Genomic DNA, 72089 nt, shown 5'->3' with positions numbered 1-72089 from the left:
TCTAGGAAGTGATTCAACTGTTGTCGATCTGGTCACAAACTGTCGGAATGTAGAAAGCTGAAGAAGAAGCAGGAGGCCAATCTGAAGGAAGATGTAGAAATGGACAACCTCTGTGTTGTTGTCTCTGAACTGAACCTGGTCAGTTTAGACCAGCGACAATAGTGGATCGATACTAGAGCCACCAGACATGTCTGCTGCAATAAGAAATTGCTCCACAACTTTGAAGAAGTCAATGGAGACAAGTTGTTCATGGGGAACTCAACAACCTCAGACATCATGAGCCAAGAAAAAGTGGTGCTGAAGTTGACCTCGAGCAAGGATCTTATTCTGAACAATGTGTTGTACGTTCTAGAGATTTGGAAGAATGTAGTATCGGTAATTTGAGTTTGTAGCTTTTGATAAATGTGGTGAAGAAGTTGAATGGCTACGATAATTCTTAGAAGATATTCCGAGATGGACAAAACCTGTGTCGGTAATTTGCATACATTGCGATAGTCAATCAGCAATTGATCGGGCACAGAGTCATCTGTGTAATGGTAAGTCTAGACATATACGTTATAGACATAATACCATTAGACAATTACTCTCAATGGGAGTTATCACTGTTGACTATGTGAAGTGAAAGGATAACCTAACAGATCCATTATCAAGGGGTTAAATAGAGAGTTAGTTGCAAGTTCATTGCGAGGGATGAGTTTGATGTCGTTGCCAGCGATCAGTGCAGAGGACACCCAACCTATGCTGATTGGAGATCCCAAGAACTAGGTTCAAAGGGATAACTAATTTACACTTACTAGACACATTGTGAGGAATAATCTAATAAAATAGTGATTAGACTAGGGTAAGTCGATGGGCTTTTAATGATCAAGAAAAGTAGATGTCTACTCTCGAGGGATCACTTATGTGAGAAAGAAGTGGGGCAACTTCGAAGAAAATTGGAGGTATAATTCTTAGAACTTCTCACAAGACTAGGTGTGCTCATGGCCAAGAATGAACACACTCATGAGAACTGAGTTGTATCAGGGAGAGTCTTGAGTGAGATTTGTCAATATTTACACAAATGGCAGTACATTTCAAGGATATCATGTCTATTGTCAGCCAGTAAGCAAACAGGTCTTCACATGGAAAAGTTTAAAGAATAAAGCCTACCTATCCTATACTTGACTCAACTGTTGAATACTATCACATACCCTGTATTCTATTCATGTGGGGGGGTTGTTGGAAATGCGAATAGAATAAAGAGGTGGAGGCAAAGAGAATCTATTGTGCATGGGTTTTAGTTCCACATTAGAAGTCTCTTGGCTTTATTGTTGATTTAAATTATGACACATGCATTGATGTTATAAGCATATGAATAGGGAGAGACTCTCTCATGCTTGGGTGCTCAGGGATGGGTGCAAATTCAGGGCCCGGATTGTACTGAACCAAGGTTGACTCGTGTGCAGGTATGACCTGCACATGTCGAATACCGGACCGGTCGAGGCAAGATTTGCCTAAAAGAATGAACCAATATTTTGTCACCTGAATATCTTTTTGCTACCTACTTAAAAGTGTAACGGAGCATTAATATAAAATTAATGATGATTACGTAACGTCTCGACATTAATGGTGACATTAAACTCATTAATGGTGATTTCGTAACGTCTTAGTATTAATAGCAACATTAAACTCATTAATAATGATTCTGTAACATCTCGATATTAATGAAGATATTAAACTCATTAATGACAACATTAAACCCAGCATTAAAAGACCATAATTTGGTCATTTATTGCAGGCAAGGTGAGAGCTCCTATATAAGGAGGTTGGATCTTGAGTAAAGAGAGAAGCGGAAGCAAAAGCTAAAGCAGGAAACTGTGTTGAGCGCAGGCCTCAACATCTTCCTCGACAAATTCTTTTTCTGATTCTGCTACGCACCGCATCAACTCCATGATTCGGACCACCGAAAGCTTGGCAGAACCAACCCTGATGGTAGCCTGAGATTATCAATTAAGGTTATCTCGATAGATAAATTGAATTTAATTTAGTGTATTTAAAGTTGGCTAATTCCCCAATACCTCCAACAACAGATTGTCCAACAGATATGTGCACTACTTTATGGCATGCGAGTTGCTTGATGTGGTTTTGTGCTTTGAATGAAAATTATGCCCTCATCAGTCATCACTCTGCTCCATAGCAAATGACAGTTGATATATGTCCTACTATTAAATAATGTGTTTGTGTAATCGACCTCTGATCTATTTTGGCCAAGTTCAAATTGACTGTAGTTGAGTTTTAATGTTTAATCAATATAGGTCAAGCTTGATCAAATATTTGACAATTAATCAATATGCTTGATGGTTGAGCAAGATGTTATGTAAAAGGAAAAATTAATGGAGAAAGAGATTATTGGTGCAATCAACCTTGGATCAATGTTGACCAAGATTGTTTTGGGTGTCATATTTTGATAGTTGACCAAAAAGTCAAGTAGGTTAAGGTTGACTAGATACTTGATAGTGGAGAAGTCCAAGTGAGTCACAGTTGATCGGATACTAAGCAATTTGAAGTTCAATAAGGAGTTGGCAAGAACGAAGTCTAAGTGGGTCGCGGTTGATCGGACACTTAACAGTTGAAAGTCTAACAGGGAGTTAGCAAGGACAAATTTCAAGTGGATTACAATTAACTGGATATTTTGTGGTTGAAAATCCAACAGAGAGTTGGAAAAAATAAAGTCCAAGTGGGTCATGAAGGATTGGACATTTGACATTAGACTTGAAATCCAAGTAGGTCAAAGTTGATCGAATACTTGGCAATGGTGCAAGTCCTAATAGGTTATGGAGCATCAAATGATAGTATAAAATGGTTAAGTCATGATAGGTCAAGGTTGATCAAATGTTAAAAAAAATAGAAAGTGAAGTCTCGATAGGTCAAGGTTGACCGAATGTTAGGCAATGGTGAAGTCTTGGTAGGTCAAGGTTAATTGGATGCTAAGCAATGGTAAAGTCCTAATTGGCCAAAATTGACTTGATGTTAGGCAATGGTGAAGTACTGACATGTCAAGATTGACCGGATGCTAGGCAATGATCAAGTTTTGATAAGTCAAGGTTGATCAGAGGCTAGTAAAGGAAATCTTGACACATCAAGGTTAATCGGATATTAGAAACAACAAGTCTTGATAGGTTGTGGTCAATCGAATACATAGTAAAATGATAATTTATCTTTGATAAGGCTGAAATAGAGGTATCATTCAACTTGCATACTTTATTAGTCAAATGATGAGCTCGAAACCTCAATCTAAGGGCTCGAAACCTCAATCTAAGGGCTTAACAGGGTTTTATGTGCTATTGTGGTATGAATAATCATCTAATAGATTTTATTAGTTGATTATTTCATTAGTCGAGTGAAGGACTCAATGGCAGACAAATGAAAAGTTCAAGTAGGTTGCTTCACAATCCTTAACCCTAAGGAAGTGAACCTTAGGTGGTGAGATCCTACGAGAGTGAATCTTAGGTGGTGAAAGTTTTAGAGAAGTGAACTCACTCCAAGCAAGAACCCTAATAGGTAAGATAGACTCACGAGATTGGGTTTGATCATAAGGAAGTGAACCTTAGGTGGCAAAATCTTGGAGGAGTGAATTCCAAGGAAGAGATAAGCCTAATAGGTTAGATAGACTACAGATTATGCTCGGTTGTTTGTGGTGTATGTATGTATGTCTTGTAGGATCCAAGATCTGAAAGCACGATGGAAAGTATATGAAGGAAATTTGATGCAATAGGACCAAGTCCAGGGTGAACTAGACTTGACTTGGGTTAAATCGGATCCAAGCATGTTTGATTGATTGATCCCAAGGATAGGTAGATTGATCGGGTTTGATTGACTGAGTTCAAGTCTAGACTCAGATCAATGATGTGGCTTGGATCAGTAGACCAAAAAAGTTTTTTGGTCGATTGATAAATCTAATAATGACTAGATCGTATGGATCGCGATAAACTTGGTCATGGGGATAAGATTTGACCAAGTTCGATAAACCGATAAAGCTTATTGCTAGACTGAAAAATGCTATAAAATAACATCAAGATCAAAGTTCAAGCAATCAATTCTCTCATTTTGTGCTCCCTCTCTGTGCTCTGCTCGTGTGATCGGGGAAGTGCTAGGAGGAGAATGAGACACTTAGGACTTCCAGACTGGATTAGCATCATTGTTTGTATTACTTTATATGTGCTTTATTTTATAATATTAGTGTTTGTAATATAATCTTTGTAAGTGGTTTCTCCGCCTCCAAAAGACATCCAGAAAAGAGAAAAAAATAGTGGATGCCCGTCTTCCATACATAGGCCTTGAACGTACTAACCATAGGGATTAAGAACCAAGTAAACCACTTGTGTTGCTCTTTCTTTTTGTTTATTATTATTTTGTTGTGTACTAACTATTGATAGAAAGAATACGATGAAAAATAAAGAAAAGATGATCGATATTTACCCCCACCTCCCTATCTATGCTATCAGGCCAATAATTAGTATCAGTAAAAAAATCACTTTATTTTTATCATTCTTTTTTCGTCTATTCTTTTTCTCATGCACTACTAATCCAAGACCAAGTCTTGGTATATTTTTTTCCTAATTTTTTTAGTTCAAGTTTTTCTAAATGGTACATCAAGAAGGATACTGTTGGTGCAGCGGGGCCGGAAAGAGGAGGGTGAATTACCTACAAAATAAGGTATACCCTCCTTAAGACTTTCAACTCAAGAAGATAGCAACAATAATAAAATAAATAACAAAAAATAAAAGGGAGACTAGAATTTAACTTGGTTACAACTCAGGGGGTTGCGGTGGGAAAGCGCACTAGAAAAGTCTCCTTCTCTAAAGGTAGAGAAGCCTTTTACACAATGAAAGAGCACAGAAGTTGCTAGAAAGTTGTTACAGAGTTGAATGATTATTTCCTAGCTCCAGGGGCCTTTATATAGCTCCTGGAAAGTCTATCTCGAGTGTTGAAGGCGCCTCCAAGAGGGTTGAGGGCGCCTCCAAGGAGTTTGACTGGATAAAGTTTTATCCGATTGTAAACGTTCATTTTTACTGGGTTTGAGGCACCTCCATTGCCCTTGAGGGCGCCTCGGACTGTTTGAGGTGCCTCAAAGGGAATGGAGGCACCTCCAAGCCTGCAGGCAGCGCAGGCGCCTTCAGCTCTTCGTTGAAGGCTTCTTCAGCTCCTTTTGGCTCTTTTTCATCTTCCGAAGCTCCGATTGATTGGGTGATTGCGGTCAACCGGAATAGGGCTCACCCAAACCCAATTCCCGGCCTTTTTCTCGAGCAGTCTTCCGTCCCGGCTTCTCGTCCCTCGAACGTCGCGCACGTTCTTCTCGTCCACCGGAGTACTCTTCCGTAGCTCTCTCGTCCTTCGGACGTACCGAGCTCGTCAGCTCCCTCCCCGTGTCGTCCTTCTCGCTTGCTGCGTCTTCTGCTCGACTTCCTGCGCTCCTAATTTCCTGCACACTTAGACATAGAGATGAGATAACTAGCAGGACCTAACCTAACTTGGTTGACCACATCAAAACACCCATGGGGTCCAACAATCTCCCCCTTTTTGATGTGCATCAACCCAAGTTCAAGTTAGAGTAATAACAAACGAGTAATAATTTAAAGAAATTATTAAACTACCAGTTTAAGCATAAATTTACAATTAAAATAAATTGCAACATAAAATTTAGTTCTATCTGACACCAATTTTTGAAAAGAATATCATTTTACAAAAATTCAAACGGAATGTGAAAATATTTCTAACTCCCCCTTCTAACTCCCCCTTAACTTGTATTTATCTCTCCCCCTTTGATCACAGCAAAAACGGGGTATAAAACATGACCAAACTCAATTCTATGTTTTTTGAAACAAATTTCTAAGACTTTTGAAAGAGTTTCTAAGTTAAAAACAGTTTAAGAATTTTCTAAGTAAAACTTAGGGAAAAAAATTTTAATTTCAGAAGAAATTTCAACTTAGGCAAAAATTATTATTTGAGAATTTTCCTAAGTAAAAATTTTATGTAAGAAATATTATTTTTGATTAATTAAAAAAAATGTTAAAAAAACTTTCTAAAACATTATTTAATTTCCAATTTCCCTTAGACTTAAAAGCTTCTTGGTTATTTTTCCTTCCAAGTAAGACTCGCAGGTTGGAAAGATTTCCACTACTAATGAACCCAAAAGTTCATCAGCTACCAATGAATCCTACTTAAGTTAATATAACCTAGCTTTAGATGCCAAAAATATAATTGGTTCATTTCCGAAGGTTGCTTTCTCTTAAAGTTAGAAGATGTGTTACTAATTTCCATTTGTTGCATCGTGGGAGTTATTGGATTATAAATTATCAACCAATATACCAGAATAGATAATTTCCCTATTTTTCTTGATAACAACTTTGCTATCAAAATAGACACAATATCTATTCTATAATAGTTTAGAAACTGAAATCAGGTTCTTTCTAAACTTAGTATGTAAAGATAATTTCTAATAATCCATATTTTATTCCTATTAGAGAATAAACCTCTCCCACTGCAACAGCTGCTACTTTTGCAGTAATGCCCATGTGGACGGTGTTTTTATTTTCATTTAGTTGTCGAGTTTCCTGGAACCCTGCAATGAATTGCAGACATGATTAATGGCATCTGTATCTACACTCCAGGTACTAGTAGATAACATCACTAGACATGTTTCAACTAATGAATTAAATACACCTAAATTGTTCTTAGTTCTAAGAAGACAGTCTACCTTAATGTCCAAGTCCTATTTCTAATTATTACAATTGGGACTACTAAGTCTTTTCTATAGTATAACAACTAGGGGATTGACAAACATTTTAAATCCTAAGAATCACAAAAATATTTGGTCAAGATCAATTCTTTAAAATCCCCATGAATTTTGTATGCCACGATAGTGTGGACGTATACAAAATCAAAGAAGATATTTTATCCATTAATTTTATTATCTCGTCAACTTTACTTTATGACGAATAAAATTAATAGTTGATCTTTCTTTGATCAAATATTTGGTCAAAACTTTTGAATTTAAAATAACATTGATTCCTCAAACAATATTATTTAAATTCACCAACACCTCAAACATCGTGAATTTTGCATGTCACGATAGTGTGGACGTATACAAAATTAAACATTTGTAAGAGGAGGGGTTTACCCATTAATTATCTTGTCAATAAATCTTTATGACAAATAAAATTATCTCAAACACCGTGAATTTTGTATGCCACGATAATGTGGACGTATACAAAATCAAACATTTGTAAGAGGGGTTTTTAATTTTATTATCTTGTCAACTTATTTATTTGACAAATCAATAGTTGGTTTTCTTCGGTCACACAAATAATAGCAGTGACTCCGATGGGGAGGATACTATTAGACGTGCCTAAGTGTATACCATTACTTGACACTAAGTCCATTAATAAGATTATGCCCCTTCCAATGGGGAAGATCACACGCTCTTAATTAACTTCCTATAGTCATCCAAAATGGAAGTTTAATCTAGTGATCCGCAAACAAGCTCATCCGATATGGAGGAAGGCACTCAGAGCCAACGCGCAAGCTTGTTGCATCACTTATAAACCAGTAATGGAGACCGTGGAATTTATTTAAAAATAAATCCCTCTCCCACTTAGTTATTTAAAGTGAGGAATTTTGACTATGCTAGCCTACTTAGCATGCATACTAACAAGCACACACAACACAGCATAAAAAGCAATAAATAGAAAAACTAATTTTCAACTATTATGGCTTTTATCTATTGTTGTCCTCTGTGTGTTGCCAACCCTAGCTGCTGCCATCTTTGGCCACCGCCATCGGGTCTAGTTGTCGCATCCATCTTGCTCCTTGTTCCGCTGCGCCTCTGGTCCTCAAAAGGTTCCACGCCTAGCAAGATTCGATCCGCGACATAAATAGAATTTTACATTCTCGATCCTATAATCCTCGAAGGAATGTACATGTAAACTAGATCGAACATAAAATAAATTTACATCCATCAATCCTATATTCCATAAAAGGAATGTACATGTAACTAGATCAAAAATAAAATCCTAATAAAACTAAATACAGCTCCTTCTGTATTTTATAATACAATCATGCACACACAATAAATGCCCTTGACATGTCCAAGGGTCCAATCACACACATAATTACTATAAGCCATAATAGTTGGATCCTGCATCCACAAAGTTAGCACATCCTACTATTATCCTGCCTAAATTATGTATGACATGTGCATAATTAAACTAATACCAAATACACAGAGGTAAAACCCTAGCTCTGATACCAATTGTTGGTTGCTACTCGAAAAGCCTAGAGGTTCCACCGTACAAAAATTTTGTACAAAGGTCTGAACCTTTTCCTAGCTACCATGTGTTCTTTTAAATTAAATTTTGGATCGCCTGCGGAACTTAACACGTTTGATCCAAAACTTAATCTATTCGTTCTTTTAGGTTTTGACTTGGGTCTCCTGCGGAACTTAACACGTTCGACCCAAATCACCTTAAGTTATTAATTCCATTAAATATTATTTTCCATAATTGGTTCCCAGTACTGACGTGGCGAGGCACACGACCTTCTTGGATATGGGAGCAACCACCACTGACTAGACAAAACCTTTTATAGAAAGCTAATATTTAATTTCCTAAAATAACTTTAGGTTAACCGAAAAGAACAATCAAATCACAAGGAAAAATAATACAAAAGAACACAACATCAAAAAACATATTCGAAACACTAAAATCATATGCCTCTTGTATTTGGTATTATTTCCAAAAATAACTAGTATGATGCGGAAAGGAAAAATACTAGTTATACCTTTTAGAAAGACCTCTTGATCTTCTACCGTATTCCTCTTCTAACCTCGGACGTTGTGTGGGCAACGATCTTCCGAGATGAGAATCACCTTTCCACCTTCCTTCTTTCTTCTAGATTTCGGCCACAATAAACTCCTCTAAGGATGAAGAATTTCGGCCACCACCAATGCTCCAAGGGATGCTAGAGACGAGGCTTGCTTTCTCTCCTTCTTCTCCTTCCTTGATCCGGCCACAAACAAAAGCTCCACCAAGAGATGAGTTTCGGCCAACAAGAGGAGAGGAGAGAAGAGAAATAGGGCCGGCCACCAAAACCAAAGAGGAGAGGAAAGAAAAAGAATAGAAGTTCTCATCTTGAAGGCTCCTCTACCTCCTCTTTTATAATCCTTGGTTTTGGCAAATAAGGAAATTTTAATAAAAACTTCCTTAATTCTTTTGCCATGAAAAGGAAAAATTTATTTAATTAAAAATAATTTTTCTTCTCACAATTATAATGGCCGGCCACACCTATTCTCCAAGCAAATAAAAATTTTAAACACAAATTAAAACTTCCTTATTTGCTTCCGGAAATTTTATAAAAAAATTCTCCAATAATTTTAATCCCTTCATGATTGATAAAAAGGAAATTTTATAAATTAAATCTTTCTTTAAACATGTGGATAATTTCTGGAAAGTTATTTCTAAAAATTAAAATCTCTTTTCAATCTACAAATAAGGAAAGATATCAAATCTTTTCTTAATCTTTTGTAAAAACTAATAAAAGAGAATTATTAATTTTAAACTTTATTTTAAATCATGAACATGGTTAAAAAGGAAAGTTTTTACCAAAATTAAAATCAACCTTTTAATCTATAAATAAGGAAAGAGATTTAGCTCTTCTCTTAATCTTTTGTAGAATCTTATAAAAGGAAAGATTTAAATTTTTAAACTCTCTTTTAAATCATGTTATCCACATAAGAAAATTTTTAAAAATAAAAAACCTTTTATTTTAATTTGGGCCGGCCACACCAAGCTTGAACCCAAGCTAGGGTCGGCCACCTTGAAGCACCCATGAACCAAACTTTGGCCGGCCCTAGCTTGGTCTCAAAGCTAGCTTGGCCGGCCCCTTATGGGATGGATAAGAAGGTGGGTATAGGTGGGTATAGTACTCTATAATTAAGAGGCTACGATAGGGACCGAGAGGAGGAATTGGTTTTGGTCTCCCGATAAAATTAAGCATCCCGTGTTCGCCCCGAACACACAACTTAATTTTATCAATAATAATTCATTCCACTAAAGAACTATTATTGAACTACCGCACCAATCCCAAATTACATTTTGGACTCCTTCTTATTATGAGTGTGTTAGTCTCCCTGTGTTTAAGATAACAAATGTCCACTAATTTAGTAAGTTACTGACAACTCACTTAATTAATATCTAGCTCCAAGAGTAGTACCACTCAACTTCATCGTCATGTCGGACTAAGTCCACCTGCAGGGTTTAACATGACAATCCTTATGAGCTCCTCTTGGGGACATTCTCAACCTAGATTACTAGGACACAGTTTCATTCTATAATCAACAACACACACTATAAGTGATATCATTTCCCAACTTATCGGGCTTATTGATTCATCGAACTAAATCTCACCCATTGATAAATTAAGGAAATAAATATCAAATATATGTGCTTGTTATTATATTAGGATTAAGAGCACACGCTTCCATAATAACTGAGGTCTTTGTTCCTTTATAAAGTCAGTATAAAAGAAACACCTCTAATGGTCCTACTCAATACACTCTTAGTGTACTAGTGTAATTATATAGTTAAGATAAACTAACACCTAATTACACTATGACCTTCCAATGGTTTGTTCCTTTCCATCATGGTCGTGAGCTACTGTTTATAATTTATAAGGTACTGATAACATGATCCTCTGTGTGTGACACCACACACCATATTATCTACAATATAAATTAATTGAACAACTACATTTATCATAAATGTAGTCATTTGACCAATGTGATTCTTATTTCTAGATAAATGTTTATACCAAAAGCTAGGCTTTTAGTATACATCCTAACACTTTTGGCTCCTTTTCATCTTCCGAAGCTCCGATTGATTGGGTGATTGCGGTCAACCGGAATATGTCTCACCCGAACCCAATTCCCAGCCTTTTCCTCGAGCAGTCTTTCGTCCCGGTTTCTCATCCCTCGAACGTCACTTACGTTCTTCTCGTCCACCGGAGTACTCTTCCGCAGCTCTCTTGTCCTTCGGACACACCGAGCCCGTCGGCTCCCTTCCCGTGCTGTCTTTCTCACTAGTTACGTTTTTTGCTCGACTTCCTGTGCTCCTAAGTTCTTGCACACTTAGACACAGGGATGAGATAACTAGTAGGACCTAACCTAACTTAGTTGATCACATCAAAACACCCGCGGGGTCTAACAGATACAACATGGTCCAAACACCCTTGTTTTCTAGAGATGATTTCGGCTATTGGAAGGGTCGAATGAAGTTATATATGAAGACTCATGTGGAGATGTAGATCGTAATCCAAATCAAATTCATGCTCCTCACCAACGAAGGAGTATCACTCGGATTTGAAAACTAGGACACTTCCACCAAGAAGAAAATTGAAGACAACATAAAAGAAACTCAGATCCTTCAGTGCAGTTTTACCAAGAAAGAAACTCAACCAAGTCGGATCCTTCATCAGCGCAAAGGAGTCATGGGGCAATCTAGTCGAACTATATGAACGAATCTCTGAGACCAAATTTTGCAAGCATAATTTATACCTTAATAAATTGATAATATAAAAACACAGGAAGGAGAATTGGCGAGTTAACTACACATCCGAATCCATGACCTTCTCAACGGACTACACTCAATCAGACAACAAGTCGAGAACCAAGATGTGATCAGGTATTCATTGAAAGTATTTTCGAGAAACACATTGTGGGCATATTTGGTAGATGCTTACAAAGTTTCTCGGAATCTTTAAAAGTTAAGTTAGACAAACTGTTTTCAGAATTTGAATTACACAAATAGTCTAATAGAAATCTGACCAAGAAAGGTTTGTATTTTCTTGGTTTGTATTTTCTTGGTTTGTGTTAATTGTAGGAAAATTCAAGAACAAGGAGTAGAAGCCCAAGTCTCGAACCAAACCTAAATCCAAAGATGAATTAGATTCAGAAGTCAATGAGGAGATCACCTCTAAACTAGTCAACCTAGTTCAAAAAATGTTCAAAAAGAAGAAAGGGTGCACCAAGTGTGAGATCAAGAAGGTGATCCAATTAAAGGCCAAGCAGCCAGGTCCGAACCATGAATGCCAAGTTAGAGAAGAGATGATCTGCTACGGGTGAAATCAAAAAGGACATTTCAAGGTTGAATGTCCAAACGTGAAGGAGACCAAAAATCAATGAAGTAAGAAGGCCTGAATGCAACTTGGGATGAGACGAAGAAGAACAAGCTCAAGCGAGCTTCCTGGCGCTAATGGCAAGAGAACAAGCGACTGAGTTTGAATTTGAGCCCGAGTTCGAGTTTGAGTCCGAACCCGAGTTGAGTTAAGCCACGAATCCATATCCATTCCAGATGAACCAAACATTGAGGTAAATTCTTCATTAATAAAAAAATGTATATGATATGATTGCTTACTTGACTCAAATTAGCTGAGTCTAATGTCTAGTTCAAGTTACTTCAAAATAAGGTAAAAGACCTTGAGGAGATCACTAACCCAAGTTCTTCAACTGAACAAGTTCAAAATGAAACCTCAACTCAAGTCTAAAATTTTGAGGAAGAGAATTCCACTTTAAATGCTCAAGTTGAAGAACTTAAGGGATTGTTGGAATAATTCACTTTGGGCTCCAAGTACCTTAACATACTTGAAACTTAAAAATCCGTATATAACAGATTCAGACTTAGATATAAATCTAAGACTCGATTCAAATCATATTTATCTTTAGTTAATTAAACTGATAGGAAACAAGTCTAAGCATGGGTCCCTGAAGCAAGCTTGATTAATCACGTTAGACCAAACCAATATTAGATCCCTAAGAATCAAATTCATTACTTAATAGACCTTATCAAATTTATGATTCAGGGGAGCCAATAGAAAGACTATTTATCTTGTTAAATGAAATTACATGATTGTTTGATTTACTACTTTCACTATGCATGTTTAGTTTAATATATGCTTAACTTAGATTGGTTAGATAGGAAAAAGATTTGACTAACCATGACAACATAACATCAGAAAGGGTTGGGATGATAGTAGCTAAGGAAGCTAGGTCAAAGCATGTCTAGGTTGAATCTCAAGCATTCTACCTGACGCAATCAGCTTAGTGGATCTAGCTGTAGCTATCCCGGTCTAATATGAGCTAGTTAGACTAAAACTTAGTATTAAGTTTCTTGGATTGATTGTTTTGGTGAAGCTTTGCCTTAGACACATGATTACTTTAATGATGTTCATTATGACTCACCATGTCCTGGAAGTTTACTCTAAAAACTTCAATTTGGTCAACCTAAATTTAAGTTGGAATCAAACACAAGGTTAACATTCTTCAAAATTCAAATTAATTTTAATTATAAGAAAAATTGAAAACATCTCACACAACCTATAGGACCAATATGCTTAATAATATAGAATTGGTGAACTTTTAAACTAAAAATATTAACTATATTTTAAACTTGCATGTGACCCTCTCAATACATAGGAATTAGGATTTGGCTAGATAGTTAGAATAGGAATATCTAATAATATTATTTTTAAATTTTCTTTTGGAACTAGCCTAGGTCTTACCTTAGAAAGCTTGAAGTTAAAGATGTAGGTAGCCAACATCTCACAAATACATTAGAGTTATCTTGTTTGTATACTAAGGCACTTAGATTCATGTGACGTGATTAGGTACAAGCTTAGATTTCATATGCTTATATCAATAAATCAATATAAATTAGGGCTAAGTTAAGTAATCCTTCATAGTAATTGACTAGTTGGAAACTTTTACTTAACTTGACTAACCTAATTGAAGGTTTCTATCTTATGATAGTTAAGTTGAATTAAACAAATTCTAAATTAGGACAAAACTTGCAAAATTAGATTGTCTGCCCACTGAAAGCCCTAATCAGTAGACCGAATTTGTTTTAACAATCAAGACTAACCTGGATCGATAGACCGATCCCTATCAGAAAGATGCCAGTCAAACCTGATCATCAGTTTGATCATCAGTTGACGTTGACCACTTATCAATAGATCGATCCGTATGGATTGGTAAATTGAACATCCTCGAGAAACCAAAAAACGACGTTGGAAATCAAATAGTCGATCAAACTTAAATAGATCGGTAGACCAATCTCATCTTATAAAAAAGGGCACCGCAAGATAGATAGACCTCACCTCAGAAACATCTTCTTCCTCCCTATTCTGTCAACCAAATCTGAAATCCCCAAATCCTCCAATCTAAAGCTTCTGACCCCTTCGACATGCCTCAGTAACAAACCCTAAAATCTCTTTTTTTTCTATTCTGTAGAAGTAATATTTATCTTTGTTAAATTACTTTATTTTAGACAAAAATGTCGTGCTAAACAAGGTTCCTCTCATCCTATCCATGTCCCTAGGTTTTCGTCCAAAAAACTTACGTTGTCTTTTGAAACCAAAACCCACGAAGTTATAGGAACCCGAAACTTAGATAGAAATTTTTTTCCACACCTATTGCCCAGACATAGTTAAAATAATCAACTATTATGTCCTAGAGAACTTAGTCTACTGTAACCATCATGTCAACATTGACTTTTGTGCTGAGTTCTACCACAACCTCACTCTTATAGATGACCTGAATTATAGGACTAGGCTTGCAATACCATGGACATGTTTTTTAAAAATGATACCATTATGAACATTTTAAAGCTTAGAGCATCCAATAAAACGTTTCACTGCTTTCCTAAATATCCTAAACATTTGCCGATCGTTTTGTAAATCTTACCCTAGATAACATGGGTCAAAATTCTTTCATACCCCTCACCAAAAAAAGGTTCATGCAGTCAACCTAAGTATTCAGCAGATGATGGATATACTGTGAGATTAGCAGTTTGGCTAACACCCCCTCCCACTTTTATTTAGAGTTAGCTTAGTTGACTAGGTTCATTTTGCTATTTTGACTTAGTCAAAGCTAAACTCATTTAGTAGGTCTATTTTGTTTCAGTTATTGATGTAGAACTCTTGTTTGAATTAGCAGTAGTTTGATGATCCTGCGTAGTATACTTGCTCAATTGCCTGTTATATATGCTTGGAATCTATGCTCTGTTTTTGCTTGCTTAATTAGGATTGCTTAAATTAAATTCATGCAAGCATTAACATTTTTAAGTCTTCTTTCTCTTAATGACACATGCTTAAATTAAATTGCTTATTTTCTGTTCAAATGCCCCGAAATTCTTTTCAAAATCTGTTCTTTAAATTTAATAAAAAGTTTTCAAAAATTCTCGTTTGATTTATTCTGCTCACTTAAAAATCCTTTGTCTTGAAAGTTCGAGCTGTGTTGGTTTAAAAACAAAAAAATATTTTGAGTATTTTAAAAAAATGATCTTTTGAGTTCAAAATATGTTTTAAAAAATTCTATTTTTACTAAAAAAACTTTCAAAAATTCTATTCTGACTTAAATTATTTTTTTTAAAATTCGTTTTTTGAAAATATATTTTCTACAACTCTTTTTAAAACTCTATTTTTGAAAAATATTTTTCAAAAAATATTTTATATTTAATTTTTTTTTTTGAAAATATATTTTAATACAATTTTTTTAAACCTTATTTTCAAAAAATCTTTATCAGAATATATTTTCTATCTTAGAAAAATTGTCAAATTTTTTTTCTAAAAATCTATTTTTTATGAAAATTTTTAGAAAATCTATTTTCAAAAAAAATATTGTTGAACATATTTTTTTCATCTATTTTTAGAAAAACTATTTTTTATCTTAAAAAGTTTTTCCCCATTTTGAAAACTAATTCTATATTTTTTGAAAAACTACTTTTCTATCTTAAAATCATTTTCAAAATAATCTATATTTTTTTTCTTTCTCTCTCTTTAAACTGTTTGAAACCTCAAATAATTAATTTTCGAAATTATGTATTTTCGAAAACTCTTTGTGTCGGATTTTGGGTCTCATGTTGATTTTTTTTATTTATTTTTTTTTTGAAAAAATTTAAATATTTTTAAAAATCATAAAAACATTAATTTTAGGAGGAGAGATTAATTTAAGGAGAAGCTTTTGAAAATAAAACTAGGTATTTCTTTAAATGTAGCCATAATAAAAAATGGGAAGGCGGTTGGTGTAAGGAGTATAGATAATCGAATCTATATTTTGAGGTTGACAAATTTCAAAGTTAAGTATGGTTTAACAGAATTACTCAAGTGTGCAAATAGCTCTACTTGGAAAGCCCTAGACTAGATATTAAGCAAGTTAAAGTCCAAGTAAATCAGTTAAATTGGATAGTAGACAAGGAAGTTTTAGTAGATCAATAACACCAAGCAGCTAAGTCTAGATGGTCAGTGGACTGAACAACTAGCAGGAGAGATTTGATGGGTCAGTGAGGATAGAGATCAAGTTAGAAAGTCCTGAGGCTAAAGTGATTAGATGCAAAGCAAAGGAAGCCCAAAAAGATCTGATGGACCAAGGATTCCAAGACAATTATATACCAACATGGATCCAATTCCCAAGGAGAGCAATTTATAGATTATGAGAATCGATAGATCGATCCGGGTCTATAAAAGAAGTCATCGAGCCAAGGCTTCTTCATTCTTTGCTCAAGTCCTCTCACTACACCTCACTTCCAAAACTGCAATACTACACTAAGACGTTGCTCTGACAACCGCTCTCTACTTTAGATCTTCTTTTTTTACCGATATATTTGTATTTCATTATTCGTCATTTGGTGTTTTAATCTTTAAAGAATGATAAATATATTGTTGTTCCTAATCTTTTGTGAAGATGAGTTTCTTTCTCTTTTGAGAAAAAGATAGTTAGTGGATTGTTTATTTAAAGTGATTAAAGATTACGGACCTTAGACTAATTGTCGTAGACTGTGAATCAAGTAAAAATAGAGATATCTTATGGTGTGTTTTGTTTTTAATCTTATTCCTTATTTTGAAAAGAGTTAAAAGAACTTTAATTGAAAATTAGCGACAGCACTTTATTCATCCTCTCTCCTTTTGTAATGCTTTCTATGATTCTATAATTGATATAAGAACTAGTCAATTCGATTAGACTAACCTTCTAGGGAGCAAGGAGGCCAAAGATTGAAAAAGAGAAATGGTATATGACTATCAAATCTATTTTTAAATTATATATTATATATGTAAGAAGTTAGGATACTATAAAAATAAATGTTTTACATGTAATTTAGACGACACAGACGGTAAAAGAGAAACCGACGTTAGAAGTCCTGAAGAACAAAAACTTACATCACGCACATGCTTTATGTGCAATCAAACCGGCCACTGCAAGAACTAGTGCGTGGAGAAAATACGAAAAAAAAGTCATCGGATTCCGATTAATAAATTTAATTTTTACGAAAATATACCGGTCAAAATGCATGATAATTTAGGTTTTTTAAATTATTACAATAAATTAGATAATTATTTGTATGATAAGCCAGTCGTGTATGCTATTGATTTGTTTTTTTCAAACCGTTGTTTTATCCACTGTTGATTTTCCTACCAATTTTTCTATCAATTTTTTTCGAGCCATTTTTTCTACTGTTTTTTTCTACCATTTTTTGTTGTCATTTTTTCTCAACTGTTTTTTTCCGACAGTTATATAAGTGTGACCTTTAATAAATAATTGATATTTTTAAATCAAAGTTTATTTCTAGTAGATAAAATATTTTTTAAATAAAATTTATAATCAAAGTTTATTTTGATGCAAAAAAATACTTTGTTATAGTGAGAAAATAAGAGGGACAGTGGGTTAAGAAAATTAGAGACAAGGGAATGAGCTGAGTAGGGATAATCAAATGATTCGTGAATTATTTGAAGTTTGATTCGGTAAAAAGTTCGTTCGAGTTCGTTCGTTTATCTTATCGAGTCGAGCTCGAATTCAATTTTGAGCTTGACAGTTTTATCGAGCCGAGCTCGAGCTTAAGGATATTTGACTCGTGAGCTCGCGAACATGTTCATTTATAGGCTCGCGAACCAAAAAAACGAGCCTTAAACGGAGCCAAAAAACGAGCAAAAAAACGAGCTCTAAAACGAGCCAAAAAAACGAATTCTAAAACGAGCCTTAAAATGAACTTTAAAATTAGTCAAAAAATAAGCTCTAAAACGAGCTTTAAACGAGCCCGAAAACGAGTCCGAATTCGCTTAACGAGTTAGGCTCGTTAACTTTGATAATCGAGCTAATAACGAGCCGAGTTCGAACTATTCTCGAGCTTGATAATTCTAAAACGAACCGAGCTCGAGCCTTGTGATAAAAACTCAATTCGAGCTCGCCAAACTCGAACCCGAATATAACTTAAACGAGCCGAACTCGAACTTAATATTGTTCGGCTCGTTTACATAGCTGAGAGTTTGCAAATGAAAGTTATTTGGATTAAGGGTATTTATTAAAAAATATAAAACTGTTTACAAATAAATAAAAAATCCATGGACCTCTCCATCGAGATGAACAGTGGATATGTCTCCCGCATATAATTGTCTATACATGTTGCCGTATAATATGATTGATGTTGTTATGGTCTATAAGAGAGTGGTGACGGACGGGCGAATGCTACAAACTCCGATCCCTTCCCGCTCAAAACTTTAACAACTCTTTCTTTTTCGTTTCTTTCTTCCAAGCGACGAAGGGAAGATCTCCAAGAACAATGGGGGAAGCCGCCTCCGCGGCGCCGCCCCTCGATCAGCCGCCGTTCCCGACGCTTTACGTCGGGGATCTCCACCCAAATGTCTCGGAGTTGCAACTCCAATACGTTTTCTCCCCCTGTGGCGCCATTTCGTCGATCCATGTCTGCCGTGATCGAGCCACCGGAGCCTCCCTTCAATACGCCTACGTAAATTTCTTCTCTTTCCTGGATGGTAAGCCTCTTTCTTCAACTCTCGTTTATCGATTTAGTTTTCGTGTTCAATATTTTGAAATCCCCTATCTTGTGTTCTTGAAGCGAAGAAGGCTCTTACGATGATGAACCACTACCCTCTGAACGGTAGACCTATTCGGATCATGTGGTCTCAGAGAAACCCCTTGTCTAGAAGGAACGGCATCGGCAATCTTTTTGTCAATGTGATATCCCTGTCTTTTCTCGCCCCCCGAATTTCATTTAATTTGCTACAATTTGTGTTTTTGCTCTGATATTGTGCTTTGCCTGTTTTTCAAAATCGACAAAACCCTAAAGAATTTGGATTGTGTTGACGCAATTGCGCTCGAGAATCTGTTCGCCCAGTATGGGACTGTGAAATCTTGCAAGTTGGCGATGGATGAGAGCGGCAAAAGTAAGGGGTTTGGTTTCGTCCAGATGGACACGGAGGAGGCCGCTCAATCGGCCATCAGAGCACTCAATGGCAGATTCCTTCAGGGTTCAAAGAAGAAGCTGTAATTCTTCTCCCTAGCTTGTTGTTTCTTTAGTTAACTTTGTCGATCCTTTTCGTTTTAAAAAAAAAAAAGTAGACAACCTGTAATTTTGGAATTCAGATATGTAACGAAGTTTGTCAAGCAAGACGAGAGGCAACCATTGCCCGAAAGACAAAACAAGACTAACCTTTATATCAAGAACCTGGATTGGGCCATCACAGATGAGGTCCTGCGGATGAGATTCTCACAGTATGGCACCATCAGAAGTTTTGTTGTGATGAAAAAAAAAGATGGAAAGTCTAGAGGATTCGGATTTGTCGACTTCCTTTCTGCAGAGGATGCTAAGAATGCATTAAATGACATGAACGGCTTAAAATTTGGTAAGTTTTCTCCTATTCAACAACTCCTATTTACTTCCATTACATTTCGTTGTTAATTTACCAGGAACCAGGACTGTATACGTTGGATATGCTCAGACAAAGAAGCAACGAAAGGTTTTGCTAAGTCGTCTGTTTGGTGGGACACAACATGGAATGCAACAGGTTGATTTGTGTATAGTTGAATTGCAGCAAGTAAAAGCTAAGGAAATTACCATCTTTTTTATCATGATCAGAATGCGACTATCTTTGTGAGAAATCTCGAGGAGTCAGTTGATGGTAAAGCCTTGAGGGAACATTTTGGTGCCTCTGGAAAAATATGGTGTGCAAGGGTCATATACAATAAAGTAAATGGACAGAGCATGGGATTTGGATTTGTACGCTTCTTCTCGACTGAGGAGGCATATGTGGCTGTCCAAAGATTCAATGGTATTAAACTTGAAACTCTAAGTTCACTAATTGTCTGATCTAACAATGTCTTGTCTCCAGGAACCATTTTCCATGGCAGGTTGCTCTATGTGGCATTTGCACGAAACAAGGAATACATGCTTAAAATTTCGCTAGCTCAGATTCGCGAACAATTTGCCCGTTGGAAAGAGTCAGTTCTTCCAACCTTTTCATCGTATGAGTGGCCTCAAAATCAGCTTCAAACAAATGCTTTGTTTCATCATCCGCAATATGGGATGGTTCCAGTTTTTGTGACTCAAGGGGAGTACCCAACTGCTCATGTGGTAAGCAAAACATCTTGTTCTTTGTTTTTGTTTTTGTTTTTTTTTTTTGTTTTTTGGTAATACACATCAAAATCTGCAACTAATTAATACGATGTCATCTCTCAGAACTTTTTTCGTCAGCGCAGAGATTCTAGCTCTATGAACAAGTCGGCAAACTAACATTCCATGTTTTCCTGCATTCCATCCTGTTCTCACGAATCAACCTTCGAGCATGCCAAGCTTACCATGGTATTCGCAAAGTACAGTCTGAGTTTCTAGAGTTTTAGTTAGTTATTTATAGAATAGTTTGACATTAATTGATTATTCTGAAACCAAATTCCATTTTGCAGATGATAGTCAGTTTGTGGATTCCAGTCTCTGTAATCGTCTAAGTACTAATCAATAGATATGAGAGAAGGGCGACTGGATTAGTTTGATGCATTTAGTGTAGATGATTAGTAATTAGCCAGTTGTGATGCGATTTTAAGGATAGTCACGTTTAATAAATAGATTTTGTGTTGAAATGGAATAAAGGCTGCAGGAGCTGCAACTGTTGTATATATATCTAGCAGCATTAGGCAACTGAGAGATGTGGTGTATAGTCATCTTTCTGCACTGTTTTCTTCTGTATTTGACTTTGGTGAATAAATAGAATTTTAAGTCGCTGTCTGCTCCGCTTCTCTATAAATCATGACCAGCCTAGAACGTAACTAGATGTTCCTTATTGTTGAGATGCAAATATAAGAAAATATAAAAACAAGAAAAATTAAAATAATATAAATCAATGCCAAAAATTCCTCCTTAAAGCCCTCTTTATAAAGCTTCTACTAGTTCTAGAATCTGCTTGATTTGTCAACTGCTAACTTACCTTGTTTGACTTATTACTTCATCTCAATCGACTAATCCTTCTTATAGTTAACTCCTTGTCTCCGTAACAACTACTTGAGTTGACTGACACTCCATCCAGTCAACTTATTAATTCATTGTAGGGTTTGAAGAATTTGACTATTATTTATAGCCTTACCTAATTAACAACCCCATCTTGGATTTGATTTGTAGCATCAATCAACCTTATTAGTTGACTAGTCATCGACTAACTCCCAAGCATTCCAACCTAAGTCGATTGACTAGTTGACTTAATCATCAATTAATTAAATTCCTATATCAATCAGCTTACTATGTTCCAATCACTCTAAAGCTAAATCATCTTCATGCCAAGAGACTCCATGACTTTTCGTTTGTCTAGTATAGATCGATATTAATCTACCACAACATCTCATTTGCCCTGCCCTAGGTTAACTTTGCCCTTTAGGACTTCAACTCCTAGAGACCACTCCTCTATAACTTCATCCTTGCATGGTATCCAATTAACTTTCACTTATTCAGTTTCACCACTACCAAACGTCCCATCCTCTTTAACCGGTATGGATTTCCAATATTGTCAAATATTTAGTCCTCTTTGACCTGCTTAATCTTCCATTGTCAATACCTACTGAACCTTTCTCTTGTTAATTGCTTATTAGATTTCCCCTTATCAACCCTTGTTGTACTTTGCCACTATCAACTATTAGCTGGACTTCTTATGTACAACTACTAGTGGACTTCTCATTTGCCAAATGTCAAGTCGATCTCGACCCATTTGAACTTCATGTATCTTACTTGGCATATGGCCTAAGTTAACTTACCTTAATCCTATTACCCACAATATGATTACACCAACATAGTATATAGACATCAAAACACAACAATCATCTGATTACATCAATAAATTCTCCCTTCTTATATTTGATAATATGTTTAAGTTAAGATCATCCATTACTCTAAATTTCATATCCTATGTCAAAGTTAAATAAACATTTCATTTTTCCCTTTAGCAAAGTTAAATTAAATGAAAATTTTCTGACTAAAACACTTCATCTCTCCCCCTTTATCATACATTAAAAAGGTCATCCAACAACCAGGCCAATGTCAAATTTAAGCACATATCCCATACTTGAATCTCTCACCACCCCACTTTTTTTTGACATCTCTATTTGGCATACATCACCGTCATCAACAAATTTAATTTCTTTCCCTTTGGCATGAGGGATCATTCGATACTCGTCCAATGAAACCTTTTAGCATGGTGGGTAGCTCCTCTTGTTCCAATATTCTAATATCCTTCTCCTAGAGAATCCCTCCCCCCCCTTATGTTGATAAGGATCGATCATAGGTCATGATATTTATGCAAAGAGTTTAAGTTAGGATTTATCATTGTATTGACAATGTGAATTGAGCCATGTAGGACTTAGGGAAGTACACATGAAGATGACTTAGTGGGGCAAAGCTAGTTTGATGACTCGATGGCTTAAGGTCCATGAAGATCTAAGAAGGATGGGGTGGAGCATCCAAGAACAGTAAAATGAGAAGCTTTGGATTATGACTGAGTTAAACCTGATCCGATTTAGAATTGATGTTTCAAAATTTTTTTGACTCTTAACCTTAACTTTAACCTTCAAAGTTGGTTATAGTTCATAGTTCGAAATCGATTATGATTTGAATCATGGTTCACTACCTGTTCAAGATTATTATTTATATTTTAATTTCTAAAAAATAAAAAGTAAAAAAACTTATTTAAGTTTTCTATGTATCCCCATTTGTTATAGCGGGATGAAAGCCCACCTAGTTCACTTTCCTTTTTACCCTTATTACTTTAAGAAGTGACATTATTTACTCACTTTCATTTTCTATTACCATAGTTGTAGTTCTTTTGGTATCAAGATCTTCCACCTTGTCCTTTGAAAGTCGCATTACTTGTATTTTTTTTTTTTTGTGTTGTTGTTGTAGCTCTTATCCAATCATCAAGTAGCACTTGATCTTACAAAGAGTTGGAAGATAAAGTAGATCATCTTTCATCCATAATATTACATCCGTAACTAAATATTTATTCTATAGTAATGTTTGACACCGATCAAACTGGAATCTCCTTTGTTATGATAGAGAGGAGGAAATAACTTTGGGTCATTTGCAACCATCATTGTAAAATATTAAAATTTAGTTTATTATCTATTTCATTCAAATCAAAGAAGTCATAAAATAATTTTCAAATTCTTTTATGAAACTTGAGGATCCTAATGGATGTTTTATTTGTTCTCATAATAAAAGTTATGTCTCTGTGAGTTTCAAAATTACTACTACCACTACTATATTTTTGTGTTTAATCATATTACCTTCTAATCCATATTATAAATTATAGTCTATGTAAATATTATATAAATTTATTCTAGTATTTTACACAATAAAAGGAGGATCAAGAAGAATTTTTAAATAGTATTAAAGCATCATAATATATAACTAACATTTCATAAAAATAGCTAGTTTAAGTTTAAGATCTACACGCAAGAAGATAAAATTTAATTTCTATTATATTCAATTAAAATTAATGTTATGTTATAAAATTTATTACAACTAAATGAATAGTAAAATAAATAGCATTATATAATTATTTAGTTGCATCATGAAATACTTTTAAAAAATTTTAAATACTTCTACATAGATTCCATTGATATGAAAATAAATATATGATGTGTGTGTTTTATACATATGTTTTAAGTGTTGTTTTACATGACTTTGTTTCATTGCATGAGCATATTTTGCATATATTCATCACCTTTGCATTATTTTCATCCTTTTGGAGATTTACTCTTTGTACGTTTTTTATTAACAAGACGTGAATTCATACATAAAATATAAACAACGAGCCTTGGAATGTGATTTTTTAGCAAGATACATTATCTGACTGTGTCTTTTGACACGGTCATGCATCATTTGAAGAGTTAGGCATGAAATAGAGCAATGATTAGGAGAAAACAAGGCCAGGTTATGTCAGGGCACAACTGTGCTTCTCAATGTTGCTCGCCGAGGAGATTTCCAGCAGTCGACACGACTCGATTGTGTTTTTCCACATGGCCCCGCTATGTTTTTTCACACGACTGTGGTACGGTGGTGGCACCCTAGTATTTTTAGAAATCTTCAACGAACTTAGAAGGCTTTAGAGGCTTTTAAAGGACCCAATGGGCTCATGTTGAAGGATCGGAGGGATTTACTTGTGACAGGGAACCCAAGGAGAGAGCCATTTTTAAGGAGCCGTTAGGATTCCGTCTTCCTGAGAGCTCATAGTTCTTACGAAGACATCGACAAACATAATGACTAAGCTTTTCTCTCTTTTTTTCTTCATTTGAGTTGCAGAATAATATTCTTCTTGTCTTTGTGTTGTAACTTCATCTCCATGGAGTAGTTTTTTCGATTCTAGGATGAGAGAGTAGCGCAATGCATTGTGGACATTTATTTCATATTTATTCATCTCTTTTTATCACATGACGTGTTTGATTTATGATCCGTTTAGGTATACATACATAACTACAATACTAAAGTGTGTGTTCATATCGCACGAGATGCGGGGAAGGACCGAGAGGTGAACCTAATTCTCCGACCCCAAAAGTCCAAGACTTAAGCGGTTGTTAATAAAAGTAGTTCAAAATCTCACGAGAACACCATTGACTATCATAGAGCTGGATGGGTTTATCCTAATTTGACGTCATGAAATAGGGGATAACACTTAAAGGATTGTGGGGTATCATAATAGGAGTCTCCCTGAGAAAGCGATTGCTTTAGTTAAGTGACCTTGAAAGTAAGCGTCGTATTTGGGTTGCCACATGGATATTATTCCAAAAGAAGATATTATGTACCTTAGGATAGACCACCTTTAAAATTAGCAAACACAGAGGTAAAATAGTGAATAACAATTAGGGTGTAAATGATCATCGTGGTGAAACTAAAGTCCTAGAATTGCTTGCTCAAATTCGTTTTCCCGATGAATTCTTCTTAATTGCTTAGTTTGATTTTTTTCTCACAAGATTTTCTTGATCTCAATTGATTTAGATAACCTCTTTCACGATTCAGATTAGCACTTAATTTACAGTTGCAATGGATGTAGGGGTGAAGCCAAGAATATAGCTGGGGGAGTCAATGATATATAATTTCAAAACAGTCAATAAATATACCTTAAAATAATTTTACATTGAAATTACAATTGTTTACAAATTACGAGAAGTCATTATCTAAAATCGTTGCATAATAGCTTCATTATCAATTCCATTAAAAACATCTTTGTCAATGTATGGAATCATACAAGCATGAAGTCAATCATCTTCCATTCAGTTATACAACCAATTTTTTATGATCGTCATTGTAGAAAATGTCCTCTTTATACGCATAGTAGCAGCTAACAAAGTCAATGTTAAAGTGATAAATATATAAACCAAAGAATAGACCACATGTCTTGTTTCTACCATTTTCATAGCAAAATCTACAATCCCATCAATTGTTGAAAATTCACTGCTTGTATGCACATCAATAATATAATTCTCAAGTTGATTATCAATTAACACGATATCATATAAAAAAAATCTTAGGATATAATCTAGCAAAACTAATGGAATTTTCCATATTGAAAGCAAAGAATGAGTCTCTAGGATTAAGACATCCCAAACAATGAAGTAATTCAGTACTGGTCTCAGAGAAACAACTATTACACTCCATAAGTTATTTATCTAAAACACCACAAAACAACTCATAACAATAATGAACCAAGTTAGTCTTTTCTTGAGTTCTTTGTCTTGGATGGTCAGGAGATATGAACTTTTCATCCATATTTAGGATTATAACTTCATGTGCAGAACAAAATTAAGAAACTTCATTCAATAAAGAATCCCATCCATCATCTGTTAGATTGCAATCTTTGTTTTGATATATGAACTAATCTCATAGCATTCTCAATCTCCTGCTCTTTTCTTTGAAATGTCAATGACAAGTTATTAGAAAACCCCAATATATTTTTTATTAAATACATAGTGAATATAAACTTAAATGATTGCATTGCATCTAACAATAGGTGTGCTTCAACTTGCTGGTCTATGCTTACCCCATCCTCTGTAATAAGTTCAAGTGCTTCAATTATGAATGAACCTAACTAAAGTACCATAATGTGAATCCTAAAGAGTATCCCTGACTCGTTGTAAGTTAGTTTCTTGATTTAATTCACGTCCACTAAGAATCTCCCCTCTCCTTAGTACTTATGTAACTTTTTCATATTGTTTGACTCTAAGAATATTTTGCCTCTTACAAGATGCTACAACAACATTCATAACCTTTGATGTGATCTCAAAAAGATATTGAACTTGAAAATGATATTTTATGATAACTACTAAATTCAATTGGAGTTGATGAGCGAAACAATGAACATAAAAGATACATGGACTTTCTTGTAAAATAAGAGTTTTCAAGCCTTAAGCTCACCTTGCATACTACTCGCCCTATCGTAGCCTTGACCATGCAAACTTGATATACTTAAACCATGATGAGAGAATAATTGATCAATGGCATCCTTAAGTGAAGCTGCAGTTGTATTAGGAACATGTTCAATACCAAGAAAATATTCTAATATCTTTCCTTTTTTAGTCACATAATCTTAAAACAACTATCATTTCCTCTTTCATTGATACATCACGAGACTTATCAACTAAGATAGTAAAATATGTCTCACCAATATATTTGATAATATCACAGGTAGTTTCTATAGGATCGTTATGCACATGGGGGGGGGGTGAATCACATGGTTTTAAAAATTTTATTCTTTTTGGATTTTGAAAACGAGTACGCAGCGAAAATAAGGTAAAATAAAGAACTAAAAAGGAATGAACAAAATAACTCAAGGAGTTATTTAGTTCGGAGTCTTCGGTGGCTCTTAATCCAATACCCACAATCCCTTAAACCACATCAACGGGTAATCCACTAAGAATCTCTTTCGAAACTACCGAAAGAGGGAATCAAATACAATATATCGAAGAAGGCCAGTGGAAGTGTAACAACCTACACTTCCTTTTTGTAAATAGTAAAGAAATGCAGTAATTAACTTATTACCAACTTTTAGAAAGATGATCCCAAAGCACTCAAGAGTTGGTGTCGGTCTGCTGCCAGCAGTTGGAAGTCGAGGAGTAGTATCATAATAGCAGTCGAGCGCGAGACTCTCTTTTATTGAGCATTGGAGCCTCCAACGCCATTGGAGGCGTTTTCAACCCTCAAAATTTTATCTCGAGAACTCCGCTTCTTATCGTTGCCGAGGTCTTCTGCGTTATCTGATCGAATGTGCCTTCAAAGCTCTCCGAGGCACCTTCAACGCCCAGCTTCAAGGCGCCTTCCTTCGCATGGAAGGCACCTTCGCACCCTTCTGCGCAAGGCCTTTGACTAGTGCTTTCGAGGCACCTCTAGCCGTACAAGAGATGTCTCGAGCACTGTTCACCCAAAGTTTTTTTTTGTTCATTTTGCTTCTATAAAACATGTTAGTTCAATAAGAAAAATATTTAACCCATAAAATAGAATTAGTACAATTATAAAATAGCAATGTTAATCAGACCCTATCTATCTAATACCAAGATCTAATCAAATTATCAATTTAGGGATCCAAAATATATTTAAATTGGACTTCACCTTATCTTAACTTTGACTTCTATCTTTTACTAAATCTATTCGTAACATAGACGTAAACTGAATATATGATGTAACTAAACAAAATTATTAAAAAAAATCATTCGGTGTATTCATCGTGATGTCATGTCAATGTCCCCTCTTAAAATCATTATTGCTAGGGACCTTTTAATAATGCACAAAAATAGCATTCCTTATTATCATTTTCGTAAATAAACATGCCCTTCAAAAAAAAAAAAAAACTTCAAAACAAAGACCCAATACATTTCTCATCCCAAAAATATATATTCCAGGTTGTTACAGTAGCTACAACATATATGTTATGATATACAGTAAAATTACTCCAATTTGATCAAATTAATATACATAAATAATATTATATTAAAATATTTTACCAACCTAATTAAAATTATTTAAAGTGGATCAAAATTGGATTAAATGTCATAGCAACTATTGTTTGTCACGGCTACCATCGTAATAGTTTTTGTCATAATTTGTAACAACTATCCATAATAATTATTACGATATTATATAGTAACTATGTCATACCTAGTATAATAGATTTTAATTATGTTGAAGTGGCTTTGATTAACTGTAAATAATCTTAGTTAAATTGGTAAAAATATTTTGATATAATAGTGCTCTGTTTAATATTTTTGATTAAATTGAACTGTTTTTATTTTTAAAAACAGAGTGACACCTATTAACAAAAACGATCATGAGGAATGCCCTTTTAATTTTAATTTTTTTAATCATGGTCTCATTCTATAAGTTCGTCCAATACATATCTTGATTTATTACTGCAATACTTTAACACTTTATACAACAATCTTTAGTTAAAAACATAAACGCAAGAATAATTTTAATTATTTATTAAATATATAATTATATTTTATAATATTTTTTTAGATTCGATGATTGGGGTTTGATATCATACTCAATCTAATATAAAATACAAAGACTATTAAGATATTTTATTATATATATATCTATCAATTACATAGAAAATACGACTATAAATAAAATTATTCTTTTATTTATAATAATTCAATTACATTATACAATTCAATTATTTTCATGGCACTAATAAAAAAAAAAATCTTAAATTAAGATTTTCTTTAGCCAGAATATGAGGGCATTTTAAAGTTAGATGCCCTTATCACAAATTATCAACTTATCAAAATCAAAGCATTCCTACAGATAAAACATTATTTAGATTATCCTAGTATACAGTTTGTGTTCAATTCAATTCAAAATCATGGCATATGTAAAACTTAAATTATCCTAACTTTCAACCAGAATGTGAATACTATAGTTTCAGCAACAATTCTAAAGTTTTTTTTAAAAAAAATCTTATAAATTCAGACAAATAATAAATTCTTATTAAGAATAAATCACAATTTGTGCACAAACATTTAAAATGTGCAATTCAATTTTTTAAAAAAATATTTTTTTAGTATGTAAATATAAATATATATATAAAAAAATCAAAGATGGTTCTAAGCTCGGATTAAAAACAAACTTTAGTTAAGTCAGTTGAATTTATTAAGGGCAAATGTCTCTCTTTCTTTTTTTAAAATTAGGTTTTTATTTTCAACCCGTGGTTATTTTAATAAAGATCAAATTTCAATAGATATAAAATATTTTATTAGATATTTGATATTTTCGATACAAAGTGTCATAGTCTTAAATAAATGCTTCCCTTAATTTATTTCTTTTATGAGATCGTTCTCACTAAGATGACAACTTCAATTTTTTTTTCTCCAATAAATTTTTATTTTCAATGATATAATTTTGTAGATTAAAACGAAATAACATTCACTTAGTTGAAATGTCTCAAAAAATACTTTAATGATGATTAAAACAGACAATATTAATATATGAAAATGATTAAATTTATTATAATAAAAAATTGCTTGTATTCACTTTGCATGTTATTATAGTTTGGTTTTGTTATAGTATGGAAATGTGATTGATGAGATGATAAAAATGAAATTATAGGGACGGAATTAAGAAATATTTTAATTTTAAAAAAGTAAAAAAAGTTTCTCTCTATTGAAATTTAGACTTGTTAAATAGGTGAGGGAAATGATCCGCACGGACTGAACCCGAGCGGAACGGAGGATGGCGGAGCGGCCTCCTGGCTCCGATGAGCAATTAGTCTCCGGTGATCCCCTTTTTCCGATTTTTTTTTTCTTCTTTCTCGTTCCCTTTCCAATTAGTGAACCGCCTTGAGTTCAATTCATTCTAGGGCAACATTGTGGAAAGATGAATAAGATTTGGGGCCTCATTGAGTTTTGGTGAATGCTATTGCTCCCACACCAGGCTTTGTTGAATTCCCTATTAGAAAGATTTTTTTTTTTTTAAAGTGTTTCCTTAGAAAAATTCCTTAAAACTGTTAAAATTTGCCTCTGAACTAAATCCTAGCACACCTCAATAGTTCAATTAAAGGTTAACTTTTTATGATTGAATTAATTTTTTTTATTTTTATTTTTATTATTATTATTATGCGATTTAGGATTTAGTTGTTGTTGCTAACCGATCCCACCTAGTGGTATAAAGTTTAGTTGTTGTTCTATGCGATTTTGTTGTCTGATTTCCTTTTCAAATTCCCAATCTGAGACAACTGTTTATTGATATTTTGAGTTTAGAGGTTTCTCAATCAAAAATTACCATCCAGAATAAGCATGGAGAAAAGCTTGTCGGGCTGCTCCATTATAATGGGTCTAGGAAGCTTGTGATTGCATGCCATGGTTTCAGATCATCAAAGGTAGGTCTTCATTTGTTTGCTATTTTTTTTCTAGCTCAATTGCATACTATTTCTTGGTGAAATTAGAAAGAGAAAAATGTGTTCCATTCAACATTGCGTAGTTATCTTTAGGTCTCAGATGATTGTCAATTTCATGTGTAATGAATTTTCCCATTTCCACAATTTGTTAACCTAATTCTCATTTTTCTATTTCTTTCATGGGAAATCCATTCTTACAAGGGAAAATTCATCTTACTTTATCAACTACAGACATAAGATTGTTATACATGACTCAGAGGTTGATTCTCTATATGTTTATTTTCACTATATCAATTGCTAGTTTTGATTGATCTAAGTTTATGAGCTGATGGTTTAATTACTAAACAACTCAAAATTAGAATTTAAATTTAAAATTATTCCTTTTCTACATTGCCTCCCTCCCAATAAAAAAAACCCGACCATCTGAAGAGACTTGCCAAATTAGACTTTACAATGTTGAACATGGATGAAAAGTAGAGGCGTCTTTGTAGATGGACTATATGATTGATGTTCTATTGCTTCAAGTAGCTTGAGAGTGTGGTGTCCAAGTTCGTTTTCAGTAATTTATATGTCATTAATCTCTAGAACTCATTTCCAACGTACTAATTATTGTTGGGCGCTTCCTTGAGGGCTATCACCATTTGAGTGTCCATAACACACTTGATCTAAGCAGTGGATTGTGCAACATATAAGAGTGGAGGAATGAACACTATGGGAGCATAACCTATCAACAAATCAATAGATAAGGATGAAGACTTAACTTTTTGATTTTAGTAAAATGTTTAGTGTGACTCCTAATGAACACATATTCCCTACATTGTAGTCATTAAATTTATGATGGGTATTATATATTTCATTACTTAGTGAAGTTTTCCTCCTAACATTGGTATACATATTTTAGAAGTCAACAAAACTCTTAGTTGATTTAGATAAGAATAAAATGGTAGATAACAAAATTTGATAATAGACTAACTTATCGAATTATTATAAGCAAATTCAGTAACTGGTAAAATTTGTTTCCAACTATTTTTTTTTTCATTAGACACCTAAGCAAATTTCTCTTTGATCGACGATTTTGATCTATCTATCATCCGTGATTGGTAATGAGAAGAAAACTTAAGCTAGATTTCAAATAACTTCAATAGAATTTGTTAGAAGTAGTTTTAAGTATGTGACAAAGTGTACATGCCTATCTAATTATTTAACATTATTAGACATATGTAGTCTAACAATCGCCATAAAACGTAATTTGGCTATATATAATGCATTATTTGTTTTATTAGATAAATAAAATGTGTAATCTTTCAAATTTGGTCTACCACTACTAAAATATAGTTGTTGTTTTGGTTAGTCTGGGGTAAATCTAAAATGAGGTTTATGCTAATGTCTAGTTCGGTTTATGAGAAATCGACAACATTGTGAACTCATGTGTTTTGTCTAACATATGCGACATTATGATACAATTTAGGTAACATCTAGTCACAATAATGGCCACTAAAATCAATTCAAAATATGGGTGATGGTCTTATCCTTTTTAAAGCGTCCAACTAGTCCATTCAAGTGCATTTTCTAAATAAAAAGGTCTCTAAATGATATTCTATAAATTTACAAATACATTCCCTTAAAACAATATTGTGAAGTTGGGACAAGTATCATACTCATCTTTGAGTCGGTCAAATCTTACCATCATTGTACCTATTGTGTATATCATGACTATAGCATGACATTGCATTGACGAATATGTTGTTTACACCAAGTCAACCTTTTAGTAGAAAGGTGTATTTCTTGAAAAATTCAACCCACACAGCATGTTTGACACTTAGCTTGTTTTGTGATTGGATAAAATTCAATCCTTGTCTTCATACAAGATGAATTCATAAGGCAATAGTGTAAAACTCTTTATCATAAGTGGAATAACGTTGTTGAATTTTATTGTGTTTTGCTAAAAAATGCAATTAGCTTCCCTTCTTGACATAGAGTTCTGCCTATTCCTATTTTAGACAGATTACATAACACTTCTCTATTTCTACTCTAGAAGAATTACAAAATTCTTTAAAAGGCTTGAAGAGCTCAAGATGGTTAAAAAAGGATACTTAGTCATCCTTTCCTTAATTTTTCAAAAAGTACAAAAGGTAGATTTAGAGCACCAAACTTTCTTTAATGCAATTTTTTACAAGAGTTATAATGGTATTAAAGTATTTCATGAAGTGCCTATAGAAGGTCACAAATCCTTGAAAGCTTTAAGCCACTTAAGGGTATGAGGTTTCAACCAGGTCTTACTTACCCTAAGTTTCTCTAGGTTGATCAAAATGCCTTTATTGAGATGATAAATTGAGGAAGAGAATTTAGGTTTTAAGAAGGACACTTCTTTAAATTAACAAATAACTTTTTAGGCCTAAGGGTCTTAAGGACATGGCAAATGTCTCCTGGTAGGTATTATGTTTCTTATTATGAATTAAAATGTTATTGAAACACAATATGAGGAATTCCCTTATAAATAATTTCAAGACCTGATTTATCATCTCTATAAAAGTTCTTGTGATGTTTAGTCCGAAAGCCATCACTAAACACTTAAAATTGCCATAAAATTGAGCATGTTGTCAAGTGCAGGTATGAGAAACTTGCATTCAATAGTGATCGATGTATATTCTCTAAAAGTCATCCTCTTTAGGTGCTAGCAAAACAAGGACCACGAAAGGAATCATAGTCTCTTAATGCCTTTTTTGTAAGTCCTTTGACTTACTTGTGCAATTCAAAATGCTCCACAAGTTCATGCAATAGTGTAAGAGGGTGGGCAACTGCAATCTTTGGATAAAATTTATAACTTGCTAGATTGTGCAAACAAATAAGAGCCTATCAAGTTTGTAATTAGTTATGCCCCCGAGCGTAGTGCAGACGGTGGACGCATGACCTCTTTGGTGTAATGGCCAGAGATCGATTTTCAGGAACTGACGACCGGGGGTTTACCCCACCATGTGCCTGATGCCTAGACCTGCATTTATCTTCCTCTATATTCGTGAGGTTGGCACTAGGGGGGAGGGGGGAGGGTTAAGGTAGCAGATCTACTTTTTTTTTGTAATTAGTTATCATTCTACAATATCAAACTACGAAAAAGATAACTAATCTTACATTCAAGTTTGCAATAAAATAAGTTCATAAGTGAATAGTTTTAAGGAACAATCAAAATAGTGGTAAGGAACAATCAAGTCTAGTCCTTTCAAGGGGGAGAAAATTTATAAAGCTTCATTTAGTTCTTTCTCATTGCCCTCTTCATTTTCTTCCTCATAATTAATTTCTTCTTCTTCAAAGTCTTCCCTTATAGAAGCACCAACTTCTCCTTGCTAGAATTGGCTTCTGCAACTATTTTCTATGTTCTCTTTGCTAGAGTCCTGAGGCTTTTGTATCTATTTCCTATGTGTAACCTAATCTTGGAATTACTTCCTCTTCTACATCTTCATTCATCCATTCTCTAGCACTAGCAGCATCATTTGACTCCAAGTGATCTAGGAATTTCTTCGCTTTGTATGAATCTATTATCTACAAGAGATCTATTTATTGATTAATGTTTTATATACAATAAAAAAATTCACAATTAAACAATCATCACTATTCTCACATATCCTTTCAACTCTAATTCCTCTTATACCAGAGGAGCTACATGTTAGGTCCAAATGCATCTATATGTGTTCAATTCTATGCTTATTTCCTTCTCTTTGTATGAATCTACGAGAGATCTATTTATTGAAAAATGTTTTATATACAAAAAAAAAAAATCACAATTAAACAATCATTGCTATTCTTGCATATCCTTTAAACTCTAATTCCTCTTATACCAGAGGAGCTACATGTTAGGTCCAAATGCATCTATATGTATTCAATTTTATGCTTATCACATTATCTTAAGTGGTAGGATCAGGATAGAAAATCTCTACATATGTGAATATACTATCCATGATAATACTACTAACTCCATCTATTTTGATGGAGTCCCTACAATAGTAAAATGTATTAAGGTAATAAGCAACAACATGTAGAGTACTATCTAATTTTCCCTTCGTATATTTCTCAATGGTATTCACATATCTATTATAATAAGAAGATTCTTCATTCTTAAAAAAGGTCATTATTCCTTTCTTAGCATCCTTTATGCCATTTTACACAAATCACATATTGTCCTTTTATCAGTATCAACAATCCTTAGTAGCTTCACTAAAGACAGACACTAACTTCACTAAAGACAGACACAGTGTAAAATTCACACATCCTTAAGATTGTGTGCTCATAACTAACATTTGCTCTCTTGCCTTTAGCACTTTCTAGTCTATTTGCTCTACACACACTCATCCTAAGAAAATATGATCCTTAACTTTTTCCTCACATAAGACTTTACAGGGAAAACTTTTCCCTCATATTCATAAGACTTCATAGTGAGAAAAGAAGTTGCAAAGCTTGTGATTCCAGCTTGTACACTTTTGAGTGAAGTGACATTCTATGCTTAAAGTCTTAAGTGAAGTGATGCATTATGTTCAATGCCTTATGGTGGGTGAGAACTCTTGCTTTTTCAACTGCATCCTTAATCGCTTTCCCCTGCCAATCTCTTCTCGCATCAAATAAATAATGTGGGCTACAAGAGGACCAGGATATGTGTGGGTATTCCTCTTTCATCAATCTCTTAACAACTAAATTTCCAGCAACATTATCTGGTACTACATACAACATGCTCTTCTCCAACATCCTTTATGCATTCATCAACAATTTTAAAAATGTATTCATGAGTGTATAATTCTTAGGTCCATCAATGGGCTTCAGGATAATTGTGCCTAATTATCAATTCATGTACAAAGCATACTGATCTTGCTCTTCTGATCTATATATCATAATATTGCAATTGATTCTCTTCCAAGCATCCTGCTTGCAAATCTTAGATTTTTTCCACTTATTTCTTAAGTATTGTTCACCAATCTCATAAGGAGTTGGACTTTTATAGCCCGGAAACCCATTGCATACTATAGTGTGGAAAAACTTAAGGCTTCATGAAATGGAATACCTTCTTCATAGAACCATTTGGCAACATACTGGTAAACTCTACCTTTTCTTCCTTGGCAAATTTATCTTTGAGGCTACTTTGCCTCAGTGAGCTTTGTGATGTTGATGCCATAATCATTTCTAGATCACTAGCTGTGAATCGATCCATTGGCCTTTTGTCTTTTACTACCCACTTCTTGTATTTCTTCATCCCTTTGTCTACCTTAGCTCTTTCTTTATCAAGCAAATTTTGTCTTGTCATTCTTTTTTGTTGACTCCATGCATTCAATGATCACTTTCTTATCTTTAGATGTTACATTCGAACAACCACAATATTACCTTGGACATGAGCTAAGTGCTCTAGACTTACTTTGTTTGTCTTCCCTCAGAATTTGGACTTAACAGTATAAGGTCATTTTTATTAGGAATATATCTATAATTACAAGATGGATCAATTGCCTTGGGCGGTATATAGCATTTAGAACTTTTATGTTGTGTGTCGAGGTTGTTTTCATACTTTAATTCACTAAATAATAAACAAGACAACAAAAATATACAATTAGAGATTGAAATGGAAAGTAAAACTATTGTGGAGAAAAAAATGAAAAATAAAAAAAAATTAGCCAAAGGTTGGTTCTTTACTATTGTGGAGTGTGGTTGGTTGCTGATGTGGATGAAAGGATTTGATGGATTATAGAGGGATGTTGTGGAGGGAGAGGGATCGGTATTGCTGATGAATCACTATGGAGGGAGGGGCATTAGTAGAGTTGTGGATGGAGAGGAACGTTTAGTACTTGTGGAGACTTTGTGGGGGAGTCGTGGTAAACAACAAAGGATCAATGATGTCATATTCAATATCTATGGATAGGCATCCTTTGTAGAGGAGTCACTGCAACCAATGAGTGTAAGGAAAGGAAGGTTTTTGGGGGTAATGCATGTGGAAAAGAGTTGCAACGATTGATGGGTGTTGAGAAAAGAAGGGTTTTGTAGAGTGTCGATGCAATGAGTGAAGAAGGGGTTTTGAGAGAAGGCCTTGAATGAGGATGACAGGCATCATGTGTGGTGGGGGTGTCATGTGCGGTTGGTGTTTGCCATATGTGACTAGCCGCTTCTCGTATGAGATATTGTTGGATGTTAGGCAGAAGGATGTTTTTTTGGTGAGTCAGAAGTGGAGTCAGATTTTGGCATAGTAGAAGAGAAATGATTACAATTATTAAGTGAACTGCCGTATTTTCATCTGTCTCACAAACTGAACTACTTTTTTCCCCATCATTTTAGACCTTTTTTCATCATTGAACTCATTATTTCTCTAATATAACCAAATGGCCGTGTAGACCGCCTAGGCTACCTAGATAGTGCCTTCCTCAATTTTTAAATCACTCACCTAGCCATGACTGCCTACACAATAGGTAAAGCAGAGTCTTGCCATGATCACCTAGGGTGGCTGCTTATACCACTTTTAAAAGCCTTGATCGTAATAAAGGCTAAGAAAATAAAAAAAATTCAATTATCCCATTATCAATTAAAAAGTAACAAATTAGAATAATTATCAAAATTCAAACTTGAAATTTATTCCCTTACTACATTGATGATCCTTTTAGTGTTGTGTATATTTAGACTATTAAACAATATCAGCATACTATTTTAAAGAATTTTTGCCTTTTTTACGAGGTTTAGCAACTTGGTTTCTAGATAATTCTTGGAGTCAATTGTTTAAATTGAAGAAATGTGGGAATTTTTTTATTTTGCCCCTACCATCCCCTTTAACATTTTTGAGTGTGAGAGGTTGGAGATTGGGTGGGGCAAAAAAATATTCTCAAGAATTTTGTTAGTGATGATATTAATATATTTGATGATATTATAAATATGCTCTCTTTTATATTTATAATTCTTTGGGCCAATAATAGTCTACATCAAGGTTTAAAATTTTGACCCGTGCTGAGGTTTCGATCTCAGACTGGAACCATATGGTTTTGGTATCGTATCGTGTCATGCCAATATGATTTCAATATTTTTTTATTTATATATAGCAATTATAAGATAAATATGTTTATGGTGTATATAAAAATAAGTTATATATTGATTTTATATAAGTTCTCAATTATTGAACTTAGTATTGTTAGAAAAAATAATTAAAAATAATTTTATTTAAATAAAATTGATATATCAATAACTCGAATTAAATGGATCTATCTATAATAATAGGTATATAAATTAATATAATATATTACTTTATATATATTAATAATTATATAAATTAACTATTTATTCATTTAATTAATTATTAATTAAATAATATGTATTTTAAATAGTAAAAAATATCAAGTAAAAAAATATAAAATAAAAAAAATATCAGAATATAAATACAATTTATTAGAATTTTTAAAGAATTTTTTTAAATTTTTTAAATTTTAAATAAAAATTAAAATAATACAAAATAATAAAAAAATATATTAGAATATAAATAAGAATTATTATATTTTTTAAAATTTTTAAATGAAATTTAAAACATTAAAAAGAATTTCATAATATTAATTAATAAAATTTATTAAATTTATTTTAATTTTAACTATATTTTTTATATATTTTATTAGGATAATTTAATTAGGATTTATAAATGCCTGTTCGAAATATCACACATTTTTAAAAATTATTTAAATTAATTAAATAAAATAATTAATTATCGGAAAAGAAACCATGATCGCCCGCGATCGCTGCGTCCGGGTGCGTCGGAAGCATCGCTGGAGGCGTCCCGTGACGCCTGTGGGACGCTTCCGGAAGTATTCCTGCAACTCCTCTAGCACCGCCGGAGGCATCCGTGACTCCTCCGCCGCCACCGAGACAAGGACACCTCCTGTGCCGGTTTCGGCCGCTTGACGGAACGGTAAAAACCGTTCGTGCCGGGCGGCACTGAACAACATTTCATTGTATGGTCTACATTTTATATAGATCTCCGTGGGAATGAAGTTTTTTAACTAGTGGAACTAATTTGTTCTTATATTTCTTAAACTTGTATGCCAACATGCAACTTAATAATGAATTTTCTTCTATGTTAATCATTCCTGATATTTTTTGAATACTATTCAGGATGAAAAGATTTTTGTTAGCCTTGCTTCTGCATTAACCAATCAAGGGATCAGTGTGTTTCGCTTTGATTTTGCTGGGAATGGGTATGTATATAAAACTCTAGATAACCATGCCTCACATGTATGAATTGTATTGTATTTCCATCATTCTGCAACTGATATCTGTTTATGCATTGTTGAAAATATATGGAACTATGGGTGAATAGTTACTGTCTGACATGATTCTTACACCCACACTAACATAGAATTGTTTAGAAGAATCACATCAATTCCAGAGTGCTAAATGCTAGCTTCATGTTAATTAAATGAAATATCCTACACTTTCTTCTGCTTGTTATCAGACATGACCTCTAAGCAAGACAGAGAAAGAGAATGTTGTTGAAACAACCAATCTGTATTGATTAGATTGCTTCTATGTTGAAAACATCACATGCCACCACAATTAAAAGAAATATTAAGTTGAATTTTCCTTCTAAATGAGCTAGTAAACTATTCGTGAACACTGAGGTGTTTCCTAGCTATACACAATAAAGGTAACCATTTAAAGCTTTCTAAACATGCAAGGTTGACAAAAACATACAAAAGATTCACAAGATATTATAAAGATATCTGGATGTATTTGATGTAGTTTTTTTTCGTGCAATAGAAGGTATTATCCTCATTCTATTTCTAAGAGGTTTTAAAATACAGGATGAATGATAAGAAGACAGAGAAAGAAAGATCTTTTGTGGGAAGGAGAAAAATAAAGAATATCAATATGTTCAATAGGTAGAATATCGATTGGATAAACAAGTAACATTTATCTGAGGTTAGTCATTAGGCTGAGCTGGAGTAAGTCAAATTTACGCCGGAGTTTCTCATGTATTTGAATTTCTCAAGATTGGAATGTCCCATCAATTTGGATTTTTATCCTAGAATGAAAGCAGTATATGAAGTTCACTTGAGATAAAAATGGCTTCTAATTTAGAGAGAGAAGCTCTCCTTTCTCTCTAGTTTTTTCCTTGAGACATGGTTGTTGGAAGTTGATTAGGAGACTTGCGAGAGCTCTTGGGTGGCATCCCACCCCTCACCAATGGTGAGGGACGTGGGAAGGGTGTGACATCACTTCTTTGAGGTGGAACTGTTGGTTTTTGTAGTATTTGGTGGCAAATCTGCGATTTTGGAGGAAGGTGGCTGCTCGGGGTTTTGAAGACTGCAATACTGCTGGTTGCTTCCTGAATGTGATTTCTGGTTGGGATATTCTGACGAGTTTTCAGGGAGGGGTATTTTCTTGCTGGAATCTACTCCGGTGATCATCGGAGCATTGGGAGGAAGATGACGGGTACAAAGGTGGAAGGTGCGGCTAATTTGGTAGGGGTTTAACAACAGGGTTGCACAAAGAAGTTTCTCTGTGACCGGTTGGAATCCAATTTGTCCAACATCTTTTACATTTATTCCTCACACTGAAATGACAAAAAAGAAAGCTGGTTAACGCTTAGGGATGTAAATAAACCAAACAGTTCGCAAGCTATACGGAGCTCGATTCGGTAAAAAGCTCGTTCGAGTTCGTTCGTTTATCTTATCGAGCTGAGCTCGAGCTCGATTTCGAGCTCGACAGTTTTATCGAGCCGAGCTCGAGCTTAAGGATATTCGGCTCGTGAGCTCGCGACCATGTTCGTTTATAGGCTCACGAGCCAAAAAAAACGAGTCTGAGCCAAAAAAACGAGCTCTAAAACGAGCCAAAAACGAGCTCTAAATGAGCCCGAGCTCGCTTAACGAGTTAGGCTCGTTAACTTTGATAATCGAGCTAATAACGAGTCGAGCTTGAACTGTTCGCGAGCTTGATAATTCTAAAACGAGCCAAGCTCGAGCCTTGTGATAAAAGCTCGATTTGAGCTCGAGCCCGGATATAACTTAAACGAGCCGAACCGAGCCGAACAGTATTAGGCTCTAGCTTGGCTCGTTTACATCCCTATTAATGCTGCAAATATATCTCGAAATCAATTAGCACAATCAAGCGGTCCCCAAAATGCTCATGTGGAGCAGGAATTTCTGAATCTACCTTAAGCTAATCCTGTAGTAATAATGAGGCAGCAGGCGGATGTGGCGGATTCCTAGCAAAGGAAGTCATGAAGGAGTCTCACCATTAGGAGAGAGGGGAGGAGTGCTGAAAGAAGAGGGGTTGCTAGAGGCGGTTGCAAAGCAGGAAGAGGAAGAAGTTCAGGAGGAGCATAGGGGAATTCCTAGCAAAGGAAGAATCCTATAGCAGGGAAGGACATGGGCCAACCTTTTCAAAGACAATCGAAAGGCGAAGTTAGCAATGCCATTGGAACACTACGAGGCAATCGGAAGTAGGTTGCGTTTTGAATATGATGACGTTGAAACAATGGATGGGCATTGGGCTTGTATTGTGGGGTGCTTCATGAGGTGCCATCCTGGCCGAGACTTCCCTATGGGGAGTTTCGTACAAATTTTTCATGCACAGGAATAGATGGATTGTATATCAGTTTGAGACAATGGAGGATAGGGAGAAGGTGGTTCTTGAAGGGCCATATTTTGCGTATGGAATTCCAATCTTTTTGAAGCTTATGCCAAGCTGTTTTCTCTTCAATGTAGATGGGCATTTCATCCCGATGTGGATTCAGATCCATGACTTGTCATTGGACTGTTGGTCATCAAAGGTGCTAAGCTTGATAGGCATGGAGATTGGGAATCCACTTTACACGGATCAAATGACACGGACAAGAGACAGATTGGAGTATGCGCGCCTCATGATGGGAATTGCAGTCATCGGGGAAAGAGTTGAGAGTGTGCCGATTACATTGCCCACTGGAGTTCAACTTGATCTAAAGGTTGTCTATGAGATGGTGTAGGATTTTTGTGAAGGTTGCCGAAGAATGGGGCATTGGAAGGAGACTTGTCACCAAAATCATAATCAAACTAGACGAGAGATACTGACCGATCAGAATTACAATCAGAACGAGAGACAACACCCTCATCTTGCAAGAGGGCATTGACATTCGAGGTATCGTCGTCGTACTCAACAAGGGAGAGGAACGACTCCAGATGCAAGGACAAGGAAGGGGTTGGAGGATACAAACCGATTGGCGATTGTGGAGGCTCCCATCCTTGTTGTGGTGGAGGCATCGCCAGCCCCGGATGAAAACACTCCGAGGCGGCGAGAACTGAGACACAACACTCACTAAGAAAGTACATCACAACTATCCTCACGGGATGAAGTGCAGGATGATGAAGTGGAGGTTGTTTAACACACACCACAAGAAAGGGCACCGATCACTACAGCTACCGGTGCCTCCACCTTATCGGTAGCCTCCACCTTATCGGAGAAGAGTGTCTAGGTGGCTATCCTATAAGTCTTGAACTTCATCCTCATCGACGAGCAATGGGGCAACAAGTAAAGACATGGTAGGAGGTATGGTGATTAGGCAATATAGTAGACAATTACCATGTGAGCAGCCTGGACGGGTGCCAAATGAAGGTTGCGGCATGGAACATAAGGGGCTTCCATAAACCCCTTTAACATGAGGGAGTGTAGCACCACCTCAAGCACAAAGGAGTACAAGTAATGACGTTACTTGGGACAAAACTTACAAAAGCTCTCTTGAGCCTATCATGACATGGCGGTTTGCAAGTATGGGACAAGCTGATAATTTTGGTTTGTCTAACCATGGTTGCATTTTGCTCTTATGGGAAATGCAAAGGGTTTCTTTGGATTTACTCGTTATGGAGGAGCAATACATTCATTGTCATATGCGAAGCTTCCTCACCGTATTTATCTATGGTCTCCATTCTATAGTGGCTAGGAGGCCTTCATGGGACTCTCTTACGGCAATTGGACAGAACATTTCTGAACCGTGGCTTCTAATGGGTGATTTCAACTCTCTTTTGATGGTCCAAGACAAGGAGGGAGGGCAACCGATCACCAACTATGAACTTCATGACCTGGAGAGGTTTGTACATTTGTGTGATTTCGTGGATATTCAATCAATTGGTTGTAGGTTGACTTGGACAAATGGCACGGTATCTTGCAAGCTTGATTGTATCCTAGTCAACTCACATTGACTATTGACAGATTATGAGAGTTATGCGGAGTTCATGGCGCTCGGTGTCTTTCAGATCACTCATGTGGCACAGTTTCCACACTAGCATGGGAGAGGGGGCTGAACATGCCTTTCAAATTATTTAATATGTGGATGTTGCATGGTGGCTTCCAAGACTTGGTAGAGATCTCTTGTGGGGAGCCGACTTATGGAAATGCTCAATATAGGCTAAAGGAGAAACTCACATTTGAAGGGTAAGCTGTGATTTCTGGATAAAGAACACTTCCAACATATTTCGGAGAAAGCGGCAAGGGCAAAGGAGTTAGAAGAAGCCTAATATGGACTCTTGGTGGCGGGGGTGGGGTGGGGAGGGGGCCTCCAAGCGAGTATGGAACACTAAGGAAGAAAGCAACGCTACTTGCGAAGGCGGAGAAGACTTTTTATCAACAAAGAGTTAAGAGTGTTTATTTCAACAATAGCAACAAATGTACCAAGTTTTTTCATGATTTGGTGAAGCGCAGCAACAAGAGGAATTTCATCATCATACTCACGAAACATTCCAGAGAACAAACATCTAATTTGGAGGAGGTTGCCAATGAGTTTGTGGTATATTTCAAGGGTTATTGGGCACTAGCGAACCTTGTATTCCGCTGGACAGTAGGAACATGGAAGGGAGGAAGCTGTTCAAGGGCCAAATGAAGGAGCTAACCATGCCCGTGGTTGATGAGGAAATCCGCCTTGCACTATTTGATATTGGGAAGGATAAAGCCCCTGGTCCCGATGGGTTTAATACCAAGTTTTTTACTTTGACATGGGACACGGCAAGAGCAGAATTTTTTACTGCAATTCGTGAGTTTTTCTAACATGGGCAGCTTCTCAAGCAATGGATTCACACCTTGATTGCGTCGATACCCAAATCTAATCATTCACCACGGGTTTTGGACTTCCGCCCAATATCGTGTTGTGCGGTCTTCTACAAGGTTATCTCAACAGTATTGGCGGGAAGGTTGGCGAAGTAATGGATGCTTTATTAGATTCGGCACAAGCGGCTTTTGTTCAAGGCCGCTCTACTGGGGAGAACATTAATCTTGCACAGGAATTATTGAGGAAGTATGCTCGCAGATGCATATCGCCAAGATGCATGATCAAGGTTGACCGGAAGAAGGCTTTCGATAGCGTTGATTGGGGTTTTCACACTTGTTGGTTATGGTTTTCGACAGCAATTTCGAGTTTGGATTCATGAATGTGTCACCACGACCTTGTCCTTTGTAAGTATCAATGGTAGTAAGCATGGGTTTTTCGGTGGGAGGCGAGGTTTGAGGCAAGGAGATCCAATTTCACCCTTGCTTTTCGTGTTATGCTTGGAGGTTTTTTCTAGAAAACTAAAGAAGGCATTACGACAACCCGATTTTCACTCTCATCGTATGTGTGGGGGTGCCCAAATTACACACCTAGCTTATGTCGATGATCGATACCCCATCTCTATCTTGGCGGAGGTGTTGAGGGATTTTGGCAACAAGGCGGGACTTCAGGCCAATCCATTGAAGTCCAATATTTACACGACTAGTGTAGATGATCAAGCTTGAAATCATATACTTCAAATCACCGGGTACTTTCCTATTTAAATATCTTGGCATTTCCCTAGCCACGGAGAGGCTTCTCATTGCTAACTACAATTCTTTACTTGGCGCAGTGGCAAAGAAGGTTGCAGCATGGCCTAAACATACCTTTTCTTATGTTGGCCGGTTGGCGTTGATACGTTCTGTGCTTCAAGGTGTTGAATGCTATTGGCTTTCTATTCTTCTAATGCCTTGTGGGTTAATTGATAAACTCTATGGTATGCGCCGATCTTTCATTTGGTCTACTAAGCACCCACTGATCTCTTAGGCAACAATATGTTTACTGAAGGAAAAAAGGGAGTTATGGTCTTTGAGATTTGTAAGCTTGGAACAATGCTATATTATGCTGGACGCTCTAGAATGTTCAAAATAAGATGGATTCACTTTGGGTTTGATGGGTGCATCATCACTATCTTAAAGGTGCAGATTTTTGGCACTAACAAGGAAAGCCGTCAGATTCTCCTTTGATCAGGATGATCCATTGCAAAGGATAGGGAGCCAAGGAGCGATGAACATGAAGATGATAGAATGGTTTACGGGGAAAAGAAGGGGGCGGTCAACACATATGAATTGTTTAGACCTCGTGCCACCAAGGTTTATTGGGCATCGGTTGTTTAGAGGGCTGGTTTGCTGCCTAAGCATTGGTTCACCCTTTGGTTAATGGCCCACGGACGGTTGCGGACAGCAGATAGAATGTCATATGTAACCAACAAGCTATGTTCTTTGTGCCAATAGCAAGAGAAGTCTAATTTCCTCTTATGTTTCCCGTGTCCGTTGTGAGGGAGCTTTGGGACAAGTTGCGGGGTTGGTTGGGCTTTTACCATTAGATTTTTTCTATCTTATTCAGGGCATTCCGAAGGCTATATCGAGGCAATGGACGACTTACAAAGGCTCAATATTTGGAGGTTTCTTATGGTTTTTCTGGTTTGGCAAACTCGCAACAAATGCCGTTTTGAGGGTGATATTCCTTGTGTTGAGAGGTTGTTCCGCAAGGTTTAGATTCATGTTTTTTGTTTCATTAACTCATAGAGTAGTAGTAGCTACTTGATGTTGCTTGTCAATTTGCAGATGTCTAGAGTGTAGTAGCTTTGCGATGGCGTCTTTCATTTCATTTCATAAATGTCTAGAGTCGTAATGATTTTATGATCCTTGAGATCTCTTTATATATATTTACCTCCCCCCACCCCTCCAAGAAAAAAGGAGGGAAGTAAGCCACCACAAAACCTAAAAATGTTAAGCTTGCCATATTCCATAATGAAGCTTGACATTAAGCTCTATCGTATAACTAAGGAATAAGTGTGAGGTTGCTTTATCTCAAGAAGAATACATGGCTAACATGAGATGATGAAAATGCCTTTCATTCCTATTTTGAGTTTACATACCTTTTTTATATTTACAAAGTTATTTTGAGTTTACATACCTTTTTTATATTTACAAAGTTACTCTTTCCTTTATTTTTTCTTCAATGATCATCCAACAGATTGGGGAGATTGAACTACATAGATCCGTCGAGGAGAAACCATATCTTGAGACAAGTAGTTGAGAAGTATTTTACTATTATGTTTTCGAGGAAATAGATATCAGGCCTGGGGTATAATTCCCACTTACCTGGTGATAGTGTGAAAAAAAGGAACCAAGAGCCATGCAACATTTACTAAGCATAATCAGAAATTTCATAAACTTTATTATATATTCATATTTTTCCCCCTACAAATACAATGAAAATAATATAGTGTTAGCACATAAATGTAACACCAATAGCCAAGTCTTATCCCACTAGGTGAGATCGGATATATGGATTCTTCTATTCCTTTACGCTCTATCCCCTATTATATCATCATTTATATTTAAATAAAGTTTATCTTGTTTTATTGTTACTAAGTTTTTTTTTTAATTTTCCTCATATGAGATGCACATTTATCATAGTTTCACACATTGCCTAACTGATGCATTTATTAGTTGTCTAAGTGCATATCCGTACCATTTTAAACGCGTCTTCTAAAGTTTTCCCTCAATAGATGCAATTCCAAATATTTTCATTTCTTATCGTGTTCATCCTTGTATGTTCACACATCCACCTAACATCCTCATCTCTATAACTCTCATCTTCTGCTCATGTGTTCGAGTCATAGCTCAACATTCATCTCCATATAGCATATCAAGTCTAATCATTATTTTGTAAAACTTTTCTTTAAGTTTTAGAGGTACCTTATGATCACAAAGAACACATGATGCTCTCCTCCATTTCAACTATCCCGCTTATATTGTATATAAGACATGTCTCTCAATCCCTTCATGCTTTTACAAAAATGGTTCTAAATACTTAAACTCTCACTTGAAGATAATTAATCATCTTTCATCTTAACAATTGATCCTAAATACTTAAAACTCTTAATTACAAACAATTCATCATCTCTTATTTTAACAATTGTCTCATTATGTCTAATATTGTTAAACTTAAATTCTATATATTCTATCTTTATTCTGCTAAGTCTGAAATCTTTCGCTTTTAGTGTTTCTTGCCAAAATTCAAGTTTAACATTTACTTCTTCACGTGTTTCATTTACTAAGGTGGTGTTTGGTTCTTTCCTAGAAATTGAAATGAGAATGAGAATCATAGTATTGTGGAATGAGAATGGATATGAGCATGAATAACACTCTTAAAAATAATATTTGGTTAGTTGAATATTTTCTATCGGAATAAATCAAAATTTTCTTTTTTATCCTTAGAAAAAAATAAGAGAAAAAAATAGATGTGAGAGAAAGTTAAATGAGAGAAAAATATGATGAGAGAGAGTGTGATGAGAGAGAAAATGTGATGGAAAAGAATGAAGAGAGCGAAAGTGTGATGAGAGAAAATGAGGAAAAAGTGTAATGGGAGAGAGCATGATGAGAGAGGATGAGAGATAAAATGTGATGAGAGAGAATGAAGAGAGAGTGTGATGAAAGTAAATGAAGAGAGAGTGTGTGATGGGAGAGATGAGGAGAAAGTATGATGAGAGAGAAAGTGTGATGATAGAATGAGGAGAGAGAAAGTGTGATGAGAGAGAATAAGGAGAGAGAAAGTGATGAAAGAAAAATTGAACAAATATAGTAAGGGTATTTTCATTCAAAACTTAATTATCATTTCCAATCCCATCAAAACCCACTGGAGGAGGTGAGTTTCATCAATATCTAAGTTTTTGGGTTTCATTCTAAAATTTTAATTCCATTCCCATCAACCAAACACAAGGTTTGGGAATAAATCCATTCCCTCATTCCTAAACCCCTAAACTAAACACCACCTAAAATAATATTTTCTGCAAATAACATGTATCGCGGTACTGTATCTTGGATGTGTACGGTGACTTTGCCCATGATTAATGTAAAAAGATAAGACATTTGGAGTTAATCCTTGATGTAACCTTATTTTATGGGAATACTTCGGTTAATCCACCAAAAGAACATACTAACATTTTTTTTTTTTGAAATTCTCCATATAATTTCCCTTGTGACTCTATCATAAGTTTTTTCTAGGTCGACAAATACCATACATATGTCTTGCTTATGTTCCCGATACTTTTCAATTAGTTGCTTAAGATATATAACTTCTATTGTCAACTTTTAACAAAAATTCAAATTTATTTTTGGTTACTGTGATTTCCTTCCTTAGTCTTTTTTCTATTACTCTTTTTTAAAGTTTTATGGTATCACTCATTAGTTTAATACCTCTATTGTTTGTACAATTTTATATGTCTCCTTTATTCTTATATAAGAGATTTTTTTTTTTAATATTAGGTTGAATAATTTTGTAAGTCATTTAATAACTTGTTTTCCTAGACACTTCCATACCTCTATCATAATGTCCAACTGTTTTTCCATTTTGCATCCTATTTAAAACTTGTTCTACTTCTCAAGTTCAAATTTTACGATAAAAATTTAAATTTCTATATTCATTTGACTTACTTAAATTACCTAAGTTAAAGTTGATCACCTAAACTTTTATTAAAAAGATGATAAAAATACCTCTTCTATCGCTCTTTTATTTTCTCATCATTTACTAGTATCCTATAATATTCATCTTTAATTTATCTTATTTGCATAAGATCTATTGTCTTCCTCTTTCTCGCTTTAGTTATTCTGTAAATATCTTTTTCCTTTTTTTAATCCAATTTTTGATATAAATATTCAAAAGTTTCATTCTTATTTTTATTCACTACTTTCTTAGTCTCTTTCTTAATTACTGTATATTTTTTAAAGTTTTTCTCATTTTTACAAGTATATAATACCTTATAGGTTTGGTTTTTCTTCACTTTCTCCTATACTCTCATTCCACCACAAATTTTTTACTTGGTGGTGCACTTCCCTTTGACTCACTGAATACTATTGGCTACTATTTTCAATTTTGATACCATCATATTCCATGTCGTATTGAGTTGCTGTATATTTCTCCTAATAATTATACTTTTACCCTCTACTTAAATATGTTTTGCTTCCCATCTTTAACTTTCTCCACTTAATTTTAAGAGTCATCTATATTTTTCCTTCTATTGATACTATGCTCGAGGTGTAGATCCAACATTACTAACCTATGTTAGTAGTTAAGTTTTTTCTAAGAATGACTTTGAATCTTTATAAATCTTTTTATCCTTTTTCCTAGTCATAAAAAAAGTCAATTTGTGATTTATTATTCTTACTTTTAAACGTGACCAAATATTCTTCTCTTTTCTTAAAAATCGTATTAGCTAATATGAGATAAATAGCATAGTATAATTTTTCTTTCTTCATTGTTTATTCCATATTCATAATTCTCATGCACCCTATCATATTTCTTATTTTCACTCCTATATGTCCAGTTAGATTCTCTTATTAAAATTATTTCGATTAGTGGAATATTTTGTAATACCTTATTTAGGTCATCCCAAAATCTAGATTTGGTGTATCATCTAATCCTACTTGAGGTGCATGTACACTTATTACATTAATAATTTCTTTCGCCACCACTATCTTGAGAGTTATAATCTTATCCCTTTTCTAACTATTTCTACTACTTCATCTTTTAACGAACTATCGATAATAATACTTGCTCCATTTCTTGTTCCTCCTTCCTATGTACCCTAACTTAAAACTCAAATTTTCTGTCATCTTTGCCTTTTCTCCTATCCATTTTATCTCTTATACACATAAAATATTAATTTTTTTCATAATCATCATATCTACTACCTTTATTATTTTACGTGAGTTCTCTTGCATATTTAACACTACACCCAAGTTCTCATGAAAATGTAACGGTATTTGTTGAGACGTTGCAGTTGAATCCTGTAACGCGTTTCTTCCGGGGAACATTCTAACATTAACACAATAGTTTGATAGATCTGTTGTACCCCTTGCCCTTTTTATCTAGACTTGGAACCGATATTGGTGGTTTTGTAAGCACAAAAATACATCAAAATAAAATGAAACCAGAATTAGCAACTCGAGATCTTGAAACAACTTTATCTATCAGCAGATATTAAAAGGGTCCCTTTGCCTAAAAATTACAGACCAAGGAAAAACAAAATGCAAGCGCAAATGCTAAGTGAATAATTAGGAGAGAGATTGCATAAGAGGTCAAGAAAATCAAGTAACTCCAAATTTTATATTACTATTTTAAAATTTTATTTTAGTTATTTAATGTGCGTCTATCTATCTATATATATTTTATCGACTATTTTTTTTATTCTTTATTAACATTTAGAGTTTCTATTGCTACTTTAAATTGTCATTGTTTTTTTATAGGATGATATAATTCTAGTTATGATCATTTAGTCATCAATATATATTTTTCACTAATAATAAATCTTGAGTTCATCTAGACCAATAAATCCATTTAAAATTGAATTGCTAGAGCTATTATCCTCATAGTGTCATAATGTATGGGCTAAAGCCCTTGTCGGTGATATATAATAACATAACACTCTTGCACAAATAAATCCGGACCGCGGACGATACGTTACCACATCCTCCTATGGGTAGCGATTAACTACTCCAGTGTAAGGCTAGATTCAATTTTTATTTTTTAATATTTCTTTTCACCATTCAAAATATTTAACATTTCACTTTAATCATTTACACCACAATTATTTATCTCTAGATTCACATTGATCTAAATGACTATCTTAAATCAACTTTTAGGTAAAAATTAAGCTACTTTAATTATGTATTAGTATAAAGGGTCTATAGATAAGAAGAGCTATATCTACATCTAGATCATCAAGTTGCATCAAAGGACAAGTAGATGATAGGTACCAACTAAATACTAATTTGAAGCATCTATTTGAATTTTTAAAACCCCATATTAATCCCCATTTGAAACCCCTATGCAATATCAATTATTTATCCCCCAATAGTTTAATTATTTTAAATGCATTTTGTCATTTTTTAAAATATTATTTTGATCTAATTTTGACAATAATTATAGGAGCATATATGTAATTCATTTTAGCATTTTTTATGCATAGAGAAGTCAAAGGATATATTTTTCCCACCTCTATATATAGCTAAAAACTTTGAGAGTCAGCAAATCAACATGCTTCATTCGAATTGGTATTGACAAATACAATATGAAAATAACTTACAACACAAGATAAATATTCAATAATGATAATAATATAAAAATCTAAAAATTAACTAAAATTCAAAATCAATGGATTAAATCTTGATCCCACTACCTCGATATGATTCTATTTCCTAAACGAGACACATGCTACTATCAAACAATACTTTATTTTTCATCCTAACTTAGGGACACCAACCTAAAATTGAATTTAATAAAATAAAATATTTACCTTTTCTCTCAATGAATGAAATATGGTAAGATGATTTGCTGATATGGATTGCTCAGACCAATTCAACTTGTAAAACAAATCGTAATTAGTCCAAATAATTAATTGTTTATCGATACCAACATACGTACATTTAGTAATTTCTTACCCTTGATTGGCAATGTACAAGAAATAATCTCACTAAACGAGGATATTGAGAGGCTTATGACCAAGGAAAGTCAAGGGTTCTCCATGGTTCAAGCAAAAACATCGGAACAAAGAGGGATGATTGCTATGGACAATGGAAAAATGGGAGAAACAAAGAGGAAGGGTCTTCTCGGCTTGTTGTTGATCTTGGTCGATACTACGATGAACAACAACACTTGTTGCAATGAATAGTAGCAACAGCACACAATACTTGCTATGATGAAGAGCAACAATGATAATTGCTTCTATGCACACATAGGAGGAGATAGATGAAGGGAAGAAGAGAATCAAGAGGGAAAAACGATGTCAGATGGAGGCACAATGAAAACAGGAACAAGGATGGCGTTGTTGGTACGGTAGTTGAAAGGTGTAAGAAGAGAGGAAGGAAAAGAAAAGTGGTAAATTGGAAGTGCTTGGAAGAAGGCAGCACTTGATGGAGATGTTGTTGCTTGTTGGAAGAAGAGGAAGAAGAAGATTGGGGAGAAGAAGAGGAAAAAGAGAGATGGGTTGAACGTGTGAAAGAAGGGAGCAGTGGTAGCATTTAAAAGAAGATGCCATGTGCGTACACAAGGAGAGAATTGCAAGAGAGAGAAAAAGAGAAATTTATCCCTAAGTCCTCAATAAAATTCCTACGTATCCTACTTAAAATTTGGTTTGGTCCATGGATAGCTGTTTCACCTTATACAAGCGAACATCTTGTTCCTCCCGTGGATCGGCTTCAGCACAAGCATGCCTTCGGTGTCGGTGCACCGCGACGCGTTCGGAAGCGTCGCGCGAGCTCGTTGACTCGTCCGGACACGTTGCGTGGCCTCAATGATGCGTCCAAACTCGTCACGCGGACTGAAATAGTGGTAAGAGGACATTTTTATGTAGGATTTAATTAAATAATTTTAATCAACTCTTGATTGAGATAATTTAAACATGCTTAATTAAAATCTAATAAAATTATCCCATATATAAAATACCGAGACTATATTGACATGACACGATATAGTATCGAAACTGTATCATTCCGGTCTGGGACCAAAACCTCGACACGGCTCAAAATTTTAAACCATGGTCTGTCATAAATTGGCCAAAATTCTAAATGGTTTGACCCATTGTAACTCTAACCACTACACCAACTTGATGTGTTCAATTTGAATCCAATTCAACTTCAACTCGACGCCTAATTTTATTTTGACATTCGGGTTGATTTACTTTATCAATTAAAATTTAATTATTCATTCTTTTTAGACAAGAAAATTAAAGATAAAAATTTCAGTTTTTAAGGATAAATCACATTTATTATGGATTTCCTCTAATTTCTTCTCACAATGGTATGATAGAGTTGAGAGCAAAACATTTAGTGATAACAAATTGTAAGCGTGTTTAAGGCTCACCACTTTCCCTATGTACTGTTATTGTTAGGTTAGTTGCATTTCAAGCATACTCCTTACACAAGAAGAATAGAATGACCTACCAAGTTACACATGATAATATAATTTAATGCCACTTACCAATGCTAACACATTGAAGGAAGACCGTTTCCCTTCAGTGATCATTCCTTGACACATGCTTAAAGAATGCGCTCCCATCCTCAAGTCTCCTAGCTTTTTGTTTCCATGTTTTAATCTTGAAAGGTTTTAAATGATTTTCAGATTGATCACTGTCCCTTGCTTCAAATTGAAAATATCCTATGGAATTCAAATTGATTACTCTTGTTTTTAATGTTGTAAGAATCCAAAGGATTTTCTAATTGATCACTATCCCTGGCCTTCTTTTATATGTTTTTGATTATAGGACTCTCATTAGCAACTTGATCCTTTTGGTATATGGCACTTAAGCATAGATGGTACCCCTCAACATATGCTTAACTCTCAAGCTCATAATATATGGGAGGTGAAATGGAAACATATAGTTTATTCATGTCTTACTTCAGTATCTATTTTTTCCTGGCAAGCTATGGAGGCTGAAGATTTCTATTGTACAATATTCTTTCAACAGAATAGGCTCAATTATTTTAATGCTAGATTCATGAGTTGATTTAATGGAATTAAAAATTAAAAATTACACTATTTTATCTTCTATAATGGATGATTAATTAGATCAAACAGGTTTTCTTCCCATTGGCTATATAAACAACATGATCTTGTTAGGTACATTCGAGAAATTTATGGAGGCTAAATTTTTTAAGAGAGCAACACTATACTAATTGTACAAGAAACATTAAAAACCATATTTAAACTTTTGTTGGTTCTGGTGTTTTAAACTCATTCACTGATTATCCATAAGATTTTGTGAACTTGAACCAGTGTTTACATGTGATTGTCATATTAAACTAAAATTTTACACATAGCTTGAATAGATTCAATCAAGAACATCCCATACACTTGATCCTACCTAGCCAATGAATGATTTTTCACTAGTTGCATACATGTATATACTTAATATTCATGCGATTTGCACTCCTTTTATAGAGTAAGAATAATTTACTATTCTAATCTAACTCGTGAATAATACAAGATATGATGATGGTTTCAGGGAAAGTGAAGGTGTTTTCAGATATGGCAACTACAGAAGGGAGGCTGAAGATATAAGATCGGTAATCTTGTATTTTTTGGAGCAGAACTATGAAATAAGTGCTATTATTGGACATAGTAAAGGTAATTGCACTTGTCAGTCATGTGCATTTAACCATATTTCTTGGTCGGATAACCTCCATGTGACCAAAAATTGTTGCCATGGCGCAACGGTAAAGTTGTTGCCATGTGACCAAAAGGTCACGAGTTCGAATCCTGGAAACAGCCTCTTGCAAAAAGCAGGGTAAGGCTGCGTACAATGGATCCTTCCCAAGGACCCCGCATGGCGGGAGCTTTGTGCACCGGGTTGCCCTTTTATAACCTCCACAATAGGACACATATTTTTATATGCCGAATTGTAGGATAGAAATGACAATTTTCTTCTATTACTGAAAGAAATTCATTTAGTTTCATTTGCATTGCTTTTGTTCTCTGAAAAAGAAAAAATAACCATTTAAAAACTATGTTAGACTTGTATGAATATTTGTAATGTGTATATATATAGGTATCTAACTCATCAAATATCCCCGCAACTCTTTATTGATGAAATGATTCTTCCAGGGGGTAATGCAGTGCTCTTATATGCTTCAGTATACCATGACGTCCACATAGTCATCAACATTTCTGGTCGTTTTGCTTTAGAAAGAGGAATTGAAGGACGTCTAGGCAAAGATTTCATGCAAAGAATTGAGAAAGATGGATTTATTGATGTGAAGGATAAGACAGGTATGCAAACTACATCAGACTAAAGCATTATGTCTTCCATAAACTTGTTTTTGTTTGTTCGACTTGTAATATTACAATTTTTGTGCATTTTTTTTTTCTGACTACAGATTTTTGAGAAGAAAATAATGAGTGTATCTCCTCAAGCTCTACGGATAGTATGTTTTTCTATGTAAGAGGCAACAAATAAAAAATTGTTCAAGGAAATTTAACCATCATGATCATGGAAAATGTATATATATGTGTGGAGTTATCAACAACAACAACAACCAAGCCTTTTCCTACTAGGTGGGGTCGGCTGTATGAATCATTTTATGCCATTGAGCTCTATCTCCTATTATATCATCATCTATATTTAAATAAATTTTATCTTGTTTTATTGTTGCTAACCAAATCTTTTTTGGTTTTCCTCTTCCTCGTTTGATATGCATGTTTATCATAGTTTCACATCGCCTAACTGGAGCATTTATTGGTCGTTTAAGTACATGTCCGTACCATCTTAAACGTCTCTCGGAGTTTGTCCTCAATAGATACAACTCCGACTTTCTCTCTAATGCTCTCATTCCTTATTTTGCCCATCTTCGTATGTCCACACATCCACCTTAACATCCTCATCTTTGCAACTCTCATCTTATGCTCATGTGCTCGAGTCATAGCCTAACATTCAGCTCCATATAACATAGCAGGTCTAACAGCGGTTTTATAGAACTTACCTTTAAGTTTAAGAGGTACTTTATGGTCACATAAAAGACCCGACGCTCCCCTCCATTTCACCCATCCTGCTTGTATTCTATGTAAGACGTCTCTCTCAATCCCTCCATCATTTTGTAAAAATGATCCTAAATATTTAAATCTCTCGGTTCCGGGTAACTCGTCCTCTCCCATCTTAACAATTGTTTCATTACTTCTAATATTGCTAAACTTAAATTCCATATATTCTGTATTTAATCTACTAAGCTTAAAACCTTTCCCTTCTAGTGTTTTCCTCCAAGATTCTAGCTTAGCATTTACTCCTTCACGTGTCTCATCTACCAAAATAATATCATTTGCAAACAACATGCACCACGATACTGTGTCTTGAATGTGTGCAGTGAGTTCGTCCATAATTAGTGTAAAAATATAGGGACTTAGGGCGGATCCTTGATGTAACCCTATCTTTATTGGAAATGCTTCAGTTACTCCGCCTGAAGTCTTTACTCTGGTCGTTACATCTTCATACATATCCTTAATTAGTTCAATATATGTTACGCTAACACCTCTCTTTTCTAAAATTCTCCATATAATTTCTCTTGGGATTCTATCATAAGTTTTTTCTAAGTCAATGAATACCATGTGTTGATCTTGTTTTTGCTCCCGATAGACCTTCCAGGCATGAACCTAAATTGATTTTCTGTCACGTCTCCTTCCTTAATCTTTTTTCTATTACTTTTTCCCAAAGTTTCATAGTATGACTCATTAGTTTAATACTCCTATAGTTTGCACAATTTTGTATGTCTCCCTTGTTCTTATATAAGGAAACTAGAGTACTTATCCTCCATTGATCAAGCATTCTTTTCGTTTTCAATATCATGTTAAATAATTTTGTAAGCCATTCAATACCTTGTTTCCCTAAGCACTTTCATACCTCTATCGGAATATCATCTGGTCCAACGGCTTTTCCATTGTGCATCTCATTTAAAGTTTGTTTTACTTCTGATGTTTGAATTCTACGATAAAAATTAAAATTTCTATGCTCATTTGACCATTAAATTACTTAAGTTAAGTTGGTCACCTAAACCTTTATTAAAAAGTTAATGAAAATACCTCTTCCACCGCTCTTTTATTTCTCCATCATTTACTAATACCCTATTACATTCATCTTTAATACATTTTATTTGGCTAAGATCTCTTGTTTTCCTTTCTCTCACTTTAGCTATTCTATAAATGTCTCTTTCCCCTTCTTTTATATCCAATTTTTGATATAACCATTCAAAAGTTTCATTTTTTGTTTCACTCACTACTTTTTTAGCTTTTTCTTGGCTATTGTATATTTTTTTAAATTTTCCTCGTTCTTACAAATATATAATTCCTTATAAGCTATTCGTTTTTCCTTCACTTTCTCTTGTACTTTCTCATTTCACCACCAAGATTCTTTACTTAGTGGTGCATGTCCCTTTGACTCACCGAGTACACTCTTAGCTACTATTTTCAACTTTGATACCATCTTATCCTATGTTGTATTAGAGTCATCGTATATTTCACCTAATGCTTGTACTTCTACTTTCTCCTTAAATATATTTTGTTTTCCATCCTTTAACTTTCACCACTTAATTCTAGGAATTGTATATATTTTCTTTCTATTGATACTATGTTTGAGGCGTATATCCAACACTACTACCCTATGTCAGGTGGTTATATTTTCTTCAAGAAAACTTACAATATTTACACATTTTTCTATCCCTCTTCCTTACTACAAAAAATCAATTTGCGGCTTATTATTTTAACTTTTGAACATAACCAAGTATTCTCTCTTCTTGAAAAACATATTAGCTACTGTAAGTTCATATGCTATTGCGAAATCCAATATAATTTTTTCTTTATTTCTTGTTCCAAAACCATAGCCCCTTGCAATCAATCAAATTCTTAATTTCTTACTCGACATGTCCATTTAAATTGTCTCCTACTAAAATCATCTCATTTGTTCAGGATTTTTTGAACTACTTCATTTAGGTATTTCCAAAACTTATGTTTGGTATCTTCATCTAATTCTTCTTGAGGTGTATATATGCTAATTATAATAATAGTTTCTTTCGCTACTATTATCTTAAGGGTTATAATTCTATCTCCCTTCCTAGATATTCGTCCTAGCATTATCTATAATGATACCCACTCCATTTCTTGCTTTACTCTCTCCAGTATACCATAACTTAAAACCCGAGTTCTCTATCATCTTTGCCTTCTCGCCTATCCATTTTGTCTCTTGTACACACAAAATACTAATTTTTCTCCTAACCATCATATCTACTACCTCCATTGATTTACCAGTGAGAGTTCCTATATTCCATGTTCCAAATCTTAGATTATTAGTTTTCCTATCATATTTGTTCTTATCTAACCTATGGTGTGAGAACTTTTGCCTATTTAACACTACACTCAAGTTCTCATGGAGATGTAGCGGTCCTTGCTGAGACGTTACAGTTGGACCCTATAACGCAAACTCTTGCATATTTATCACTACACCCGAGTTCTGGAGATGTAGCGGTCGGACCCTGCAACGCGTTCCTTCCGGGGAATAACCTAGCATTAGCACAATAGTTTAATGGATTCATTCATTGAATATTTGCCATAGTTTGACGCTGGCTGGCAACCTAACGCAACCCTCCTCCTTTATCCGGGCTTGGGACCGGCCATGACCGGTCATCATGGGCGGAGTTTGTGTGGAGTTATCAGATGGTAGAAAAAAAAAATTGTATATGAGAGCAATTAATTATAGCTCTAATAGATGATAAAATGAGAGAAAATAGATTTTGATGATATTAACATGTTTAAAGGAGACCAATAAATTATATAATTATAAAACTTAAATTTATTAGAGAAGAAAATTATTAAGAGTAAAGAGAGACAAAAAAAAATTAGTTGATTTAATAAAAATTAATTTAATTGATTGGAATTCCATTATTGATATAGTCTTATATTGAAGTTGTAAAAGAGAAAGAGATAATATATTTTCCATGACCTAATTTGTTTATATGTAGGTATGCATAAGGAGGGAAAGAGGATATTATAATTATGGTATGTCTATCAATCGTTAATTACAATCAATCTTAATCCCTATAATCAAGCTAATCTAAATCAATCATAGTCCTTACAATTAAGGGAGTCTTTGGAAGTATTTAACACTTCCTCTCAAGCTGGAGCATATATGTCAATCATATCTAGCTTGTCACAAAGTTCTGAGAATACTTTTCCTCTTAATACTTTAGTGAAGACATCGACAATTTTGTTGGATGATGATGTGAATGGAGTGATAATTTTCTGACTCATTACACACTCACGAATAAATGGACAGTCGACCTCAATATGCTTAGTCCTCTGATAAAAAATTGGGTTACTTGCAATGTGAATAACTGCTTGATTATCATAGTATATTGATAGTGGTTCATTCTAGGTGAAATCTAATTTTTTAAGCAAATTCTTTAGCCATAACATCTCGGTTATAGTATGAGCCATGACTCTATACTCGGCTTCGGAAGTCAATCTAGCAACAATAGTTTATTTTTTTATGACACCATATTACTAGATTTCGCCCTAGATAAGTGCAATACCTAGAAGTAGACCATGTTTCGGTCTTAGATCCAACATAGTCGGCATCAGAATAAACTTCGATCTTTAGGTGCCTATTTCTCTTAAATGACAACTCTTTTCCGGGAGATTTCTTAACGTACTTAAGAATCCCGATCGTGACATCCTAGTGAACTTGATTTGGCTTATTCATAAAACGACTATTCCAACTACAAAGGAGATGTCAGGTCTCATTACTGTTAAATAGATTAGTTTCCCAACAAGTCGTCTATATTTTGCCTTATCCTCAAAGAGCTCTCCAGTATCATCCAAAACACTTGAATTGATATCCATAGGTGTATCAACCGACTTCGTTCCAAGTAATCTAATTTTTTTGAGTAAATCTGTAGTATACTTCCGTTGGTATAGTGAAACTCCAGATTTATTGAGAGAAATTTCAATTCCCAAGAAATATTTAGGACGTCCCATATCTCTCGTCACAAAGTGTTGCTACAAATACTTCTTAACTTCATCTATCCCACATATATCACTGCCGAAAATTAGGATATCATCAACATAAATAATAAGAACGATAATCCCATTTGTACTCTTTTATATAGACACAGAATGATCTTATTTGCACCATTAAGCCAACAACACTAATTATATTATTAAATTTATCAAACCAGACTCTGGGACTTTGTTTAAGACCACAAATAGCCTTTTTAAGTTTGCAAACCATAGTAGCATTCTCCCCCTAGCAACATACACTAGAGGTTGCTCCATAAACACGGTCTCGTTCAAATCACCATAAAGAAAAGTATTCTTCACATCTAGCTAATACATTGCCCAAGATTGATTGATAGCCAAGGAGAATAGAACTCTAATAGAATTCAGGTGAGTAGTAGGAGAGAACGTCTTAAAGCAATCAACACCATAAGTCTGTGTAAATCCTTTGGCCACCAAATGAGATTTATATCAATCAATAGTATCGTTAGTTTTAAATTTCAGAGTAAATATCCAACGACAGACAACAATATCAACAAAGGGTGGTGCAACCACTAACTCCCAAGTATCACGAGAGATGAGGACAGACATTTCCTCATCCATTGTTGTTCACCAAGCCGAGTGTTAATAAACCTTAGAGTAGGAAGTTGGAACTTCTGTACATGATAGAGAAGCAACAAAAGCACGGAATGCAGGACCAAGGTAATCAAATGAGATATGATTAGACAGAGGATGAGTAGTGCAGGAACGAATACCTATACAAAAAGCCGACAGATCAATATTGGAGGGGCGAGGAGTATCAGGAGCTTGAAGAAGAAGAGGTGAAGGACATGAATCTTGTTCTGTCCGAGCACGCCTCGTGTACACCTACAATGGTTTAGGAAACGGAGCTGTAGTGGGGAATAGAGCATCAGGAGCTTCAAGAAGAAGAGGTGAAGGACATGAATTTGGTTCTGTCCGAGCACGCCTTGTGTACACCTGCAATGGTTTAGGAAACTGAACATCTGTAGTGGGGAATATGGATAGTGGGATAGGTAATGGAAGAGATGCTAATGTATCATGTGACTAAGCTACATGGGGGAAAAATATGGTTGGGACCATAGTTCAAAATTTCGTTTCATGTCGGGCGGAACGGGCGAAACTTACCGTTCCGTCCACGCAGCGAAATCGGCACCGGACGAGCGACGATTTCGTCGAATCGTGCGTCACACGCCAAGAGGAGTCGCATGCACACCAGAAATCATCGCACTAGGAGGAACAGCGTCGCCAGAAGCTTCGCGGCGCTTGAAGCGCGTCATGGGCACCGGAGGTGTCGCGAAACTTACCGTTCCGCCCGTCGGAAGTGTCGCCGAACTCCTCCGGTTCCGCCGGACGCCTCTGACGCCGTTGGAGGCGTCCATGGGGCGTCGTAGGCGCGGGCGCTGGGTCGCGGGGAAGGGATAACTGTGCAAGATTACAATTTAAATAAATTAAACAATTCCTATTTAATTGTGATATTTTAAAGTGACTTTCATAAACCCTAAGTAAATTATCCCAATAAAATATAAAAAATATATTTAAAATTTTTAAAAAAATAATCAATTTTATTAAATAATATTCTGAAATTGTTTTTACTATTTTAAAAATTTTAAAAATTCTTTAAAATTCTAAAAAAATTAAATTTTTTTATAAAAATTCTATTAAATCAAATTTATATTCTTATATATATATTTTAATTATTTTATATTTTTTATTGATTTAATGTTTAAATAAAATTAAGGAAACCGTATTGGCATAGCACGGTATGATATCGAAATCGTATCGTTCCGGTTTCGGACCGAAACCTCAGCACGGGTTGAAATTTTAAACCTTGGTTGAGACTTAAAAAAACGTAACATCAGTACAGGTGTAACAATGTTTTGTGAGTGGGTCAAGATAATGATATATTTTTTGTGTGCGAGAATATCCAAGTATAATGCATTTGATAGAGTGAGGAGACAATTTATCCAAGTAGTAAAATTATGGACAAAACAAACACAACCAAATATGCGAGGAGGTACAGAGAAAAGAGATTTGTCGGGATGAAGATAAGAGATATCCCCATGTAACACAGTAGCAAAAACTTAGGAACATGCATGTGACAAAGAAGAGTACGACCTACGTCTAAAATATGATGGTGTTTGCGTTCATTATCAGTACAAAGACTGTGTAAGACAATAGAATATTGGGTTTTTATTTCATTATAAAATGATGTTAACACCGTAGGAACCTCACTCCAATTTTTGAGTAAATATAACTAAGTCATACGAGAATAATTATCAACAAAAATTATAAAATATTGAAAACCTCCTATGGACTTTAAGTCTACTAGGTCCCCAAACATCACAATGAACAAGTTCAAAAGCAAAAGAACTACGTTTATCAACTCTAGAAGGAAAAGAAGTATGATGGTGTTTGTCGAACTCACAGGACTCGCATTGAAAATTAGTAGACAGAATGAGAACTAAACTTTTGAGAGCAAAAGAAGATGGATGACTAATGCCACTGATAAGGAGACAGTTGTTGAGAGTGCTCAGGAACTTACAGGTGTAACCGAATCGAGATAGTATAGGCCATAACTCTCATGTCCTCCACTAATTATCCTCTTCGTGTGCAGCTCCTAAATAATACAATAGAATGAATAAAAAGATCTATAACAATTGTGAGCTTTTGTTAGCTGGCTTATGGACAGTAAACTAATAGGAGATTTAGGTGCAAAAAGAACATTATCAAGAGTGATATTTGCTGTAAGCCTAACAACATCTCTTCCCGTAATTGGAGAATAAGTACTGATCCGGTGATAAGGGCCCACCCCTCGGAGAAGGGTCCATCCCTCGGAGGGTCGATGACATGGGGGAGGTCAAAGTCAAGCTGGTCAACGCCCCGGTATCATCTTTTGTTAGCTGGCTTTATTTTGTCACACTTTAACATATGACAAAGCATGTCAAATAAAATAAGTGAAAGACTAAAAGGGCTAAAGTTTCATCTAAATTTATCTCTGCACCATAGCTTAAAATCTCATACTATACTACATGACATGGTCGAAACGTATTGTTAAATTATTTGACTTAGAAGAAGTCAAAAGCATTATTACTTAACATCCTTAACAATGGAAGGATTTTAGGACCTTCTAGATAAAAGTTAATTGGCGGCGAGCATTTTTAACTCAGAGTATCAAATTAATCAATAAATACAAAGAGAAAAACAAACATATTTTAACAATCTAATTAATTTTTATATAATAATTAACAATACTAAAATAGTTTATTAAAAATTATAACTTATAATTAATAAATCATGTTATCATTAATAACTCAATTAAATAAATATCAAAACTATAAAAGAACGACACAATAGGTTATTGGAATTGTGTATTTCCGGTTAAAGATTGAGACTTCTATACAACTCAAGATTTATCCCTTTAATCATAATCGTATCAGTTGTCTCAATTATCCAAAACCATCAAATCTATAACAAAAAATTCATATCAATAGAATTAAGCTACTTGATTTTTTTATTTTATTTTTATCAAAATCCACAAAAACATTATTTGTACTTAGGCATGCCACATAGAGCAACTTAGTATTCACTTTATAAAACAATCCCAAATGCTAATGTTTTAAATTAAGTTGTATAATTTCATGTTGTTGACATCCTTTGTCTATAATATTTCATTCTGAAGGACTGAAGAGGGAAGAATAGAGGGGGGAAGGGTTAGCCTTTTCTCTATTTTAGACAAATATTTAGTTTGCAACAAGCACAAGTATATGTAAAGGCAAAACACATGAAACAAAACAATGCAATTGTAAAAGAAATAAAGAAGATAACAATGTAACTCAATTGTTTACGTGGTTCAATAGTCTCTGAGCTCTTACTTCAGAGCCTATGATCTTTCAACAGGTCACTCTTTGAATGTCATTAATTTTCTCCTTTTTGAAACCTTCTAAAGGTGGTGAAACCTTTTATAAAGCCTTTGTTACAAAAGAGTGAAAGAAAATTTCAAAAGTAGAGAAGAGAGCTTGAGAGGAGAGAGTATGATAGAATAACTTTGCTATAGATTGATGTAATTTCATAGACAACATGCCCTATATTTATACTCAGCAACCAAGCTTCCAAGAAATCTCTAGAATCATCTATTCTAATTTGCATCAGTCTATTGGCCACTGGTGCACAACCACTTTACGTGTCACTTCAGTTGACTGCTCTGTACTATAACTTCTAAAATAACCACCATAACAACTAACGGTTCTATTACAACCATTTAACCACTAACAGTATTCAAGAAACCATGAGTCGATTCTTTGATAGATTAAACAATATTTCTAGTTGATTCAAAAATCACCAGTTTACTCTTAAACAAAGACAATCTTTGTAACCTTTTGTTCCTTTAGATAAGTCGACTCCTCAGTTGATTGCTTAATCAACGTAAGTAAATTGAAGGCTTTTTATTCCTAAGTTGTCTACTCAGTAGTCAACTCGAATATCAGTGGACTAGTGATCACATAAAATATTGACTTAGCCGCTTCTAAGGCCTTAGTCTGAGCCAGATCTAGCCCTTGATTTCCATATGGACTCACACTTTTGTTGCACAATTGAAATCTGTCAAGTCACTGGAGAATACCCTTCTTCAAAAAGATAGATCCGCTACCTTAGCGGCCCCCCTAGTGCCGGCCCCACGGATATGGAGGGAGGTTCATGCAGGTACACAGACCATAGTCGCATGGCGGGGTAAACCCCAGGTCGTCAGTTCCTGAGAATCTACCCCTGACCATTACGTCAGAGATACCATGCGCCCACCGTCTGTGCTACGCCCTGGGGGCGAGAATACCCTTCTTCAAGACTTTTGTTGAGGTATTCTTCCTTTTGCGCTGAGACTTACATTTAGTCAAGTACCTAATTAACCTCGACATACCAAGACTTCTTCTTGCCTAACATTTGTCACTCTTCATATGCTAGGACTTCTTCCATTGCTACTCTTGCATATATTTGTTATAAGTCATCAAATAATGACCCAACTTAAGTCTTTGCCATACGTCAAAATTAATTGTTCCAGTCACATTCATAAAAGAAATTTCAATTTAATTAATTTTACAAAAAAAAATTATGGCTTCATTGAATAAAAAGATTCCCTTCATAAAGTTTGTACTAATTCCTTCATTAAATATGCAATATGATTAGAAAATGAAATGTTTGCATTAACTTCAAAAGGCCTTTGCCTCAACTCTTTGTTCTAAAGTTGACCCATTCTCCAAGATAATCTTAAGTACATCATGGTAGAAGAAGCATATTAATAAGTTCAAGATAGTCCCATAATGGAAACTCCAACGAGTGTCAGTAGACTTCTTAATACTCGTTTCTTGGTTAATTCTCTACCACTATGAATTTCTCAATTTGCCAATGCTTATGTGACCTTAACTACTTGTTATCTCAAAGAATGGCAAGCTATTTTCATGAACCTCCAATGATATTAAAAAATTGGAAATTAAATTAAAAAGAAAGGCAACTTTAATCCATTTTTCGTAGTAGTAGCATCTAAGCTAAAATTGCAGATCAAGGTAATAGGCATAATTTGCCCAATTATAAAGAAAATCCATTTATAAAGAAACTCTCAAAATGAATAAATAAGCTTATAATATCAAGCTCATTAATCAACAAAACAAGATTAAAAATATAAAAATTTTAAACAATCAAACAAGTTTGAATTGAGAGCATAATAACATCTAAACAAATCAAGCTCAAGCCAAGCTTGAATGGAGCTCAAGGCAAGCTTGAACCAAGTACAAGCTCTTAAAAAAGAAAGCAATCCAACTTTGAACAACCTTTTCAACGGCTTGGTTCATTTTAGGCTCGACATTGTTTCACTCGGTTACCTTATCAAATAAGCTTGAACCACACAAAGCTTAACTAGGCTTGGAACTTTTACAACCTTATTTTGGTGTGAACAAATGTGGAATCAATTCTTTCCACCATAAATCACCAATTTAAAGAGAAAATTGATATAACTATATCAAGTTAAACATAATATGTTGTTTCTACTACAACTGAAATTGTTATTTTGCCCAATTAATGATAATTAAGTCCTGAAAAAATTACAGCAATTTTTCACATTAATCAATTTATGAAAAATCAAGAGAAAGAAGCATAATCTAAACCATCCAAAATTAATATTTATTACCACATTAAGTCAATAACAACAAAGAGAGGTCAATTGTGTACCTCAAAGTCAGAGTGATAAGATTAAAGACAAGGGAAATAAATTGGATGCTATTGTTTGTGTAGGGATCACACTGGTTGCTAGGAGAAGCAGGAATTGCTGATTGATGTTAAAAAAAAAAACTGGTGTAGCAGTGAGCTGCCAACAAATTGGTCCAGTGTTGGGAGAGTTGTTGGTTGAAGGGTTCAAAGGCTTGGGATTGTGAGGCTGTGGAGGCAAGAAATTTAATTTAGGGCTGATTTGAGGATTAGTTTGCCCATTGATTATTATTTCATTTTTTTTTCACACGACAACTATGAGTCCTATCTCTATATTTTTTGGGGATCTCAATGATCATTCTATCAATCTGATCGAGTCTATATTTATAAGAAGATATAATCAACAGCTTCAATTTTATTATAATTCTTTTAAATCTATTATGGTTGGTATCTACAACTTGATGTATAAATTTTAGTTCCTGCTGTATTTCATTTCTTCCTTTCTGTCAATTATCTTCTTTGCCAGTGGCAGTAGTGGTCAGTTAGTGCATTTGGTGTATTGCTAAGATTAGGCATATTTTTTTTTCTGATTATACTGCAGGAAATTTTGAGTATAGGGTCACCGAAGACAGTCTGAAGGATAGACTAGAGACTGATATGTGCATAGCATGCCATTCTATTGACAAGAAATGCAGGTTAGAAATGTTTCTGTAATCTTCTTATACCTTTTCCATTGACCCGGGAAATCCAATTCAGGTATGGATCTGTGTTGAGGCCATTCTTTTACAATTTTTCAGATTTGAAATATATTAAATAACACAGTAGGCATGTTTACCTGTATTTTACTTGGAATTTCAATGTAGTTAAGTCAAAGCAGTTAGTGAATGGTATAAAATTCTAGTCTTGTTTGTCTTACTTGGTGGTATTGAATTGAACTTTTGATTTGCAGAATGATTTTTGTCATGGAGTGTTTCCTATGAGGAAAAAACAATATATTTTCCCAGCTGCAATTGTTCCCAATTCCTTTGATGAAAAGAAACCACTGGCAAAAGTTTTTTTTTTTTTTTTTTTCACTTTTCATATATATCCTGTCATATGATTTGAGCCGAAAATTCACTGTTGCAAGGAATGGAGTTTAAATCCAAACTTCAAAAAAAAAATAATGTTTTAAAATCTGTTTTTCATTTATGTATTTTTTTTTATCTTTGACGAATGATGTTTTAAAACTTTTTTTTTCACTCTTTCCTTCCATCAAAGGAAAAGAACATATAGAAAATATTATATATGATCTTTTTTTCTACCGTTTTCTTTACATAATTGTTTCCTTCCACTGTAAGAAAGAGAGCTTTAGGGTACATAAAAAAGGATGGTGCTCGCTGTCTAATATTTATCTCTAGTTTCTGACTTTTTTTTTTTTTTTAAAATTTTTTGACAATTTTAGGAACCTTTTCTATATATGAAGTTTGAGGAAACTTTTTAGTTGACTGGTTTCATGTAGGTAGAGACTATGGATATCTTGTCATTCGCACACACGTAATTGATTCAGTACCTTTTAACGTCTAAGAATATTATTTGCATCAGCACTAATCTAAAGTTGTTTTAAACTGAAGTTATTTAAAACTACTAACATTCATCTTTTAATTGCATTTTTATAAACATGCGTATGGACTACTAAGTTTCATCCTATAATTCCATTTTATAAATGTGCCTATTGTTTCATTTAAGAGGGGTCGGATGCTTTTTTACATTGAATAATTGGTGTTTCTTATAAGTTCCACTGTTAGAACATTTGTTTTTTTGGATAAGTATAAGTCTGCTTGTTTCAGAGTCTTGCTTGTTCATGGTTCAAAAGATCAAATTGTTCCGGCAGAAGATGCAATGCAGTTTGCGAAGCTCATTCCAAACCACAAATTACATATTATGGAAGGTGCCAACCATTGTTATACTGCACATCTGGAAGAACTGGCTTCAGTTGTTCTGAACTTCATGAAATCCAGTCAAGTATTCAAAGGTATGACAGAAAAGCAGAAATGTAATCTCTAACTGTATGATAAAAACAGATGATACTAATTAATCGTGCAACTGATTTATGGGGAAACATCGATGTCTGCTGCATGGGTTTTGCTTTGCCATGGTTAAAGATAACAGTAAATTTTGTTGGTTAGAATCTGGTCAACTAGAAATCTCTATCTTCCAATTATAATGCATGCATGTACATATATGTAATTAATATATAAATATGATATTACTAAAATGCTTTTATACATGCATACATGCATGTATTCTGGTTGGTCAGATTCTGATAATTTAGTATTACCCTAAAGATAAATGTTGTGACTAGACTACTGACTGAAGAAGTTGCTGTAGTCTGAAGTGCTTAGATTTTCTGATCGAAGAGACTACCTGTGAATTTAGAATTAATTGTAATCTCGGGCATGGTTTAGTGGCCCTGCACAATTATGAACGTTCAGTTGCTTGAGAAGTTGAGTGGCATTATAAAAAACCTTATATATGGAGTAATGTTTCTATTGATTGAGGATTTCCTAGGTCGACGACAACAATGTTTGCTAGCACAGCAACACTAAGAATTAGGATATGGATGACCTGTTCATTGCACGAAGAACTAATTAAATATACACAATAGAAGCCATTTTGGTCATGGTCACGATGTGTTTGCAATATGGTACAAATATAAAGCTCAAGCAAGAAGAAGTCATTTTTTGGCAAGAGTTTTTTTTTAAAAAAAAACACTCTTGCCGATTGTGTCGCCAAGCACCACCGAGAGTACTAGTTTCCGAGTGGTCGTCGAGCGTCTTCATGAGGCCAGTCGGGAGTGTAGGATGAGTCACTGGTCAGGAAAGTTTTGGATATATATTATATAGTATTTGGACGCGCTGTACTACACCTGTGGGGAGGATAGTATCGGATATATATTATGTAGCATTTGGTCGCACTGCAAAAAACTACAATTAATCAATCTATAATATTACACTACTCCAAAAAAATTAATAATTTGGGATAAATTTTATGATGATTTCTTTTAAAAAAAAATCACCGTAAAATAAATTTGCGACAAGGTGTTGTCAAATTCTATGATGAAAACATAGAATTTACAATAAATTATATTTTTGTCGTCAAATTCATTGTGATTTTATAACAAAAATGAAATTCGTCACAATTGTCAAGTGCTAATCTACAACGAAATTATGCGTTCGACCCAAATTTGGCAACTAATCTAGTTTTCGTCATAGATTTGACAATGAAAAGTCAAGAAATCTAGTTTGCAATGAATCCTCATTACATCTTAGATTTGATGATAAATATTATTTTCGTTGTTAAATCTACTATGAATATAGATTCATCACAATGCTAATTTGCTAAATCTATGATGAATCTAGCATTGTAATTTGCTAAATCTATGATGAATTCTAGATTCATCGTATATTTGTGATACATAATAATTTATGATAATTTGATGAAAAAATAATTCTTTGCCAAATTCATCCCAAAATGTTAAAAAATTTTACCAGAACCTAGTCATTTCTCCATTTCATCGTGTCAATACAATATACATCAACAACCATTTACAAACCTGTTTATATAACATATCCTATTTAATATATACATCCAATACATCATATTTCACAACATACACATCCTATTTATATTGTAAACCAAATCCATACGTCAAAACAAGTCAATAGGTTACCTACACATCCTATTTACATATCAATCCATAAATTAAAACAAATAAATAAGTTACTTTACATATCAAATCCATAAAAACAAGTCAATATAATCCATAAAAACAAGTCAATATGTACATCACTAAATCATCTTCTTCCATAACAAACACTTTCTTCTCTTTCAATTCTTCTTTTCCTCATCAAAACAAACAAACAATAAAAAAAGTATCATTTTAAAAAAAATTTAAAAAATCCTATAAATTAACACAAAACTTAATACTTACACAAAACTTAATCCTATAAACAACACAACGAAAATAATTTAACTTGCATAGATTTGATGAAGTAAGATAAGATAATATAAATATGCAAGAATGATTCAGCAGTTTATAAATCAGAGTATAATCGACACACAAGGAAATTAAAATAAAATGATTCTTATTTTAAATTTCTCCTTTCTAGAAAGCCTCTGAAAAAGAGAAATCGTACAGAAAAAGAATCTAAAAATTAAGCTCAAATAAAACAAATATGACAACACAAGAAATAATGAAAAGTTACGTTAGATGTTGTCGATCAATGTTGAAGCGTGAAGTTGCAGCATGTTACAACACAAAAAACATGAGAACACTAGAGCATGAGCACAAGAATAAGTGTGATGAGTGAATTGAGATGTATTGAAAGTTTGACCTCGATGCCCTTTATATAGCCCTCTCCTATTGCTAATATGGCACTCTCCAGTCGACTGGACCTCCTCGGTCGCCTGGAGAGTATTGATGTGGCTACAATATCTATCCAATAGATAATACCATCCACATTCTCAGATTGACTGAAAGCCCTACGGTAGCCTAGAGATGGGTTAAACCTGTTCTTGAATCGTTGGATAATGTCATCTCCCGACCACTTGGAAGCTGCTCCAGTCCCCCCGACCCAGATACAATCGCTTGGACTCTCTGATTTTTCTCGTCGAGAGTTATTACCAGCTAGTCGCCTGGACTGTCTAATTTTGCTCCCTTACTTGACTCCCAATCAAGTTTTCAGTTGCCTAGCTCCGCTAGAACTTTAGTCATTGTCTGGCCCCCAATCAGGACTTTATCACTATCAAATAACTTACTCATGCACACTTGACACTAACTTATTAGATCACAACAAATATAACTTTAACCTTAGTCATATATTAAAACTCAAGATTAAACGTTGTGCTTTCAGCACTAACATAATTTTGATAAAGTGATAATATTTTTGACTAAGTTAATAAAAAAGTATTTTGATATAATAATATTCAAAGTATAAAATTTAGAGTTAAATATTTTAACATTAAAGAGGTAGGGTTTAGGATTTAATTATAATCATGTACAACTACTTAGTAGCTTCTATGCTTGTTTTAAGTAATTTTAACCAATTTTAGTGATTTTGATGAAGTTTAATTAATTTTGATGAAGATAATAAAAGTATGTTTATATAATAGTATTCCGGATTTAAAATTTAAGATTAAAGATTTTAGTGTTTAGGATTTTATGATTTAGGGTTTGGCAGCTTACTTAATAGCTTTTATAACTATGTAAGCAATTACTTAATAACTTCTATAACTGTTTTAAAGTGATTTTAGCTTAAAGTGATTTTGATTAAGTTTAAGTAATTTTGACAAAATTGGTAAAGAACATTATGATATAATAGTACTTTGTGTATAATAATTTTGATTAAAATAGAATAGTTAATTTTTTATCATATTTTGATTACAAAACACATGATGGGATACCCTTTTGACTGTCTTTTGAAAAAGAACATTTTTTTAATGATTTGTATAATTTGAGAAGCTCTTTCGATTTTTTTACCTTTAATGATTTTTATAATCACATTTTAAAAAGAAATCTTTAATTTTTTTTCATCTCTATTTATACTTTATATTTTATATTCTCAAAAGATCTATTATTATATTTTCTTGCTTGATATTTAATTATTCCCTACCTACGTACCTCTTATCTACTTGGTATTTGGTCATCCTCAACCTATCTAGAATTCTCACCGTTGTCAGCTGTTGGATCCACTTTAAACCATTTGGACTTCATCTTTATTTGCCCCATTGTTCCTATAATGTGTATTGTAAATTTGCAGCATATGTACATTTGACACATATATATTAGAACACAATACAATTAACTTTAACCATTTAGTATATAATCCTATCTGAAAATAGAAGAGTGAAAAAATTAGGATGTGGTAGTTTTATTTGTTAGGATCGATTTATACTAGGGGGAAGGGGGTGAATAGCTCGTCGCGCTTCATTGTCTTGCTTTGATAATTATGATATGCAGCGGAAATACATACAAAGCACACTCACAATCCTAAAGATGGGATTTACTTAGTATCCACCTCAAGAAGAGGTGACTAATTCAAGGATCCGGCCCTCACTCACTCATCCACTAATAAAACATTCTTTCTCGGTAACTACCGAAGGTGGAGAAGCCTTTTACAACCTCTCAGTACAAGAAGAAAGAAAAACAAGCTTACACAATACAAATCTTACGAGATTTACAAAACTCTAGCTTGCTTCTCCTTATGTGGAACAACTCTTTACCTTGGAAGTGCAGCAACACTTTACTCCAAGAAGTTTCAAGAATTGGTGTGAACTTGTGAGAAATCATCGC

At 34.4% G+C, this 72089-nt stretch overlaps 2 protein-coding genes across 2 annotated transcripts; both read left to right on the top strand.

Moving 5' to 3' along the window:
• The first annotated feature begins 18637 nt into the window (after positions 1–18637).
• Positions 18638–20183, top strand: LOC122043355 (polyadenylate-binding protein 6-like). Its single transcript, XM_042603929.1, has 6 exons — positions 18638–18849; positions 18933–19051; positions 19164–19360; positions 19460–19719; positions 19784–19855; positions 19924–20183. Exons 1-6 carry the CDS (start codon positions 18639–18641, stop codon positions 20181–20183), a joined length of 1119 nt encoding a protein of 372 aa, XP_042459863.1. The 5' UTR covers position 18638.
• Positions 20184–30004: 9821 nt separating this feature from the next.
• LOC121985057 (uncharacterized protein YfhR-like) lies at positions 30005–67934 on the top strand. The gene is made up of 7 exons (XM_042538313.1): positions 30005–30117; positions 30602–30720; positions 38851–38933; positions 54021–54142; positions 54620–54784; positions 66360–66453; positions 67585–67934. The coding sequence occupies exons 1-7, from the start codon at positions 30075–30077 to the stop codon at positions 67799–67801; spliced, it is 843 nt and encodes a 280-aa protein (XP_042394247.1). The 5' UTR covers positions 30005–30074; the 3' UTR covers positions 67802–67934.
• Positions 67935–72089: the final 4155 nt, after the last annotated feature.

The sequence above is a fragment of the Zingiber officinale genome, chromosome 1B (genome assembly GCF_018446385.1).
Source record: "Zingiber officinale cultivar Zhangliang chromosome 1B, Zo_v1.1, whole genome shotgun sequence".
In the NCBI taxonomy this organism is placed as follows: domain Eukaryota; kingdom Viridiplantae; phylum Streptophyta; class Magnoliopsida; order Zingiberales; family Zingiberaceae; genus Zingiber; species Zingiber officinale.
This window is presented reverse-complemented; position numbering and strand designations above follow the sequence as displayed.

Bases quoted from the DNA above. Each gene is read 5' to 3' on its own strand.
- LOC122043355 (XM_042603929.1), top strand. From the start codon at position 18,639: ATGGGGGAAGCCGCCTCCGCGGCGCCGCCCCTCGATCAGCCGCCGTTC. The intron at 19,052-19,163 runs GTGATATCCCTG...AAAACCCTAAAG, and splicing joins TCGGCAATCTTTTTGTCAAT to AATTTGGATTGTGTTGACGC. The intron at 19,361-19,459 runs GTAATTCTTCTC...TTTGGAATTCAG, and splicing joins CAGGGTTCAAAGAAGAAGCT to ATATGTAACGAAGTTTGTCA.
- LOC121985057 (XM_042538313.1), top strand. From the start codon at position 30,075: ATGGCGGAGCGGCCTCCTGGCTCCGATGAGCAATTAGTCTCCG. The intron at 38,934-54,020 runs GTATGTATATAA...TGATGGTTTCAG, and splicing joins TTTGATTTTGCTGGGAATGG to GGAAAGTGAAGGTGTTTTCA. The intron at 54,143-54,619 runs GTAATTGCACTT...TGATTCTTCCAG, and splicing joins TATTATTGGACATAGTAAAG to GGGGTAATGCAGTGCTCTTA.